The 72,089-nt window shown below is 37.7% G+C and overlaps 1 protein-coding gene across 3 annotated transcripts; it reads left to right on the forward strand.

Annotated features, from left to right (window-relative positions):
* The first annotated feature begins 4,006 nt into the window (after window positions 1-4,006).
* hpgd.S (15-hydroxyprostaglandin dehydrogenase S homeolog) lies at window positions 4,007-44,379 on the forward strand. 3 transcript variants are annotated; one of them, XM_018243201.2, is made up of 7 exons: window positions 4,010-4,345; window positions 9,981-10,104; window positions 13,753-13,859; window positions 23,036-23,132; window positions 29,671-29,747; window positions 35,953-36,116; window positions 44,113-44,379. In XM_018243201.2, exons 1-7 carry the CDS (start codon window positions 4,253-4,255, stop codon window positions 44,243-44,245), a joined length of 795 nt encoding a protein of 264 aa, XP_018098690.1. In that variant the 5' UTR covers window positions 4,010-4,252; the 3' UTR covers window positions 44,246-44,379. The 3 variants fall into 3 exon arrangements, 2 of the variants coding, with proteins under 2 accessions (XP_018098691.1, XP_018098690.1); XM_018243202.2 differs by lacking the exon at window positions 9,981-10,104 and having other exon boundaries at window positions 4,007-4,345; XR_005964878.1 differs by lacking the exon at window positions 29,671-29,747 and having other exon boundaries at window positions 4,008-4,345; window positions 44,113-44,245.
* Window positions 44,380-72,089: the final 27,710 nt, after the last annotated feature.

The raw sequence follows: 72,089 nt of genomic DNA on the forward strand, positions 1-72,089 counted from the left end.
TGGGAGTCAGGAAGACCGGTTAGGAGGAGATTACAACAGTCTAAACAGGATAGGATAAGGGCATGGATTAATGTTTTGGCTGTTGTTTCTGAAAGAAAGGGGAGTATTTTGTCTATATTGTGGAGGAATAAATGTCAGGAGAAAGACTAGTTAAAGTTGACTCCCAAGCAGCATGCTGAGTTAACAGGGTTAATAGATGGGTTAGATTTGTGGAAAGATCATGAGCTCAGTTTTGGCTAAGTTAATCTTGAGCTTTAGGTATTCAAAGACTTATTTACCGACACCAGTAAAAAATTGCACCAGTGATGTAACCTACTATAGCAATTTATGAGATCTCTGCTTTAGTTTTCTATCTTGTAGCAATTGGTTGCTACTGGCCACTGCAGTGGAACACTTGTGCACCCATGTTAGCAAATTAGCCTCTCTGCCCTTAGGCCCCATTTCACCTCGGCAACAATCAATTTTCTCAACATTTCCTGAGAGGCATCAGGGACAGTTCCAAAATACATGAATCAATTTTTCTATATTCTCTTATTGGCCCTAACATCTCTGCACATTAGGTCATGTTCTGTATTTCTGTGGAAATTGACAAGTGTCTGTTGAGTTTAAAATTGAGACCTACCTAGTTATTATCCCCAAATGGCAGATAATCTTCTTTAAAAAATTTCTTTGCATTTTAACAAGTTACTAGGTGTTACTTTCAATTATATAAATTAGGTATTCTACACATCATACAACAGTCTATTTAAGATACAGCCAGCCTAAACGAATGGAACAACCGTAGTCAGCATAAATACAGAATCAGCCAGTGTATGACCACCTTTGTATTACAGGAAAACTTTACCCCCAAAATGAATATTTAAGCAACAGATAGTTTATATCATATTAAGTGACATATTAAAGAATCTTACCAAACTGGTATATATATTAGTGGACCTGTCACCCAGACACAAAAATCTGTATAATAAAAGTCCTTTTCAAAGTAAACATGAAATCCAATTTCTATTTTTTATTTAAGCATTCATAGCTGTTGTAAGCTCATTTAAAAATCTCAGCTGTCAATCAAATATTGTCTGCCCCTCCTCTATGCCCGTGGCATAGAGGTGGGGCAGACAATTACTTTCACTTTCAATTCAGCACTTCCTAGATGTCACTGCTCCCCACACATTCCCCCAGTTCTCTTTACCATATAACTGTGTGGTATGGGGATGGGGATGGACATCGGGTCCCCCATTCTGGTGCACAAACAAGATTCTGAGATGATGCAAGGCTTTTCTTAATAACAGTGTCCACAAAATGGCTGCTGCCTGCTTGCTATAATTTTGAAATCCCAGACTGACGGAAACAAGATTCAAATAATTTATATAGTGTAGTTAAAGTTCATTTTCCTTGACTAATCTGATAAAATAGGATTTTGAATAATTTTTTTGGGTGACGGGTCCCCTTTAAGTAAACATTGCCCTTTTACATCTCTTGCCTTAAACCACCATTTTGTGATGGCCTCTGTGCTGCCTCAGAGATCAGCTGACCAGAATTACTGCAACTCTAACTGTAACAGGAAGAAGTGTGGTAGCAAAAGACAGAACTCTGTCTGTTAATTGACTCATGTGACCTAACGTGTTTAGTTTGTTTGTGTGCACCATGAATCCTAGGATCCCAGGGGGCGGCCCTTATTTTTTTAAATGGCAATTTTTTATTTAGGATTATATTATTATGAAAATGATTTATTTGCATGAAGCTGGATTTTACATATGAGCTGTTTTATGCAATATCTTTTTATAGAGACTTATGTTGTTCAGGGGTATAGTTTTCCTTTAAGACTTGTCCTCATGAAACTACAGTTTTATTTTTCTGTGGCAATATGTGTAAATGACATGATCGCTGATGCTGTCCACGCTGAAACGTGTAGTGCTCTTGATTTTGGAGTCTTGGGATAACTGCACAAAGTGTATTTATACTTTATTAAATGGGATGCAGGGGTGCTCCGCCAATGAGGTGAGTTGAGGCTGTCACCTCAGGCGGCAGCGCCCCTCTAGGTACCAGGGGCAGCAAAAATGCTGCTCCTGGTACTTTAAGAGCAAATTTCCGGGGGAGGGGGGCAGCAACAACTGCTGCTGCCTCAGGCGGCGGAGGGGCCAGGATCGCCCTTGAGGGGATGTAAAGGCAAAAAACTAAAATCCCATTTTTGCTTTCTTTAATCAAAAAAAAATTTACACTTAAATTAAAAAATGTGTACAGTTTTTATAATAAACCTGATTGTATGCAGTTAAATCCCCCCTTTGTTTTACTTGCTGTGACTGCTGCGGATAGAAAACTTCAGACGATGATACTTTCAAACAGCAGGGGGAGCCCCCCACCTTACTTCACTGACCTCAAGCAGCTTTGTTTGTTTCCCTGTAGAGCAGCCGGCAACTGTGTAGAGATTTGTATCCGCAGACCCAGTGCAGTCTGCATATTCTGATTATTAATCAGTCTTGCTGTATTGGCTTCTATGGCAGATATTGTTTGACTTGTGGTGGTTTGATAATGACAATCCCTAAGCTTAACCTCCCAACTGAAGCCCAGTCCACACTGAGCATGTGTGTGGTCTTGGTCTTGCAAAGATGTTTAACAAAGTTACAAGATGACAGCCCCCTGCGGCCAGCTTTGAAAGCACATAAAGCATTTGTTCTATTAGGCTTCTGGTGCAGTAAGTTCATGTTTATGTTTAGTATACAAAATACAGCATTTCTAGCAGTATTCTATTTTGAACTTTGGTTCCCCTTTAAGACAGAACACTGCATTTGGAAAAGTTAGAAATATGTCATTAATAAATTATGTTATCTGTTGGACTAGAGAGGGTGGCTTGAACCCATAAAATCTAAGGCAGATTTACTACACGTCCACTGGGAAAATGCTCTGACTGTATATAAAACTATAGTGCTGTTTTCCTAATATAATAACATAAAGGAAGAAAGTTTAATATAACTTCTTGTCAGTTTCTGTCAGCTTTGCTCTGGGATTTGTGTATGGAGAATACTGGCCCCAACTGCTCTCGGCTGTCACGGATGACGAGAACTGGAAACGGGTACAAGAAACATGAAAAGAGGACGTGTTTATGCAGGAAATCCAAAAATGTCAAATATTAATGAACAAAGAAATATCAGAATAAATCATTTTCGTGTTAGAACACAGACAGGGACAGGACATAAGCATTAATAAAACAAAAAAAGAAAGGAGTGTGATAGATGCAGAATGAACAAAAGTCAGATGATTAAGCAATGCATTGGTAGTTCAGGAGGATAAAAGACAAGCAATTATAGAGGGTTATTTACTAAACTTCGAATGCAAAAATCCTGAAAAATTCATGAATTTTTTTATTATAAAATTGGACTTTTCAAAAATCACGAAGTTTTCGGAATTTATTAAACCTTGACAGGCCTGGACTGGGAGTCAAAATAGGCCCTGCCATTCCAAGTACGCAGAGGCCCAAACAGCCCCCAACCAGCCCACTCTATGGTAACTTTCTATGGAACCATACAACAGCCCCTCTGGCATTTGCCAGAACCCACAGATTGCCAGTCCGGGCCTGAACCTAGAGGATGGAAAAGTCCGAATCATAAAATCCGGCATCTCAGACGAGTCGAGGTTGCATATAAGTCAATGGGAGGAGTCCCAATGATTTTTTGATGTGCGCTGGGTTTCGTGCAATACCCTGAAATTTTCGGAGTTTTCGAGTGAAAAATCCGAAATATCATAGTTTTCGGGTGAAAAATCTGAAAAAATCATGAAACTCTGATTTTTTTCCCGCAAAGCTAATTTTTGGGAAAATGTAGTAATAAATAAGCGTAAAAAATCTGAGCGGATTTGATCGGAGTTTGTTGCAGAAAATGTTGAGATAAAATCGGACTTTGATAAATAACTCCCTTAGTGTCATTGGACAACCCAGTGATGGAATAGTTAAAGGGCAGGTAAGGTAGTGACTGCTGTACCTATAGCCAGAGTGAAGCATTTAGCACAGTTCATTCACGCCCACTTGTAGAGAGAGTGAAGGAAAGGAAAACAGACAGATAACACACACACTACTAGCTCCAGGAAGGGGGGGAGAAGAACACAAAAAGCTCAGAGATGAGGCTTGGTCACACACACGGCTTGGAAGGTTACAGCTGAGAAACAAACAACATCCTCCCTTCTGGGCTGTACTTGAAGCCTGGGACCTTGTATCAAGCAGGGGGAACACGTTGAGCCAGAGGCATCAGTGGGAGCAGCTATTATGTATGCCAACGGAAAAGTGGCTCTGGTGACTGGAGCAGCTCAAGGCATTGGCAGGGCTATGGTGGAAGAACTTCTGCAGAAAGGGGCTGTGGTAAGTCCGTGGGAACTGTGCTTGAGGGAGAACTTTGTCTTGTGCAGAATCATATTGGCTTATAATGATACTGTGCATTGATATTGATTGCAAAGGCATCCCAGTCATCTGTGTATAGCAGTGTATATACTGAAACTACAATTCCAATACAGCTGTGCACAACTGTGTATATATTTCCTTATTCTACCAACTTCTCTGCTTTGTTTTAGATTCTGTATTTGCAGCTGTTATATATAAATATATATACAGAGAGAGAGAGTTGAATATTGTAATTTAAAATCTCATTTAAGGTTGTTCAATCTGCAGCCCTCCAGCTGTTGTTGAACTAGTATCCCCAGCTCCCCCACCAGTTTTTATCTGCCAAGGCTTGCTGGGAGTTGTACTGTAGTTCAGCAACAGCTGGAGGGCTTCTCTGATGTGAATAGAAATAAAAATAATAAAAGCTTCTCAAGTGTGATGCAGCCAGACTACCCAGCCTTGTTATCACATTTTGTGCTGTTAAAGGGATACTGTCATGGGAAAAAAAAAAATTTTTCAAAATGAATCAGTTAATAGTGCTGCTCCAGCAGAATTCTGCACTGAAATCCATTTCTCAAAAGACCAAACAGTTTTTTTATATTCAATTTTGAAATCTGACACAGGGCTAGACATATTGTCAATTTCCCAGCTGACCCAAGTCATGTGACTTGTGCTCTGATAAACTTCAGTCACTCTTTACTGCTGTACTGCAATTCGGAGTGATATCACCCCCCTCCCTTTTCCCCCCCAGCAGCCAAACAAAAGAACAATGGGAAGGTAACCAGATAGCAGCTCCCTAACACAAGATAACAGCTGCCTGGTAGATCTAAGAACAACACTCAATAGTAAAAACCCATGTCCCACTGAGACACATTCAGTTACATTGAGAAGGAAAAACAGCAGCCTGCCAGAAAGCATTTCTGTCCTAAAGTGCAGGCACAAGTCACATGACCAGGGGCAGCTGAAAAATGGACAATATATCTAGCCCCATGTCAGATTTCAAAATTGAATATAAAAAAATCTGTTTGCTCTTTTGAGAAATGGATTTCAGTGCAGAATTCTGCTGGAGTAGCACTATTAACTGATGCGTTTTGAAAAATAACGTTTTTTCCGATGACTGGATCCCTTTAAGTGTGTAGCAGCTGTGCCCTGTTTATCATAGCAACAGATAGCACAAGTTACTTCTCCAGTGTTCTAATCAGATGGCGTGATGTTAGTGGTACATGTAACACGTAGCGCAGGCAGCAGCACCTATTGTACTGCTATTACATCACACCCAGTCGGCATTGTCAGTAATAATGAAGCTTTAATAATATCCATTCTGATAGTATGATCTGCTATTGTGTGCTGCTGCTGCTGTTCAGCTGGGGAGTAAATGATGGGATAGAGCGAGGTGGTGTCATGCTGCATTCCTAATAAGTCAAAACAGTGCTGGAGAGAGGGATTAGCCCTGCACTCACTCACACAAGGTGGCTGTACTACACTCCCTCTCCACAGGCACTCACACCCCTTTCTTTCATTCAGTGCAAATGACCGGCCAGCTATTCACAAAAACATTGCTCACTCCCACAGCCTGAAATGATTCTTTAAAGTCAAAGGGCCACTTTAATTGACAGCAATTTGTTTTCACACGCCAAGCGAGGTTCCAGTAATACACTCAGTTACAAGGTGCACCGTTCCAAGTTTAAATTCGCCTCGCCAACTTTAAAATGTCTTATGCTGCCTTTTCATGGGTGCGAGTGACCCTACTGTATCACCTGTACTTGTAAAACCCCCAATAACCTGCCCACATAACCATTTTTTGTTTAGCCCCTTGACTTAAGCTGGCCATAGATGCAAAGATCCGATCGTACGAATCATCGTACGATCGGACTTTCCCATCTCCCGACCCGCCACTAACCATTCAGATCAAAGTCTTACCAGTCAGATTAGTTAAAGAACAGATCAGCAATGTTCTGCCCCTGACAGCAATCGTACGATATCTATGTCCAGCCAAAGCTAGTGACAGTCTCCCACTGAAAATCGTACGATCGGCAATACATGCAGAGATATTATCGGCAGCCGACAGAAATTTTCTAACTTGTCCGATCGACCAAACGACCGATCTCTGCCGGACGAAAAATGTCGGGACTCTCCACACACGGTTCGAAAATCGTACGAATCCTCGATTCGTACGATCAGATCTTTGCGTCTATGGCCAGCTTTAGTAACATGAGCAGCTAATACCTACCACATCAATATTTTATGTACCTACTACGTGCATGCACCCCTCATTGTTACATTCCTTCTAGCTTTGGCTGTCGTTTGCGATCCCTTTTTTACTTGTGCATATTCAACTACACATTTATCAAGCAGTTATCACCCCCGTTTTTAGTGAATCTTAGTGCACGCTGGATCGTGGCAACTGCTGCTCTGGATTTCTGGCAAAGCACTTTTCCTCCTCCCCTGATCTCAGCAGCATGCCTTGCAACTCCCTTTGTATTATTTTCAACATGATATTATCAAACACATGTCTTATATTGTATATTACTGCAGTTAAAGCAATTTTGCAGCCTTAGATGGGGCCATACTTGGTTGTGCTTTATTGTTTGTATTGTTTTGCAATAAAGCTGCTCACAGTTAGGCTGTTCATTAATGAGCCTGTTGACAAGCACACCATGTAGAGGCAATGGCTCCATTATACAGAGGCCCAACGCAGATGTAGTTGGATCATAAAGTTTGCACCATGCTGAATGTGCTACTCTAACACGTGGCTCAGATTCAAGCCATTAAGTAGGAAATATTTGGCAGGTGCAATGCAGAGATTATCACAATAGTTAACATTAACACAGTGGCCCTGTGACAAAATCCACATGACAGTTTCTGGAGCATACTATAAGTGATGGGTCCAGGATTTAGAGGCAATTATTTCAGCATATACTGTTTTATGTTCACAATATGCACTCAGTGAGCACTGCATGTGTGTTGTTCCCAGTTTTAAGAAGCATAGATCTCAGTACTTAACATACAATATAAAGGTAATGGCAAAAATAGTCACCCTACCACATAGGCGACTAAAGTTGGATAGACGTCTTTCATTAAAATCTCAGCAGAATAGTAGGAGAATTTGTACTCTACAAAATGTAAAATGCAATTGAATAAATCTGATCATGTAAATATACTGTTTTATATATTTAAGTGATTCAAATAATAATCTGACTTGTATCTTTTTGGATTAAAATACAGTTTCCTTAAAGGGATACTGTCATGGGAAAAAAATGTTTTTTCAAAATGAATCAGTTAATAGTGCTGCTCCAGCAGAATTCTGCACTGAAATCCATTTCTCAAAAGAGCAAACAGATTTTTTTATATTCAATTTTGAAATATGACATTTTGTCAATTTCCCAGCTGCCCCAAGTCATGAGACTTGTGCTCTGATAAACTTCAATCACTCTTTACTGCTGTACTGCAAGTTGGAGTGATATCACCCCCCTCCCTATTCCCCCCCAGCAGCAAAACAAAAGAACAATGGGAAGGTAACCAGATAACAGCTCCCTAACACAAGATAACAGCTGCCTGGTAGATCTAAGAACAGCACTCAATAGCAAAAACCCATGTCCCACTGAGACACATTCAGTTACATTGAGAAGGAAAAACAGCAGCCTGCCAGAAAGCATTTCTCTCCTAAAGTGAAGGCACAAGTCACATGACCAGGGGCAGCTGGGAAATTGACAAAATGTCTAGCCCCATGTCAGATTTCAAAATTGAATATAAAAAAACCTGTTTGCTCTTTTGAGAAATGGATTTCAGTGCAGAATTCTGCTGGAGCAGCACTATTAACTGATTCATTTTGAAAAAAAATTTTTTTCCCATGACAGTATTCCTTTAACTCAGTAAAAAGACATTTACTGACACTGGGAAAAAAGCATTTTATTTTTTTTTACCTGTGTAAAAAAAACATTTTTTTTCCCAGCTATTGTAAGAAATTTCAACTGGAATAAAAACATTTTCACCAACTATTTGAAATAATAGAATGAAATCATTTGTTTCATCCACAGATGTAGAAAAATAGATATATAGGCAGGGGTGCTTCGCCAATGAGGCAAGTTGAGGCTGTCGCCTCAGGCGGCAGCGCCCCACTAGGTACCATGGGCAGCAAAAATGCTGCTCCTGGTACTTTAAGAGCGAATTTCCGGGGGGAGGGGGGCAGCAGCAACTGCTGCTGCCTCAGGCGGTGGAGGGGCCAGGATCGCCCTGTATATAGGGCCCAGAAAATGACCACATATCCCCTTAAACCCTAGAAAAAGGTTATCGTTTTGGGGTGGTATTTCCATGGCTTGAATATTTTTAAAGGGAAATATAAGTTATCCGCTAAGCAATTACTGCTTACTGTACCTGTAACAAGCCAAAGGCCATGATGGGCACATTGTAGATGGACAGTAGGTAGCACCTTCATTGATATAGCTTTGGAACAAGCCATTATATAAATGTATAGCTGGAGAGCTGTTTGCATGCAGAACATCAATTTGAAATAATTATATTAATACATTCTTAGTTCCTTCCCCTCCTGCCTGGACTTACTTGGCAGATGATGCCACATTGGAAGTTAACATCAGTGACCTTCTTTTTGAATATAAAATGATTAGCCCACAGCATTTGGTACATTTGTATCCCCTTACCACCCTCATGATTACCCCGCAAAGAGATGCCCATCTGGGTGCAATGCTGCCTTCAGGAAATCCCAACATAATAGCATCATACTCACTGCTCCATTACACCGTTGTGTTTTAAAGGCACTGCTAAAATGTAGCTATCGATTTCTGACTAGGGTTCCATATTATTTTAAATATTATCAACATTATGTTGATTAAAACCTGATGAAGGGTCTGTTGATCCAAAACATATTGCACACTATACAATAAAATATAATGATCTGAGAATCAGAACTAGTTAATTTATGTTTTCTACATGATGTATATTGAAAATATAAGGACACGCATCGTTAGGGTACATATGGGTACATATTTAAAAAGAAATTGTTGCTACTGACCCTTTACACAATGTATATCATTGAATGAATCAGAGTAGCACCACAAAAAAAACATTAACTTCAGTATTTTTCTCAGTTCCCTTTGTTCTCTTATATGACAACTGTGCACATAAAGATTTATTTACACAAGTAAAGCATAAGTCCAAAATGATATGGTTATATTACCCCTTCACCTCTCCTCGTCTCATCAGCCCATTAAACAACCATTAGTGGGTCTAATAAGTACCACTCACCATGCCTATACAGACTGCTACAATTCTTTGCCTGGAAATCTGCAACTAAAAAAGTTTGCTGAATCTTTAAAAAAAAAAAACATTTTAAGCACTAATTAAGCATTTGATATAGTTTGTTAATATAGTTTTTTTTCAGCTGATAATGAAAGAAGCTCTAAAGAGATTTTATGTATAAATAACATGCCTCCAAAAGCTAAAGTTGTTTCATAAGTGTTATTTCTGTTGGGTACATATTTCATGTGTGATAAATGTGAATTCTGTGAAATTAGATGTTTATATTTTCCATAGGGGTAATAGATCACAGAAACTCCCTTACATGTTTCTAATATATTTTCACATGTGTTTTCTTGTAAAGTTGGCTCTAGTAGATCAAAATTGCATAGCAGGTGACTTGTGCAAAGCTTCCTTGGATGAACAGTATGGAAGTCATAGGACATTGTTTATCCAGTGTGACGTCACAGATCAGGAGCAGCTAAAAGGTACAAATGGGTGGGGTTGTTATGTGCTAACATAATAGAATGCTTCCAAAACAGCAGTGTGTTGGCCTCAGTGTACTTTTGATAAGGGTTTTGTTTGATAAGGTCCAGGCTAAAATACATAAAACTCACAATGAATATATTGTACAATAGTGCCTGTTGTAGCAATCATACAAACAAAAAAAATGTGGAAGTCTTTTGAAATTAAATAAATGTAGGTAATTCCCCCTGTATCTAGATCTTTGCAGGAAAGAAAGCATTTCCATAGAGAGGCTTCCTTTTTTCTAAAACATGTACCGGTAAATATGTTTGTTTGAATTTCACCTTTATACAGATTATTGATTTCATGAACCAGTTCCATATCTGAAACCATTCTCTTTCTCTCTCTGTGCACTATTTATGGAAACAGGCAGTCTCATGTTTCCTTGGTTATATTGCTTAATATGTAACGGTTCTTTTCTTTAGCCATAGATAAAACACCTCTCTGTCCTATGCCTGGTTTACTTATGATCCTTGTGGTTTCCCTATCTTATATTGTACAATCAAATGCGGGCGATGCTCAACTATAACTCACCGCTTGTAGCGTTGAGTGCAAGCTGCTGGTCCCCCTGCCAGGGACCCACTTATAACTCAAAGAAATACATGTTGCAGCACGCCGAATCCTGTGAAAAGTGATTTATTGTGCCAACAAACTAGGCAACGTTTTGGGCCAACGCCCTTTCTCAAGCCTGTGTAACAGTTACACAGGCTTGAGAAAGGGCGTTGGCCAGAAACGTGGCCTTGTTTGGTGGCACAATAAATCACTTTTCACTGGATTCGGAGTGCTGCAGTGTGTATTTCTTGGACCTATCTTATATTGTGTTACCTGGTGATACAGTCAGGTAATTTGAAAAATTGATTTTCTAAGCATTGCTCCATTTGTGTACCCCAGAACTTGATGGAAGTGCATTTTAATATCCAATGCACCAGACCAGATACAAGATGATCAGTCCATGAGTAGGGTGATCTTTCCACTGATTTTCTAGCTCCTTGCTACAGGCTTATTTCTTCTTTGAAACCTTTGCTATAATGTTAATCTAAAGCCATCATGTTTAACCAAAAATGCCAATTACATCTGAATCAGACACTAATATAATAATAGCAAGTACGATACAATAAGGGGGTGACTTTTAATGTTTTGAATTCCAATTTTTGCCACCATTCGAATTTTTTGCACAAAAACTGACACATTCTAATTATATTTTCAATAACTCCAACTCCAGATCCAATATATTCTATAGGGGGTTTCATTTGCCTAGAAGGTGTATTAGAGCTCATTTTATTAATATCACCAGACATGGTGTCTCTCTACATGCAGGATTTGTGCAAAAGGCAGTTATTTTGTTAGATTTTGTTTGTACTGGAATTAGTTATTTGAATGAGCTCTAATACATCTGCTAGAAAAGGAAGCTCCCCCTATAAGATATATTGGATCTAACGGTCAATGAATATCTGACACCCAACTGCTGCAAAAAGACAGAATGAAGAGAAACAGATGAGAGAGAGGGATAGTGAAGATAAACTTGATTATTTCTGAAATGGTACAGAATTTTTAATTGATTGTATATATAAAGTTTCTTAATTCAGTATGATGAAGCTTATATTAAATTTTCATTTTCGAGATAGTTCCCCTTTTAGCACAAAAGAATACGAAAAACTCAAATGTAAAAAGTCAGCCTCTAAAAGCTTGCGAGTTCATGTATAAATCAGTAGGAGCTATCCTAGGCAAACATTCAAGCCATTTTTTTAATTCGAGATTTTCACAATTTTTTTAAACTTGTAAGCACAATAATTCTAAGTATTCAAGTGTTTTTTCAAGGTCTGTATTTAATGGAGATTTTTATATTCTGATTTTTTCCTAACTAAGTAAACATACACGTTTTTTTTAATCGTGAGTTCTTTCAAAGTAGAAAAACCCTCTAAGATCTCACAAATTACATTTTTGATAAATAAGCCCACAGGTCTAGAATAGATTTCCACTCACAGTTCTGAAAGGAAAGTTAAGTTAAATAGCTTCCTATATGATGTGAGTCATTTCCTGGTTAAGAAAATAGAACACATCCAGTATCTGTACATAGTATAGAAGAAAGTTGTCCATCCAATCTTCTCAGCACATTGTTGCTTCCTGACGCCTAATAAAAGTTCAAATCAAGGAGAGAATGCTTTCATTGGTGTACCGTATATACTCAAGTATAAACCGAGTTTTTCAGCATCCAAAATGTGCTGAAAAAGTCTACCTCAGCTTATACTCGGGTCAGCGGGCAGTAGCTGAGATTGCAGTCACTATTAATCATTCCTATACCAACAGTTCACTTGGGGAGAGACTGCAATATCCCACAATGCCCTCTGTTGGTTATATGAAAGAATAACAGTGCGCCCTCTGTTGGTTATATGAAAGAATAACAGTGACTGCAATATCACACAGCGCCATCTGTTGGTTATATGAAAGAATAACAGTGACTGCAATATCACACAGCACCCTCTGTTGGTTATATGAAAGAATAACAGTGCGCCCTCTGTTGGTTATATGAAAGAATAACAGTGACTGCAAAATCACACAGTGCCATCTGTTGGTTATATGAAAGAATAACGGTGCGCCCTCTGTTGGTTATATGAAAGATTAACAGTGATGGCAATATCACACAGCACCCTCTGCACATGGTAGTGGGACAGTGGGACAATGCACACAGTAATCCGTTTGGCAATTCTCTGTCACCATCAACTTTGCAAAGAAGTCCGGTTGATCGCTGGGGGGGTCGCTTTGGCAGAATGTGCGCTGCTGGGAGACAGGGCTGTAGTTGTGTCTAGGCTTATACTAGAGTCAATACGTTTTCCCAGTTTTCGTAGGTAAAATTAGGTACCTCGGCTTATACTCGGGTCGGCTTATACTCGAGTATATACGGTACATTAAAAAGGGAAACATGTCTACTTTTGTACTTAGAACATAATGCTATTCTGCAGAAAAATATAGGGAATATTGTTAACGTCAATAGTTACCCAGCAGGCAGTGATCTGTTTACTATTTGTGCATTCAGATATTACAGGGCTTCCCCCCACGTCTTTACTCAATGATATTGTATACAGACCTCTTCTATTTTTACCTGTTTTTATGTCTGCATATTATTGCTGCTCAGCAGTGCTATTGAAAATCCTTATCAAATAATATTAGTGGATGTAAATGTCCTCTCTATAAACAAAACAGGGATTGTTTGTACATATATTGCAATATATTCAAGCTGGCCAACTGTGTCAAGTCTCCCTGCCCTGGCCCACCCTACACTTAGGGGGTTATTTATCAAAGTCCGAATTTATCTCAATATTTTCTGCTACAAACTCTGATCTAATCCACTTAGGTTTTTTGTGCTTATTTATTATTAAATTTTTCAGAAATTTTGGAAATAACCCCGTTACTTTCATCTGACTTATTAAGGATTCCAGCATTTTTTAAAAGCATTTCTATAAGTTTTACCTGCAGTTTGCTTTCCAAGTTTAAAAGTCCCAAATGATTGCCCGTTTTATTGGACATCACAGAGACAGCAAAATTACAATTCAAAAATATATAGGGAATTTATATTTTCATGTAGTGATGTTTTCCCTTTTCATATATTTTAGATGCTTTTCGGAAGACAGTGGAACATTTTGGAAGGTTAGACATACTTGTCAACAACGCCGGTGTGAATAATGAAAAGGACTGGGAAAAAACAATTGAAGTTAATTTGGTACGTTTCATGGGTTTTCAGTGCTTGGATTTTACACTGAAAAATGTACAGCTCAAACAGAGAGATAAATCACAGAATATCTTTTCAACGGTGTATATTGGCCTATTGACCTGATGGCCACCACTGTTACATTTAGTGGATGTAACCTCCTTGTGAATGAAGATTGGTCCTAGCCTTAATGGGGGACATTTCTTATAATCAGGTTATAAGCTAAAGATATTTTATCAGTAGGGAAAAGTTTCCAATATACCCCAGACTTGCCATATTCCATAAAATGTGCCAAGAATTCTACTTATGCTCATAAGGGTGCATTTTTACACTTTACATGGTAAGAAGTATATATAGTATATACATTGCAGCACATTGTCACATCTGTTGTCTATTTAAGAGAGGAGCTGCTAGACTCAAAGGGGGAAAATAATACAACTTGCAAAGAGAATTTGCTTAAATAAGGATAAAAAAGAATAAAAAATTGCATGTTGCATTTGACAGTTATTGCACTGCAAATTTTAATTGCACATTGAGTACTTTAAAAGTAGTACTTGAAGGTGCTATAATGTTTTGGAGCAAACATAATTTTCAGTAAGAAGTTTTATTATATACACTGAACACTGGCGAAACTATAAAATTTGCACTTTATATTATATTCACACAAAGGAAAATTTATTTGTGTAAAGGCATACATTTTTTTCATTGTGAATAGGTTTTCTGTTACTTTTATTACATTCCCCCATTAGTCCCTAAATCTAATGAGTTTTGATAAAAATTGCTAGTTATTAGATGGTGGGGGTTTATTTATTTGTAGATTTGTTATCATACCTGTAATTTCAGTTAAAAAGGCATATTACAAACAAACAATGAAATAGAAAGATGGAAACGTTTTCACAAAAGAAGAGAAAATTGTATTAATAGGATAGGAAATAGTGTGAGGAATTATGTCTGTGTTCTACAAGAGGATATTTCATTTAAGATATCAGTACAACTGTCAATCATGTTCAACCCTATAGTGTATTTCCCAACATCGCTGACCCACATTGGGGGGCGGAGCATAGAAATGATTCTAAAAATAAATTGTAGTAGATTTTGCCAAGAGGGAAGTAGACAGGAAAATATGACATACTACTCACAGAACTAACTCTATTGGACCTCAACAGTGAGCGATAGGAAGAATAAAGTGTGATCAAGGTCAGAAAGATGAAAAGAGGAAGTGCTTTACACCAATGTATTATAATTATATATATATAATTACCCCCCCCCGCTATCTGTTCTGTGGGGTATTAGACATGGAATTGCCTCTGTGTCATCCCATTATGTATTCTGGGGAGTATTATACATGAACTTGTCTCTGTGCCAATCCCACTATCTGTTCTGGGAGGTATTATACATGGAATCGCCTTTGTGCCATCCTACTATGTATTCTAGGGAGTATTATACATGGACTTGTCTCTGTGCCATCAGGTAATGTATTCTGGCTGGGGGGTATTATACATGAAATTGCCTCTGTGCCATCCCACTATGTATTCTGGGGAGTATTATACATGGACTTGTCTCTGTGCCAACCACTATGTATTCTGAGGGGTATTACACATGGACTTGTCTCTGTGCCATCCCACTATGTATTTTGGGGAGTACAATACATGGACTTGTCTCTGTGCCATTATGCTATCTTTTCTGTGGGGTATTATACATGGAATTGCCTCTATGCCATTCCACTATGTTTTCTGGGGGGTATAATACATGGAATTGCCTCTGTGCCATCCTGCAATCTATTCTGGGGAGTATTATACATGGAATTGTCTCTGTGCCATCCCACTATGTATTCTGGGGAGTATTATACATGGACTTGTCTCTGTGCCATCCTGCTATGTATTCTGGGGGGTATTATACATGAAATTGCCTCTGTGCCATCCCACTATGTATTCTGGGGAATACAATACATGGACTTATCTCTGTGTCATCCCACTATGTATTCTGAGGGGTATTACACATGAACTTGTCTCTGTGCCATCCCATTATGTATTCTGGGGAGTACAATACATGGACTTGTCTCTGTGTCATTCTGCTATCTTTTCTGGGGGGTATTATACATGGAATTGCCTCTGTGCCATTCCACTATGTATTCTGGGGGGTATTATACATGTAAATTGTCTCTGTTCCATCCAACTATGTATTCTGGGGAGTATTAGACATGGAATTGCCTCTGTGTTTTTCTCACTATCTATTCTGGGGGGTATTACACACAGACTTATCTCTGTGCCATCCTACTATGTATTCTGGGGGATATTACAAATTACATTGCCTCTGTGCCATCCCATGGGGGAGGGGGGGGGTGAAAGTTCCTCTGCAGGGGGGGCCCTACAAACTCTATTTATGCCACTGCTTATGTAAATGGAATATGTTCTTTTAATTGACAATAAACATCTAAATAATAAATTTAGTTATTTATATATTTCCATTTATTTATATAAATAAATAATAATAAATCAAATAATAAATAAACATCTAGAGCACATTTTGTAAAGACAATTAAAAGTAAGCTGTATCATACTGGAGTCATGAAAAGCCCTACAAAACATACTTCTGCAGTTCTTTTAACACTTATTTAAAGAATTGTATTACTGCTACTGTATGTTCAGATTCCATTAAATCTGATATTCAAGCAATAGCCTGAATGAGAGCAGCACCATAAAAAAGTGAGTGGGTGACAGCTTGTACAATTAATTCCTTAGTTTAGTGAAGTATTATCAAACTTTGATCAAACTAGCCATAAGGATAAAACTACCACTGGCAAGGAGTCTTTTGGAGAAATTAGCTGTCTATATATGACTTCTCTTTGCACAGATTTGGTTAATTCTAGTATGTAACAATATTCTATTTTGTTGTGCTAAGAAAAATTAAAAAGGGGATGTAAGACCGCAGAATGATTTAGTGAGTAGAAGTAATGATGAATCATCTCCGGAGGGCTCCCAGCAAACTTAATTTATGAAAAAAATGGAAATTAAGAAGCAAATTGTTTTTCATTTGCCGCCTTCTGCAAACATCTATTACCAAATTAAAGTGGAACATTTAATCTAATTAAACAGATATAGTCAAGGAGCCTGTTTGAAATCAGATGTTGATACATTATTTACTGTGTGTGTACAAAGTTACATCAAGGAATTATTATACTAGTCACTGTATTATTACACAATCCTTCATTTTATACCACAGAGCATACACAGACCTGAAGAATTATGTCCTTAAAGTAATATTGCTTTTCCTACAATTAGTTTAATGAAGTAAAACGTTATGCTGTGCTGCGGGTCACAATGATGAGGCATTTTCTATGTGGGTGAGGCTTTGTTACTGCCCTGTCAAACCTCATCCTCAAGTAAAACATTGTACAGCTGGAATAGTAGAGCTGCAGTTTGTCCAGAAACTGATAGAAAATTAATTTTTTTATATTCTACTTGGAACAAAGAAAATTGTGAAGGCCTATTAGAGATGCTGAGGGTTGGGTAGTTAGCAGCTAGCATTTTTGGCGAAACGAAACAGGTCAAATTCACCCAACCCAATTAAAGTTATATTTGGCCGATCCTGGATGGTGACAACTGGTAAGATCTGGCCATACATAATTCTCTTGATTGTGCTCTGCATGTTCAAGCTACTAAACCTAGAGGCCCATTTATCAAAGACAGAATTTATCTCATTATTTTCTGAAAACTATTCCAACCAAATATGCACACGTTTATTCCGCTTATTTCTAAATACACTTTTCCAAAAATTTGGAAAAATTTTTTTTTTCGATTTTCCACATGCAAACACCGACTTTTTTCCACAAAATCTTCGGATTATTGCACAAAACCCATCACAGATCAAGATATCTTTGGAACTTCTCCCATGGACTTATATGCAACCTCGGCAGTTCTGAGATGCTGGATTTTCTGATTCAGACTTTTTCAATCCTCGGGTATACATTTTTTATATATAAAGTCAGGCACAATATATATTTGAGACAACTAAAGCCTGAAAAAGAATAAGACTTGCAATGTAAAACTTACTGTACTAGTTTAAATAGTCAGCAACCCTATAATAATACCTTTTGGCTGCTGTAGAGCCAATCATGGTATATAGGGTTCTGTGCAACTATATGGTTTGCAAAATAACCACCATTAACTTGAGTACATTCTGCTCTGTAGAAACGGGTGCATTCACAGTTTACTTCAGTGCTGCTGCATGCATTTTATAATCATTTGCTTCTAAATTGAGGTTATGCAATTTAGTTATTGATTATTGTTTTGGTTACATTTGGCAAGTCTTGTTTTACTTCCTGTATCTTCATGGATTGGCATGGATGTTTACATCTATAAGCCTGTTGTGCCTTGGGGCTGAAGCAAAAGCCTAGAACATATGGTATAGCATTTTCTTGCCTAATTCTTGGTTTAGCTTTAATTGTCTTGTAATATTTTTCAGGAAGAGTACAAGTATAAACCGAAAATTAAAAATAAAGGTATAGAGACTCTTAATTAATTATTACCATGGTAGACCTGAATTGTTTTCATATATTTTTTCTTATAAATGTAACACTTGGGTCACATACAAGAAACCTTGTGCTTTTCTGGTACAACTCCTAGTATACTTTCTTATATTTCTTCCTTAGATTATGCATGATTATAGTACAAGTGTGGGATCTATTATCCAGAAAGCTTGTGGTTTTCTGTATAAGTGGTTTTTCACCATCGCCATACCTTAGGTTGACTAAAAAATGTTTAAAAAATAAAAACAAAACCCATACAAAAAAAATTGTATTGACGCCATTGCCGCCAATATAGATTAATGCAGTTCAGTAATTAGAAAGTACAAGGTACTATTTTATTATTACAGAGAAAAAGGAAATCATTAAATAATATATTTGCGGAAAATGGGCTCTATAATTTAAAACCAGATTTCTTGATAATAGATCCCAGATCTGTAAAACTATCATATTATTATTATTAAGTATATAAACAATTGAAGTAGAAAAACAATTTTGAAATCCACAGCTCATAGCAAAATACTAGGTTCTTTATATTGGCTCTGTTTGCTTTTCTCAGCATTTGTTTGATGTATCTAGAAATTCCCTTGCTGACCTTTTCAGTGTTTGCTGGAAACTTTATTGAAAAACAAACATTTCAAGAATATAAGTTAGATGGTTTCTCTGCTAGAGTTTTTGTAAATACCATAACTGTAGCTGATTTGATCTCGTCGATAGCATTATATGTTAAAATTAAAAGGGTGCATATACAGCTTTGAATGATGCAATCCTCCCAGGAAAACGACAGCGAGACAATATTCTTGAACAGCTATCACACATGCAAAATACTTTTAGAAAGCTTCCTGTAAACTGGTCAGAGAGCTTTCATGGTCACTAATTTATCTTTAGAAGACTGACCAAACAAAACACTTTAAGCCATATCTCTTTTTTTGTAAGTAATATAACACTGATTGTATATTATTCTATATTAGTATATAACATTTTCAAATGCTTCTGTACTACCTTATGTTTAAATACTGTAATTACTAACTGGGCTCCTATTGCCCCCATCCCTACAATTTCACAATAGAATGCTCAGATCTGACCTCCTCTTGTTGTCCTGAAGCTCAAGTCATCCAGTGTTAATAAAATACAAGACTATCCCTTTTCTAGCAAACATAAGGCATCACAACAAGTTATAACCTTGCCCAGCTGTCCAAAGGATTTTTTAACTCCTCTGGCAGGGAAGTATATTTGAACAAATTCTTGTCTTCCAAGAATACAAGTGCCCTCGTAAAGTTCTCTAAAGCCACAGGGAATTGGCAAGCAAAGGAATTGTATCAAACCTCTGGTGTAAATCTCATTATAATGTCACCCAATCAATCAGAAATTGTCATATAATAAGAAAGTATATCCCATTTGTAAGCAGAGTTTATTTTTATAGGAAAAAAGTATATGGGAATAAAGTATACTTCCCTACATAGTCTTTTATTGTGCTGACACATAATTTGCCAAGCAGAATGATATATTATCCATCCATAATAAAACAGGTGCCACAATATTGTAAAACTATAATACGTTTGCTTGGCCTTATCAGTAATAAAAACCAATAACCTAATCATAGGAGTGCTCTGTTTTTCACTTTCAATTTCTTACATAACAAGAACTATAATACTTTTCCTACAAATTTGCACATTCCAAATAGTTATCATAAGATAAAAATTGAATATACAAGCTTCTCCTATAAAATTGTCACCATGGGCATGGAGTGATTTAGATAACTGTCAAGCTGTACTGCCTGTTCAAGTTAAGTAGAATCTTGGAAAAGGGCTGCATTAATGATCTAGATGATTATACAAAAACATCTGTTTCTCGTGTATATCTTTACTAATCCACAATAAATGTAACATTTGTGTGCTGTTTTTCACTATTTTAGTGTATTCTGTGTACCATATGAGATAACCACTCTGAACTTCATCCAAAATAGCAATTTGAGCAACTTCTTGATAATCTTTATATTGATTTAGTGCAATGGAACATAGGGCTCATAACCGTGATTGTTTGTGCAATCAAAGTAGTGCCATTGCCATGAAATACTTTCCATAAATATTAGAGGCGCCATGCCTAAAGTACATGATAGTGATTATCACCGAAAATGGCAAATGCCTGTATATTTCACTGAGGAATTCTTATTGAATATTACGACCCACATTTTATTATAGTGATTTTACCAAAAAAATTAATGAAAACACGGCTGCCTTTAGTGATATGGAAATTAATATTGATAACTAAGTTGTGCTACTACATATGTGCTACTACATATGATACAGACCACTGATCCCCAACCAGTGGCTTGTGAGCAACATGTTGCTCCCCAATCCCTTGGATGTTGCTCCCAGTGGCCTCAAAGCAGGTGCTTATTTTTGAATTTCTGGTTTGGAGGCAAGTTTAGGTTGCATAAAAAACAGACATACTGCCAAAGAGAGCATCTTGTAGCTCCCAGTCCAAATAGGAGCTACCAAATGGCCAATCACAGCACTTATTTTGCACCACCCAGGAACATTTTTATGCTTGCATTGCTCCCCAACTCTTTTTACATATGAATTTGGCTTATGACCTTTGGCACACCATCATTTAAGAGCATTTCAAAGTTCTGCATCTGCTATCATCAAAATCTGAAATTGCCTAAACTTGGTATCAGCAAATGGTATAGTATCCAGCAATTACATGCTATGTTCAGACTTGCTAGGAATGAACATTTCTGGGCAAATTTTGACAAGCATGTATAATATTTTGTAAACATACTTTCTATCATTGACTTAATGATTGTGAAATTAGTGTTAACCTGCCTCTCTCTTATATTATAGGCATCTTTAGGTGTCAATGGAAAAAATGCTCATTGTAAGTGTAAATAAACTTGCAATTGATAGGCTTTTAAAAAACATCAAAAGTAGATGAATACAACTTAGGTCACCTTCACACAGCTAACCTCCACCTCCATTAATGTTTAATTTTCTTTTGCATCAGATTGGATTTGACCCAGTGAACACACAAATCAATAACTGATTCCATAGACTATTGTTTGTTTGAGAGAAAACTACTGTAAGTGCAATAAAGCAAACCACAGCTCTGGTCTGGTGGAGGCTTCTCGGAGTCAACCCTACTTGTTTAGAAATTTACAAAGTTAGTCGATAAATAAATTATTGTCAATGCTATAGTTCTAGCATACCATCCCACTGGCTGTATTCAGTATATAGTACCAATTTAAAATGGGTGATATTTTAGGTGGATCTGGTTGTAACTGGATGAGATCATGATGGATTTGAGATGTGATCTAATATGTGTGCTTTTTTAGTTGTTTGGTTATTTAGTTAATTGTGATGTTCTGTAAAGTTCTATAATGGTGGGAGGTGTTGTGGGGTGGCAAATAAGCATTCATACCAAATCTTGCTATGTTTGGCCATCTTGTCTTTTAGGCACCTGTGAGGAGCACTTTGAAAAGCAATGATCTAAAAAACATTCAGCTTTGAGATGTTTCTCAACTATGGAAAAACATGCTGCTGATTACTTCTAAGCTTTACGCAGATAAAACAGTTGCATCAAGGCAGTTAATTGCAGCCTCAATTTGAGATGCAACATTTGGCCAAAACCCACTTTGGCTACAAAGTAACAGCTGTATAAGTCATTCAGCAAAAGTTGGGGTTATAGGAGTATGTATTAGGAAAGAAATAAGGTATCCTCATAATAACAGCCCTTCAGATTTCTCCACCAGAAACTGGCGCCCAGGGAGATAACCCCTACTTCATGGTTTAATGCAACGGAACATGTAATAGGTCTTAATAATTTCTTTGGGGGAAAATACAGGTAACCGGAAATTTCTTCCTATAATTAAAATGGTTGTCAAAAACTGCAATGTGCCTTGAGTCACCACTGGGCTGTTTTGAATTATAGATTGAGGATTTCAATTTCACAAACATAACCAAAGACAACGACAAAACATTATTTGAATTCATGCTAAACCATACTATGTGGCAAGTGGTGCCATGCTGCATACTCTAGATTAGGGTTGGACAACTACAAATGCCACTGTCCCTGCAAATTAACTACTTCATATGAACTTGATGCACTAGACTTTCTAGAAGTGTCCAATATATTCCTGCTTAATTAGCAATTTCCTGGAAATCTGGAACTACTAATCTTTACTATTACCTGCAATACCTGTTTAGCTATCTTTGTTGGGTCTCTTCCCAACCCTCTCATAGGTGAAATACTGGTGTTTTGAATCAATTAATATGATACATTGGTATTTTATCATTCATTCTCCTCCTGACAGATAGGGTAAAGTACCAGATGTACTCCTTAAGGATTCCCAGCAGTTCAAAATAATTTTCTCAAGAACATTTTCCTGGCAGGAATGTAATGAATTGTCATATTGATCAAAGTAGATCAGTGTGCCACTTTGTCAGAATTTAATCTACTGCATATCTGAACTCTATCAATTTAAAAAGTGCTGCAAGTGCAGCATTTATTAGAGTTTTTTCTGCTGACACTTGTCAGGACGGCATCAAATCTGTTTAGAGAATCCCCTAAAGTTCTATCCAAGTACCAAGTGGAAAAATGTGCCTTTGGAGTGATTACTATGTATTTGTTCCTCGTTTTAATTGACCTGAATTTCATTTTCTAGACTTCAGTTATTCGAGGAACCTATCTTGGATTAGAAATTATGAGAAAAAACAATGGAGGTCATGGAGGAGTAATAATCAACATATCATCTCTGGCTGGTAAGAGAACATATTCTTTATTGTTACTGATGTTCTATGCATCGTTATCAAATTACCCCTATGACAGGAAACAAAACATTTTATTCATAGTGACATATTTAATTACCAAATTCCATCAAGTTCAAACCCTCCAAATAAACGCTAGTGCACATATATATATACTCACACATCCCTATCTATGCACTAACATATATAAACTATATATATATATATATATATATATATATATATATATATATATATATATATATATATTAATATTTATACTAATCGTAGATTTTAGCATCACTATAGCAAAATCGACTGCATGTGTTTCATGCATTAAAATCCTTTGAATCATTCGATTGAACGATTTTTCGTTCGATCAAAGTATTTGCGGTAAATCCTTTCGACTTCGATATTCGAAGTAGAAGGATTTTACTTCAAGGGTTGAATATCAAGGGTTAATTAACCCTCGATATTCGACCCTTAGTAAATGTGCCCCGTACCCTTCAACTGTGGGAGAAAATGCTGCATGATGGGTAAATAGCAAGTTGAATAGCATGTAAAATAGTACTTTGACCATGATAGTGAGAGATAATGCAGAGTGCAATTAAACTGGTGATGGAGGAATTAAGCTATGAGGGTAGACTGTCAAGGTTGAGGATGTTTTCTCTGAAAAAAAGACACTTGCGAGGGGACAGGATTACTCTTTACAAGTACATTGTCCTCTTCTATTTGGACAAGTACATTAGAGCGGGAGTCTTTTTTCCAATAAAAGGGATCAATGCATCAGAGGCCACCCCTTTAGATTAATGGAACATACTTTCATTTGAAGCAACATAGGTGGTTCTTCACAGCGAGGACGGTAAGGTTATGAATAGGGATGGGCGAATTTGACCTGTTTCGTTTCGCCAAAAATTTGCCATACAAGTCTATGGGCGTCGTTTTTGTGGCGAAACAAGGCGAAAAAATTCGCCCATCCCTACGAAATGTTGTGCCAGATGATGTTGTGATGGCAAATTCTATTAATACTTTTAAGAGGGCTTGGATGATTTCTTGAATGATACCAAATGTTATTGTGATACCGTAAACTACAGTTAGGGGCAGATTTATCAAGGGTCGAAGTTCGACCATCGAATTGAATCCTACGAAATTCGAATTTGTAGGATTTTTAGCATCGTACGATTGTATTCCGATCATAGTACGATTGTACGATTTTCCTTTGAATGCCAAAAGGCTAACCCAGCACTTCGGCAGGTTTAAGTTGGCAAAGTATTGAAGTCGAAATTTTTTTAAAGAGACAATACTTCGATTATCGAATGGTCGAATAGTGAAACAATTTTTACTTTGAATTGAAGTCGAAGTAAATTTGAAGTCGTAGTATCCTATTCGATGGTCGTAGTATTCAAAAACTTACTTCAAAATTCGAACTTTTTGTACTTTGAAAATTCACTCGAACCTTAGTAAATCTGCCCCTTACTAAGTGTTGCTATTGATATATTTTGGTATATATGGTTTATATTTGTGAGTGAATGTTATAGGTCTGTATGAGTGTGTGTATATGTGCAGTGGGTTCATTTGGAGGGTTTAAACTTGGGGTTGGACTAACCAACAATCGAATTGCGATTTCTTCCATGAATCTTGAAAAATGCAAGGTCTTCCTATATTTGTTAAAAGTTCTAAAAATTTGAATCAATTAAACCAAAACCATGCCAAGTAAGAGTTACCGAGGAGCTATAGAAGTCAATTGGAGCTGATCCTAAATAAATATCTAACTACAAATTTGTTGTCTTGAAAATGCATCATCGACATTTGCACAGTGAAAGTGAAGCTTTATGAATAGGTACAATCTGGAAACTGTGCCATATTAACCACTTAGAAACATGGTAATATGGGTCACAAAAGTAACCCTTTATATTTGGAGGTTTAAAATTATTATATATCATAATAAATTATTTATTGGAAAACATTAATATAGGATATTATTTGAATGTAAAGTAGACCCCATTGAAAATAGCCTTTAAATGATATGTGTATAAATAAGGGATTCAAGCTATATTCTGTGTTCCTCTGAAATGATGGTTTTTGTCTGGAACTAATATTGTGATCATCAAATCTAGGTCTAGGCATAAGAATATACCTGTACACCGTACTGCATTTTCAGTTTTGAAGGAAGCCTTTTAAGATCTTAAGAATTAAAAATGTTGACATGCATGAAAAGCTCTAAGTAGATGACCATTGGCCCAGATTTGTATTTTATAAAACAGAGAAGCCAGTAAGCGGTAGGGAAAAAAGTATATTTGCGTGGGTTACAGTTTATTTTCTGTGATTCCCTGGCACAGGGTCAGCTCAATATTTTTCTATTATCAAAATAAAGTTCAGTCACTTGTCATTTATCATGCCAATTCATTTTCTTATCTTTTATTTACAAGCAATGACGCAAATTTGTTTTGGTCATGGTCCATAGTTTGCTGTTTTGTTTTTGATCTGACTTCATCCAGATAAGCTTGGTCCAGTTTGTTGGCTATGAATGCTCAGCAAATAAGACTTCCATTGTTGCCTCACATTAAATGATTCGATTTTATGGACATTATGTTCCTTGAGTTTAATAGCACATACTGTATAAAGCTGACCTTAGATCTGTGGCAAATTATGAACAATGATGTGCCAAACCCCTGTCTTAGTTCATATCTGTAATCACAGGCTTTTTGAAAATCCATATTTCTTGATTATTGATTTATCCTGCACTTTAAAGATGATATATCTAGTAGATGATACTTTGCCCAAAGTAAGAATTAAAGATTGATCTGAAACACATTTGTATGCTGTTCTATGCTGAAGCACGCTGTTCTCTGTACATAATTTTCTACTGCCATGTGATGCTGCACTCAGTGGGGCAGATTCGCTACAGGATGAAGTGGCTAACGCTAGCAACAATTCGCCAGCGTTGCCATCCGCAGGGACATCGCCAATTCGCTACCTGGCCCAGGTGCCAATTCGCAAGGGAAAGAGACCATCGCTAGCTTTTGTTTTGCACTCTATCGCCAGCGACTTTTGCCAGAGTTGATTTTACCACCTCAGACCAGGCAAAGGCAATCTTCTGTCACTTACATCATATACTGTGTGCCAAAAATGCATTAAAGCTCCAAAAACACTGGCAACTTTTCCTTTTTTGAAGCGGGATTGCCTGCAAAAGTCCTAACTTTTTTTGGTTAACCGTTTTTCATAACATATGTGGGCTCACGTGTAGGGCATTATATTGACTCTCTTGTCTTTATTAAGGTCCCCTGGACATTTGTGATAAAAAGTGGCATCTTCAAGCATTTGCACCAACATTTATAATAAAGACCTCCATACAACTTTAAATTACCGGCATATGCAAATTGACCTAAACGCAAGATCACTATCGAAATTTTCCCTAGGCACAAACGAACGCTAGCACATATTCGCTATGAAATGCTCGCACTGCTGAAGTAACGTTAGCGAAAAATCACCAGTGTTCGGCATACAGGGTGTAACTTTGCATGTTAGTGAATTAGCATAGTGGTAACGAATTTGCACCTGGCGAAGTGGTGCGACCGGCCTGGGGTATTAGACAATTGATTATAAACCCCGGGGGTTCATAACATTATTACAGAGAAAAAGGAATTCATTTTTAGAAATCTGGATTATTTTATTATAATGGAGTCTATGGAAGGCAGTCTTTCCATAATTCTGAGCTTTCTGGATAATGAGTTCCCGTATAACGGATCCCATACCTGTACTTAAGATTGAACATGCCATATTAAACACATTATGGGTGTTTGTTATACATTTGTTGAGTAACTGTAAATTAGAGTATCTGATCTGACATATTTTGTTTTTTGCTGTCATGTAACTAAAAGGTCATTATGCACACTTTAATGGTTAATGACAGACTGTTGGCAGGTTGTGTTGCAGATGTTGAGCTTGTCTAGAAACATACCTGCAAACACTGGGTCCAGTGGATTTGTTGGTCTATAAATATTCATTCTCAGGTGGTGTGGTGGCCCCAATGGACTCTGAAGCAGTGGAAAAATGTTCTCTAAGGTGGGGAATCATATTCCACTATCTGCCAGCGAAAGAGAAATAATGGTCTGAATACATTCGGGCGAATAAATTTACGAATATCTGAATCAACGCTGTCGAAAATTTGGACTCCATCGACAATTAACGGATGCCCATTGATTTTAATGGGCGCCGGCATCAAATTTGATGCCGATGCCAATTTTGACGCCGGCAGAAATCTGTGTTTTACAAATTTTTTGCCAGTTTCATGGTGAAGCGAAATGGGACAAATCCGCCCATCACTAGTCTGAAGCTTTTTTAATGGTTTGTGATAGAGATCCTGGTGCCACTGGATCAAACCCTAACAATACGGTTTACAACAGCATACTTGACTACTCTTCGCTTCATCTTTTGTGGCAACGGTTTAGGGACATCACAATAAGGAACCCATAACAATATAGAGAACAGGCAGAACAGAACTGAAATGACCACCTGAACAAATGTGGGATGCATTGGGACACCAGCTGTAAACCAGGCCTTATTTGCCAACATCAGTGACAAATCTTATTAATGTTCTTGTTTTTTTAATGGAAGCAAAGCCCACCAATGTTACATAGTTAGATAGTTAAATCGGGTTGAAAAAAGGCAAGGTCCGTCAAGTTCAACCCCTCCAAATGAAAACCCAGCATCCATACACACACCCCTCCCTACTTTCACATAAATTATATATACCCATACCTATACTAACTATATATATAGAGACGTTGTCTCGTCTCACTGTGTATTCGTATACTGCTGAGATGACAATAAAGTTTACTTTGACTTTTGACTGTAATATCACAATAGCCTTTGATATTATGTCTGTCCAAAAAATCCTCCAAGCCATTCTTAAAGGCATTAACTGAATCAGCCATCACAACATCACCCGGCAGTACATTCCACAACCTCACTGTCCTGACTGTGAAGAACCCCCTACGTTGCTTCAAATGAAAATTAAAGGTTAGTCCAAACTGTAGCATAAAATTATGTGCGTAATTCAGTATTCTTGAGCATTACCTAGCTGTCCTAGATGTGACAGCAAGAATTTTAATGGATATACTGTAGGAGAAGTATTGTATATTGTCTATTTTTAGTTTGAGTATATAAAAATAGAAGGTGCTGCTTTAGTTTATTTAGTTTTTCGTTTGAGTACATGAAAGTAGAAGGTGCTGCTTTAGCAAATATTATACTGGGGTATTATGATGGGTTCCCAACAGTTCAATATTCTGCCTGTTTATCTGTCAGTCAGAAAATGTCTCTTTTATCAAAATATACTGTATATTTGTGTCAATTGGTCAGAATGTGTTAAGCTTGTACAAAGGAGTTGAAAGTCATTCTGAAATACGGGTTGTAAGTGTTTGCCTCTGATAAATATCACCTTTCAGTATTCTTGCTCCCCACTGCATATCACATTGGGAAAAAGCATTGAAGCACTTACAGAAAAAAACAAATCTTTTCAATGTCGAAAATACTGTCAATCTAAAGCCCTCTGCAATGTTTTACTGTTATGAAATTACTATCAGCCCATGTATTCATTGAACATTTGAATATAATGATTTCTTTGCTGTTCAGTTGTGTATGATGTGAGGAATAAATATCATTGAACCCTTGTGAATTTATACTAAACAATTGTTTGTAAATAATTAACCCTACAAGATGTTTTTTGGCAGCTATAGACATGCTAGTTTCTATAATTTACGCTAATCCATCTGAAGCAAACACTCCATTTATGTTCACATAAAAGTACAACAAAAGAGAGCATTACCCCAACACAGGCTGTTACTGTTGCCTTAAGCACTGTATCTTATGTATGCTCGAGGCATCTGGAAAGCTATAATCTTCAGATCTTTTGACTATTGCTAGAATGAGCTATGTTTTATCAGTTAAAAACAACACTTCCTACCCAGGGCCCCTTTAGCAATTTTCAACTGAATATATCCTGAAAAACTACATCTTATCTCCGCTATGGGCTATACTTCTTACAAATAATGGGTTTGTATTTTTCTGAAAAAATGCTAATTGCTTTTACGCGAGCAGTATGATTTCTTCTTCACAGTAATTGGTATAAGTTTAGTTTAATGTTTTCAAAAATATAAGAGCTTTTTTTCTGTTTATTATTGTATACATTTATTTAACTTGTTGCAGATGACACAAAACTATCCAGCCCAATTAATTCAATCCAGGATTGGCATAGGACTGGCCAGATACAGGAAGACTTTGACATAGTTGGTCATCTTAAATATATTGCTATATATGGACAAACAACACCTATTTTGTTTAAAGGATAAGGCATTTCCCTTGCAGTGTTGGACTGGCCCACCACTGGTTAAGGTCAGTCCCCACTGGTTAAAATATGTACTACTGTTGCAAGAAATTTATTGTACACCATAGCAATCTGAAACTGTACAAGCATGGTAATATATTAAATGTATCACTGTAATTAAAATGAATGTCTTGCCAAGATAATATACCTTTTATTATCATTTTAAAGGTCTTACACCTGCTGCCTATCAACCAGTTTACTCGGCTTCAAAACATGGGGTTATTGGATTTACACGATCAATAGCTGTAAGTAAACTGAAGTCATATATATCAATTACCATTCAAGGCTTCTTACTAAAAAAATGTAAAGATTCAAGATCCAGTGTTGTCATGTGATTTATAATTTTCAATAAAAATTGTTTCCCCACCCCCCTCCAGTTCTTCTGTAATACAATAAATGTAAAAGAAAAATATACAGCTCTGTTATTGTTATGGATGTACATGTCAGCAGTAGTGAAGCTGAGACTTGACTACACATAATAATTCATTAAAGATTAACTTCTATCTATATTGGGATTATTTTAATTTTATTTTATTTAAATGGGTAGCAATAAAGGGCATACAGTGGTTTACAAGGTGGCCAGAACATAACATCTCTATATATTTTCAAGCAGGAGAACTTATGATTTGCTTTCCCTTAAGCCTGTGGGAGTATAAAGTGTAGAATGGAAAATGTATTTCGTTGTTTTCTTCTTAGCAGTTTAATATGAAAATATAGAGAAAATAAAGGTTATCTGTACTATATGTACTTTTTTGATTGTCATGTTCTATTTGTAAAAATTGTAATGAAAAAAAATATCATAGAGAGCAATAGGTTTATCTTGTTCGATCTCCTAGTGCCATGGAGAAAGTACCATGCATAATCCTATAAAATTAATCATGCTGTTTAAAACAAGTGACAAATGTCTAAATGAAGAATTTCTTTCAAAGTAAAAAAATAATACAAAATAACCAGTAATGACCCAAATGTAATAATAATATAATAATACCAGCATGATATGCCTAGTTCCAGAATGCCCAGGGGAGTGAGCCAGAAACTGGGAACAACAGGGCCATGAGTTATGGAGGAAAGCAACACCTAGGAAGGACAGAAGGTGGTCCCGCCATCATGGGGGACAAGGGGGAACATTGTACTGGACCCGGAGGATTTTAGTTCTTAAGGGGGGGGACAGGCCGTGCTGTGCTTCCGGGCCCCCCCTGCTGTCTGTGACCTGCCGAGTTTGGAAGGGAGGGGCAAGAGCAGAGGTGGTTGCATCTTCTGTACAATAGCAGCATTATCTTCCCTTATTGGTCACAGATATTTAAGTCCCGGAAAAGCCACATGGGAATTGGATAAGCTAGCTGGAAGGGGAGGTTCAAACCTCAGATATCCAATCCCTGTCCAGGTCAGCCGGGACGTCTCTGACCAATAAGGGAAGAGAATGCTGATTCTGTACAGAAGATGCAGCAACCTGTGCTCTCACCCTCCCTTCCTAAATCGGCAGGTCACAGACAGTAGGGGCTAATGAAGTAAGTGCAGCAACCTTAAGTTGCGCACATAACCCTACTGTGACTGTGAATGTGCAGCTAACAAATCAGTTTGTAAACTCTTTATTGATCATTCTTTCTTTTTTTTGTATATTCTTTCTTTTAATGCAAGACAAATTGTCAGTATGGCATTTAGGAAACAATACAATAAAAGGAAGAAAAAAGTCAATAATATACGAATGAGGTGATATGTCTTTGTATATGTTTTGCTATTAACATTTATGGAAAAAGGAATCACAGCCATGCTTGTATGTCAGTATTATTTTGATCAGTCCGAAATGTACTCATATATGTAATAGCCGGTATTCCTGTCAGACCTTTGTGGTTCCAGTTATTGTATGGGCGAGGGACCCTGGCCACCAACTAGCAAGTGTATTTTTTAGTTGTAATATTGGTGTGTAGAAAGCAATCTCAGGTCATTATTCCTGGTCATGAAAGAAAAGAGCCAGCACTTTAGGGTGGAACTGCTTTCATACAGGCCGTTGTGTCTCCTACTCAATATAACTGAATGTGTCGCAGTGGGACCTGGATTTTACTATTGAGTGTTGTTCTTAAATCTCCCAGGCAGCTGTTATAATGTTTCAGTTTCACCTTCTCATTGTTCTGCTAATGGGCTGCTGGTGGGGTGGAGGGGGAGATATCACTCCAACCTGCAGTACAGCAGTAAAGAGTGACTGAAGTTTATCAGAGCACAAGTCACATGACTTGGGGCAGCTGGGAAATTGACAATATGTCTAGCTCCATGGCAGATTTCAAAATTGAATAAAAAAAAAATCTGTTTGCTCTTTTGAGAAATGGATTTCAGTGCAGAATTCTGCTGGAGCAGCACTATTAACTGATTCATTTTGAAAAAAAAAAAAATTTCCCATGACAGTATCCCTTTAAGTATTAAAATGCAAGATTGCGTTTTTTTTTCTTTAATTGAAGAAATTTGGAATTTCCTAAATTTAAAATTTCAAGATTTAGCAATAAAAAATATCTTGAAAACGGAATAACTTCAACTTAAACCTGATGAGTTTCTTCGGAAGTTACTGTAAGGTGCATGTTTAACATTCAAGCTATTTTAAATTTGAATTTTTTTTAAGATATCAAAGAAGTTTTTTGCAATCAGGTTTCAGAAAAAACTTTAATTTAAAAATGTTGCCTCTAAGCATTGGCTTTGTTGTAGTGAATTAAGATGAAACAGGCCACTGGGGTCACATGACTGGGGGCAGCTGGGATACTGACAATATGTCTAGCCCCATGTCAGATTTCAAAATTAAATATAAAAATGTCTATTTGGATTCTTTTAGGATTCACCAGTTTTATATTTGATATATAAACCCATTTCAAATAGATTCATTACCTATGAAATTTTAATATGTTGGGAAAACTGGAGGGGACTAAAAACTGTACAACTAATTGCAATGTATTAATAATCTAAATGCTGGTCATCTACCCATAGCAATAATAATATTGCACTTGTGGCCCTTGGGGATATGAATATACATGAAGTATGAATTTTTGTTGCCAGGTATAGGATCCAATATTTGGAAACCCGTTATCCAGAGAGTTCAGAATTACGGAAAGGCCATCTTCCATAGACTCAATTTTATTCAAATAAATCAATTTTTTTCTAAATGATATCCTTTTTCTCTGTAATAATAAAACAGTAGCTTGTACTTGATCCAAACTAAGATATAATTAATCATAACTGGAAGCAAAACCAGCCTATTGGATTTATTTAATTTCTTCATTATTTTCTAGTAGTCATTGGGCATGGAAAGATTAGTTATCCAGATAACCCCAGGTCCCAAGCATTCTATATAACAGGTCCCATATCTGTATCACATAACAACCAACCAGATGGGTGTTTTTAAATAACTGAGAATTAAATGGTCACTCTGAAGGTCACTAGACCAGATGCAAACTTTTCATCTATTACTGCAGAATTCCTTGTCTTGTTTCCTTTTGGGTGTAGGAATTAGAAGGGACAGGACATCATCACAAGACTCACTGAAAATTTGCATATTCTTCAATTCTTCTTGCTTGATTTATATTTATATATTAATGGACTTACAGAAAAGACTTTCATGTTACGCTAACCATACAGATAGATTCAGTGTCGGACTGGCCCACCTGGATACCAGGAAAACTCCCGGTGGGCCCAGGTGTCAGTGGGCCCTCCTGCTTCTAAACATTTAGGGGCACATTTACAAAGCTCGAGTGAAGGATTCGAATTAAAAAAACTTCGAATTTCGAAGTGTTTTTTTGGCTACTTCGACCATCGAATGGGCTACTTCGACCTTCGACTACGACTTCGACTACGAATCGAACGATTCGAACTAAAAATCGTTCGACTATTCGACCATTCGATAATCGAAGTACTGTCTCTTTAAGAAAAACTCCGACCCCCTAGTTCGGCAGCTAAAAGCTACCGAACTCAATGTTAGCCTATGGGGAAGGTCCCCATAGGCTTGCCTGCGTTTTTTTGATCGAAGGATATTCCTTCGATCGTTGGATTAAAATCCTTCGAATCATTCGATTCGAAGGATTTAATCGTTCGATCGAAGGAATAATCCTTCGATCGTAGGATTTGCGCTAAATCGTTCGACTTCGATATTCAAAGTCGAACGATTTTAGTTCCTGGTCGAATATCGAGGGTTAATAAACCCTCGATATTCGACCCTTAGTAAATCTGCCCCTTAGCCTATTTCATGGCCATTCCCTATTTGTATGAGAACTAAGCAGCTAAATAAATGAAATAATATATTATAGTATGTAAAGAAAAGAGACTAGGAGAACAGAGGTTGAGTGAGGAGAGGAATAATAATAATAACCAAGAGTGGCCCCCTGGTCTAAGGTTTTTGGGTGGGCCCCTTGTCTAAGGTTTTTGGTGGGTTCCTGGTGTCCCAGTCTGACACTGGATGGATTGCATTCAATTAGGTCAAAGTTTTAAATCTGTTTAAAGGACAAGAAAAGCCAAAAAAAGTGTTAATGTTATCAAACGACTGTCTACTCGAGCACCTTGCCAAATGTCATAATTCATTTGCACAAACTTCTTAATTTTATTGGAGCAACCCTGAGGAAAATTACAGTCTTTGATGACTGTGACGGCCTTTTTACTTCTGCTAACATCATCGATCATTACGGGACATTGTGTGATCCCATAAGTCCACATTACAAAAGTAAAGAAGCTTACTATGAACATGTGCAGAATTTGTAATGGAAATGTTTTGCATGTGTTTGGTCTTGATATGATTCCAGTGAGCTCACTTTCCTGCAACTGGCCCAGCACTGAGAAAGCTGCTGGATTGCTCTGATGCTGCTGGGGAAATTAAGTATATTTGAAACAATAGTTTGACCATATATTTTGTTCGGCTTTTCTTGTCCTTTTGCAACCTTTAAATGCAAGTAGATTTCTGTGAGAAACATACAGTATGAAAATAAGGCTGGAGATAATAATATATTGGTGAACAATTTGTTCTTTAAAATGGTCATGGCAAGGCACAAAATAAGAGATGCTGGAGTTGGTATATAAAATAGTTGAGCCATGACAAGGAAAATAGTATAAATATGCAATTTATTCTGTAACTGACACTTTACATTGCCCAAGTGTATTCCCAGCTGCTCTATACTGTTCAATTACCCATACTGCAATGTGGGTCAGTGGACAGGGTAAAGTGCCTCAGAGCAGTTTCCAAATATACCATCTGTTCTTGGCAGGTTTGTTTTTTCACAGTTTGATATCTGTCCTGTGAACTTTATTCAGTTTGAAATGGTTGATTTTCATTGTTGATCACAGAGAAGCAGGATTTATGTCCCTGTAAAAATGCCACAGGATAGCTTATTTTTGACTTTTGCACAGAGAAGAATTAATATTGGTACAGTATGTGGCTTTAATAATTATGTAGTTAATTTGGATTGAAAAAATAAAATAGTACATTAAGTTCAAGCTCTACAAATCACTTAGTTAGTCTGATTTTTAATTTCTATTTAAGAGTAGATATAGGTCATATATACATCTGTATTAGAGATGCTGGTCCAAATGCTTGAAGTTGGCGAATTTGCGCATCTCGTTTTTCGACACTGGCGAAATTTTTCAGGCAAATTTTCACGGGCGTTTCGTGAATTTATTCACTGGCGGCGAATCGCGCAAATTCGCCCATCACTAGCCACTTATTATTATACTGGTAATATCCAAGGAAGCAAAATAAAGACAAAAGTTATCCTCTAATGCCCTAGACATGAGCCCACCCGAAAACAAATGTGGCAGGCCCCTCAAATGTTGAAACAAAAATGCAACTTTTAAAGACAATCCCGCATTAAAGTATGAAAAAACACCAGCGTTTTCTTTTTTAATGTTTATGACTCTTCGGCATACAGGATATGATGTCACTGGCATAAGATTGAGGAGGATGTAGCTTCAAATTATTAGTTCATCAGGTCTAAGCTGGTGAAGGAAACTCTGGTGAAAGAGGTAACATTGTGTAAAATTTGCACTAAAGTAAATTTGCAGAGAAACGTTCATTCGCCTGGCGATAGGGTGTGAAACTTCGTTAGCGATGTACTCCACTAGCAAATTCTCATCTACACCTGTTAGTAAATTGGCGATGTCACTGTGGATGGGATTTCTGGCAAATTTTCAATAGCAATGGGCACTTCAGTACATCTGCCCCAGTGTCTTTGAGAGGAGCAGAAGAGCTGACCAGGAATGTATAGGGAGACAAGTGAGGAAATGTAGTGAGGAGCAGAGGAGTGAAGGGCTTTGAATGTTATTAGAAGGATTTTGTCAATACTTGCACAATATTTCCCTTTTTGTATCACCAGTGTACTCCTTACTCATCTACACTTGTAAACTAATGATATTTATTTCATATGCACCAACAGCTGCCATTCTGTTAATCCAGCCTAATGTGAATTACTTTTTTTCCCTGTTCTATAGGCCCTAGCTTCCATTGGAAATTATGGAGTACGGATTAATTCTGTCTGCCCAGCCTTTGTTGACACACCACTTCTAGAATCTATTGAAAAGGAAGAAAACATGGGGGAATTGTTCAAGTACAAAGATAGAATAAAAGATATGATGAAATGCTATGGAGTTTTAGAGTGAGTACAAACATCTGTTTAATCTGTTTATTGCTTCTTGGCTTTCAAAGACAATGTTGATTTATATCTGCAAGGTCATTCATGCAGCCCACGAACAGACAGCAGCTCAATATTAAACTATATTTTTTATAATAGTTAGAAGACTATGAGTTTGATGGAATAACTAAAAGCTAGAACAGGAAATTGCAGATCAAGACCAGATTAAAGGCCAAAGAATGGACATTCCTATCTAGTATAGGCAGCACTTTATGCAAGGTACAAGTGGCAGGTCTCTAAACTCTGAAAAAGGACACTGCTACAAAGCAGACAATGCAGAATGCAGTGTGCAAAATTCAAAAAAAGGCACATTGCTAATTATTTGCCACATTATTTCAAAATATCATAGGTTTTATTAGGAAATCACCAAAGGAATATTTATATGCAGGATTTGATTTTAGATTCTTGTACTCAACACTGAAGCACTCAACAATCACACCAACATACCTCACCTCTTTAATTACCAAGTACATCCCCAGTTGGAGTCATTAATCTAAATTTGACATCTTCCTCACATTTTACTTCTATACACTTCCACATCCAAGACATTTCACTTGCTGCACCAATCCCCTGGAACTCCCTTCCTCATCCTTTTAGACAGTCCCAGAACCTCTAGTCCTTCAAACAATAACTCAAAGCTTACCTTTTCATCCAAGTTTGTAATGTAACCCTTCAGTAGCTTAACAACTTTCCTAATTCCCTTACTCTTCACACACTCTCACCCTCTTTCTCTCTCTCTATACTTTTTTCCATTTTTTACTACACATTTACCATCTGCTTTAAACTGGGAACCTGCGGCCCACTGGGACTCCTGATGCCGGCTGATCACCCACCTAAACCCTAACCCTCTTTTACTAAATCATACCTGGCCATATGATTGTGCTGCAATCTTTTATATAACAGCGTCTGTCCTGCCAAGGTCTGATGTCACTAAGGGCAGGGAGGATACTGGTACATAAGATATATATATATCTGCTGCATTGTCAGGGAAGTTTGGGCCAGAGGGATCCACAAGGACTGGGGATAACAAAGGTTTATCCTGGTACCCCAGTGGGTCACTGTAACACTGCTTACCACTACTATCTTGACTGTAAGGACAAATGCACTGTTCACCCTCACCTTATGTCTTACTTCATCTTGCTTTTAGATTGTATGCTCCCATAAGCAGGTTCCTGCCCCAATGTTTCTTAACAAAATGCAGTTGTTGCAATGTGCTACACATTCTACTCTGAGAAAACCCTTCTGCTTCCATGTGGAAAATGTTACACTGCAGAGTACTGTGGGAGATGAGATATGCTATATAAATAATATTAATAATACAATTACTGACTATATAAGTTACAAATGTGACACTAGTAAACCTAAATAAGCCAATTCTAAAAGTCATGATTATCTTTCAGTGTTAAGCTGACTCTGAAGTAGGGGGCCAAATTGGGTCCATATCACATGTGGGCAGACATGGTAGACAAGGAATTCATCCATAGCCTAATGCAATTTTCAACCTATGAACTTTTCCAGCCTCCCTTGTGGATATTTGACAGATTCTGGCCAGATAATCAGATATCAGATAAGTAGGCCATCGTGAATTTGGTTAAAAAGAGAAGCTAGTGAACTATTGGCTTGTTTGCTTAGTTTATAGACACATGGAGCATGGCATTGCTACTGGCCATAGGAATTTTTTTACAACTACTGTATGCCTTACGATAAACAAGACATAGGTCTTGATCTTGCTTAGAAAAGGCAGCCCTCTGTCCCATTTGAAACATAAATGCTGATTTTACAATATAGGAGCACTGCACATAGTTTTTACAGCAGCATACAAACAAATATAAAACATCCCAACATATATATAGGGAAATGCCAGACCCAGTGAAAAATGAGAGCTGTACATTTTTACTGGAAACCTTAAACCTCTCAGGTTACACTGAAAATTGGCAACGCATATAACAAAGGTGCCAACATTTCCATAAGAATTGCAGTTTTCTGCTGAGATTGCACATTGGAGCTGATCACGAGTATACAGTATAATAAATCTGCAGGGCACAATGAACTTGTACCTGAAGGGTAACCATGCCAAAATGTTACCGTCTTATGAGAATGTGATATACTTTTCAACCAGCTAAACTAGGCAACATCTGTGCCCTATAGTGAATCATTACTAAATTGTCAATGGAGGAAGGGATGTTGTCCCGTTATAATCTACATTCTGTTCCTTGGAAAATATTGCTTAAATATTATATGGATTTAAGAGAGAATTTATATTGCTATATTTAAGAAACAACAATTTCTTATGTAACCTTAAAAGAATAAATATCGTAATGAAAAGAAAGAAACACAAGTTAATTTAGTTAAACTGTTTGACAGTGTCTTGAGATCTACTGATCACCAACTAAAGGTCTACTGGTAGATCCCCATCTACCTTTTGAACACGCCTGTGGGTTTTATAATGGTAGTAATTAGTGATGGGCGAGTAAATTCACAAATTTGTGTTGAATTTATTAATTTCGCTGCTGGCGAATAAATTCGTTAAACTGCCATGAAAATTTGTCTGTTAAAAATCTGCCGCATTGAAAAAATTTGGGCGCGTGCCAGAATATTTCGCTGGAAATTCACACATTTTTTGGCGAAACGGGGCAAATTAGCCCATCACTAGTAGAAATGTGAAGTAGTAGCACTGGGCATTTACTGAGGAATTAACTGGTCTGAACTGTGCCTAAGGACTACATATAAGAGCGCTTGACTATAGTCTATACTAGCACTTGATCTGTGCTCCATTTATCATTGTTTATTATATGCTCAAATGCCTTAATTCAAGGAAATTCCCTTTCACTGTGATGGGCTTAAAAGATAATCTGTGTTTCCTTTTCCGACACTCCTTTTATTCATATTGCAAAATAAATGCATTATTTAAAGTGAGCAAAAAAAATCACTTGAGCACAAAATAAGAAACAGTGTGCACGGCAGTTATAGAAAGTGACGAGTGCTGCTATGCACATGGCAACATTAATCTGCTAGAGATGGCATCTGCTCTACTACTGATATTTATAAGCAATAAGAATTGAAGGAAATAATCTATATTCATGAGACCTACATCCAGTAACTGCCAGATTGCCCAGGATATTAAACCAATCGAGCAGTTTTTTTAATCTAAGCTGTAGCAGATATATAGCCACATTGATAGCTTGTTATACAGGTTTAGGATCCGGAAACCCATTATCCAGAAAGCTCCGAATTATGGGATGGACATCTTCAATATTGCAAACTTCATTTTGAGCAAATAATTCCAATTTTCCAATTTCTTTTTCTCTGTAATAATAAAACAGCACATTTTACTTGATCCGAACTATATGTCGTGTATATATATATATATATATATATATATATATATATCTTCCAGATGAGTATCCGCACTCCAAAATCAATCTTGATAAAGGCAGGGGTGCACGGTAAATCTTGTATACACCAATTTTTCACAGACCAGCACTCCCTTTAATATAAGACAAACAATCTTTTATTGCATCTTTATAAAGATGCAATAAAAGATTGTTTGTCTTATATTAAAGGGAGTGCTGGTCTGTGAAACATTGGTATATATATATATATATATATATATATATATATATATATATATATATATATATATATATATATATATATATATATATATATAAGAAATAAAAACTGACACAGCACTCCAAGTTTCATATGCAAAAAAAGATATATATTGTAGAAAGACATACCAAAGCCCATAGGGCGACGTTTCGGGGTATACAAACCCCTTTCTCAAGCCAAGGGCAGCATTCAAGTAACAAACATTGGTTTACACCTATTTATACAAGGTAACACAGGAAGTTGCATATAGAACATGACATCATTAACGATCCTCACACATTAACCCCTTAATTGCTTAATGTTATCCATGCAGGCATATGACAACTCAGCGAACTAAGGTTCATCGTAAAGATAAAGAACAGTCTATACCATTTGTTACTCATTATAATAATCATAGTAACATGGTGACTAACATTCTCCGTAAGCATTGGGGGATTCTTCAATCCTCATATCCTGAAATTCAAGAATTTGGACGACCCCCATTAGTGTCATATAGAAGGGGGAGAACGTTAGGTAGTCAGTTGGTTCATTCTGATACGAAAGAAAATCAGGTTTTGACACAAACATATATGGGTACAAAATCGCGGGGGATGTTCCCTTGTTTAACATGTTCCCAATGTTGTTTTGTACATAAGGGTACAATATTTGAGCATCCGACCACGGGTCGTAAATATACTCTAAGGGGGTACTATACGTGTTTGACTAAATTTGCTGTTTATGTGTTAATTTGTCCATGGGGTCTCCTCTATGTGGGGGAGACCACATTACAAATAAAAACACGTATATCCCAACACAGATCTACAATTAGGAAGGGCAATGTGAAGTTGCCAGTCTCTAAGCATTATGTGGAGAAAGGACACAAGGATACAGATTTGAAATATATGGTTCTGGAATGTGTACCCTCCCCCAGACGGGGGGGAGAGCTATTGCTGAGGAAATTCTTATTGGAGGTAAAAACAATCTTATTGGGTTTAATTATTTCTTTATCCATAAAACCCCTGGTACCAAGCATTCTGGATAACAGGTCCCATACCTGTACCTTCCAACATTTACTTTATACAAAATCTCGAACCCTTTTCAGTATATACAGTAGCAACTGTGGAAATGGGTCATGAGTGGTCTACTATCTCTACATGTTTCATGATGGTGCATAAGAACAATGCAGAATAGTTCAGTTAAGCATTTTAGTTCCAGATAAACATTTGTGTGTGACCTGGGCACAATACTAATGCTTTAAAATAAATCAGCTTTTTCTATCTTGCACTCAAAACAATATTCTGTATAAGGGGATGAGTTATGCCACATTGTTTGCTTATTTTAATTAAAGGAGACGGAAAGGTACCAAAGTAGTTTATTGCCAATAGATTAGCCACAATAGTACAAGCTATAACACTATTTATTCTGTAGAATACTTTACCATACCTGAGTAAACAGCTCTAGAAACTCTCTGTTTGTTTTAGATAGCAGCTGACCTATTCAGTTGGTGTGACATCACATCCGGCCTGAATTTCCCTGCTCATTCATAGCTCTGGGCTCACATTACAGCAGGAAGGGGAGGAGGGAGGGAGGGGGAGAGGAGCAAACTGAGCATGCTCAAGCCCAAGCCCTGGAGGTTTAAGCTGAAAATGGGAAGTCTGATACAGAAGTCCATGTGTAACTGAAGGACAGAAATGCAGTTTTTGTTTTTTTTTGACAGAGGACTCAGGGAAGCATTTCTTTGAGGGTTTACTGGTGTATTTATGTAGACCTTTCAGATAAAGCTTACTTAATTTTAGCCTTTCCTTTTCCTTTAAAGAGAAACTCCACCCAAATGTATTTTTTATAATGAAAGGAAATGTAATTCTAAAGACTTTTTCTAATATACATGAATTGAAAAATATAATGTTTTTATAGTTATGTGTACTAATAATTGCTCTAGAAAGCAAGTATTTGTCTGACCCTTTCCATTCTTTGCACTGCTGGCTCTGACTCACAGCTGATTCACAGACCTGTAAAGAATGGTGCAAGGCACTGTGGGAACGGAAGTCTGGGCCGGACAAGAGCTGAATTCTGCTTAATTGTTTCAGTAGTAGCAGGGCAGAAAAATATATTGCTGTCATTTCCATTTAAAAATAATTAAAATAATTGAAAAATGTTAATAAATGTATATTCTAAATGTATATCTGCTTGTAGTTACCTTTTCTTTCATTCTGCAGCAAAAAAAATTATTTTACCTTTCAAGTAGAATAAACACCTTTATTCATGAAAAGTGTTTATACAGATATAGGATCCGTTATTTTAAATTTTAATGTTTACATGATTCTCTATGAAGATCCAAATTACATAAAGATCTGTTATCCGGAAAACTCTTGGTCCTGAGCATACTGGATAGGTTCCATACCTATATAATCAATGCCATATGCAGTGAAATCCTTGCTGAGTTCTCCTATAAATATACTGGAGGAGAGTGAAATTGCAATTCTACCTATTGCTGTATTGCTCTTTTCTATCTGTGTAAATTACTAGTGATAACAAGGCAATAGCACATAGCATTGGGACATCCAGCTTAATCTGACTGGCAGCATTGCTTGTGCTAAGCAAGCCTTAGAAGCATAAAGAAAGCCAAATGCTACGTGTCTGCCAGGATTTGGGATTCAGGAGTCGCTGCAGCAGAAGAAGTGGGAGAGCTGCTACATTAGATTGAAGATAGAGAAATACTTTGAGCAATGCTTGCTGGTCACAAAGAATGTTTTCTGTATTTGCCGCATTGCAATTGCAAAGCTTTTTCCTATGGCATATATTGATACTTGTAGGCTTTTATATAGCATGGTTAAATAAATCATTGTTTATTATGTACTTGGCAACCTCCCTGTCAGAGGATTGGATGCTTTTGTTATATTCAGTATTCAATGTGTGTTTCCTCTCCTGAGACTCTTTGGAGTGTTGGGCCAGTGTATTTATACATATTAAAGCACAAGTGTGTAGTACTACCCATTGTAAAATGAATTGCTGCATAATAACTGTATGGGAATATATACGATTAACATTTCCTTTCTAAAAAGATTTTTTTCTGTGAATTTGACTGCACTTTTAGTTCTCTTGGCCCCAGGGTGGCTACATTTCAAGTGGCCAAGAGTTGAACTGACCAGAAGCCAATCAGAGTACTAGAACATTTATGCAATTGGAACAATCTTTATCCAGTGCTTACAATTCATCATTAAAGAGGGACACAATAGAATCAGAAATGTATTGAAAGGCTATACAGATGGAGCATGATATATTGTCTCAAGTGGCAAACATGGTCTACATAAAATGCAAGAACTGTATCTCTGCATAACTCTATATTATGGGGCAGATTTATCAAGGGTCAAAGGGAAAATTAAAATTTGAATTATTAAGTTTATTTTAGTGTAATTTGACTAGGGAATAGTTAAAATTCGATTTGAGTTTTTAAAAAAAATTTGAATTGGAATCATGTACTTGCCCTAAGAATTTGAATTTGACTATTCACCACTTTAAACCTGCCAAATGGCTGTTTTAGCCTATGGGGGACGTCCTGGAATCAATTTGGAGTTGTTTGGTGGCATCCTGAAAATCAAGGTTTTTTTTGGAGAAGATACTCAAATCTAATTTTGATTCGAGTTTGTGGGTCATTTCCAAAAAATTTTTTAGACTGGTTGTTTTTAACTCGAAAATCGAGTTTACTGGAGTTTATGCAAGTTTTTATAAACTCCCATAAACTCTAAATTCGACCCTTAATAAATCTGCCTCTATGTGACAGGGTATAAATTAACTAAGGATCGTCCCATGTCAGTTCAATAAGCCAATGAATATGGGGTAGATTTAGTAAAATCGGACCTGGGGAATACAGAAGTATTCCCAGCATCTTAAAATTGAGCATAGTTACTCAACACATTACTGACATATGGATTTCCCTGAGTTGTCATTTGCAAATTAATAATACATGAGCAGTGATTTTATATTTGTTTCATTTGATTCATTTCAAAAGGCTAATCAAGTGTCTCTAGTAAAGGTCTCACCGAAGAGTGGTCCAATATTGTCAACTCAACTTGCCAAGGCTTGATTTTTAAGTCTGATGTGTGGGAGCACCCTAGTGCTTTCTTCCCTCCTCCAGAATCACTGGTTCCTCCTGGAAGGGGCAGAGACTGAGGAAAGTTAGGGCCCGATGGGATAATCTTTACTTTAATCAGATATGTATTTTTAACCTTTACAAGTTATGCTTATAGGAAGCATATAGGCAAGCATCAAAGAGCCGTATGCTGGTGTTAAATGTTCAGATGCATCAGGGTCATCTTAAATGTATGTTAAAAAAGCAATTTCTAAATAATGTTTTTTTTGTTTTTTTTAGTCCATCACTTATTGCCAAAGGAATGATAGATCTTATAGAAGACGATGCGTCCAATGGGGCCGTAATGAAAATTACAACTTCCCGGGGGATTCACTTTGAAGAATTTGGGGTCCAACAAAAGACAAAAATATAAAAGTATTTTTGAAACAAACTTAACTGACATTGTCTTAGAGTGTTGTTTACTAAGCTCCGAATACCAGATATTCCCTGAAATCCGAAAAATTCATGATTTTTTTTTTTATAAATTTTTCGGAATTTATTAAAAAGCCCGAATATAAAACCACAGCATTCCAAACCTGTCTAGGTTGCAGAAAAGTCAATGGAAACAGTCCCACTGATTTTTTGTTGTGTCGGGCTTTAGACAATTTCACTATGTTTTCGGAGCTTACGGAGGAAAACTCAGAGTTTTCGGGGGAAAATTCACGAAAAAATCGTGAAATTCAGAGCTTTTCCCGCAAAGGTAATTTTCAAGAAAATGTAATAATAAATAAGCGTGGAAAACCCGAGCGGGTTAGACCAGAGTTTGTAGCAGCCGATATTGAGATAAATTCGGACCTTAATAAATAACCCCTTTAAAATTCTACTTCTTATTAAATCTAAGCTTTTCTACAATGCAATAAGCCAGTGCTGAGGAATTTTAACATTTTTATCTAAGTTGTCATTTGCAACTTAATAATACATGAGCAGTGGTTTTATATTTGTTTAATATGATTTGCCATTTTAAAAGGCTAATCAAGTGTCTCTAGAATCACTGGTTCCTCCTGGAAGGGGCAGAGACTAAGCCAAATTAGGACCCGATGGGATAATCTTTACTTTAATCAGATATGTATTTTACCAACTTAATCCAAATGTTTATCTTCTTAGGGGCAGATTTTTTAAGGTTTGAATGGTAAATTGGAATTAGAATTATCGACAAAAAAAATTTGTCAAAACTCACAAATTCGAATTTTAATTCATCAACCTGAATTTGAATGTGAGAGTTATTACACTTCGACCCTGGAAACAGTTCTTATTCGAAAGTTCACCACCAAAACCTGCCGAGTTCATGTACAAGGAAAACTTGTTTTGAATTTGTCTCGAATTAGATTCAAATGTTCAGGTCATTTGTATTGAATCAAATATTAGACTTTGAGTTTTTTCATAAATAACCTCCCATTCGAGTTGTGAGTACATTCAAATTTATTCAAGTTAAAAAAAAATTCATAACTTTGAAATTCGACCTTTGATAAATCTGCCCCTAAGTATTCAAGAACGAATTAGCTAAATTAATTAGGACACTGTTCCCAATGTAGCAGAAATGTCATATACAGTAGACAGTGCTGTATATATATATATATATATATATATATATATATATATATATATATATATATATATATATATCTATATCTATATCTAGAAGCAAAAAGTAGCGACACTCACAGGTTTTTCTTCGTGGTGCAAAATAGATTTATTGTGCTCGACGTTTCGATCCCCCACAGGGATCTTTGTCAAGAGATTTCCAGTGAACTTTTTTGTTCACTGGAAATCTCTTGACAAAGATCCCTGTGGGGGATCGAAACGTCGAGCACAATAAATCTATTTTGCACCACGAAGAAAAACCTGTGAGTGTCGCTACTTTTTGCTTCTATGATTACTTCATTCAGACGAGCACCCAGGTATTACCCTTGTCTACGGAGTGCACCCTTTTGGATTTGTCTATATCTATATCTATATATATATATATATATATATATATATATATATATATATATATATATATATATATATATATATATATATAGATATATATAGATATATATAGATATATATATATATATACAGTATGATCTTAGTTGTGGTGTGACTCAAATGGGTGCCATCTTCCAGCATGAGTGTCAATCTTGTAAATTGCAAATTTTGTACAGTTATTTAAATGTTATTCTTGTAAAATACATTGTTGTGTGATTTCATTTTACTGTTAGATTTCTAAATATTTTTTTTTCTTATTTAAAAAATTGTCCTTATATTCTTATTTGTACAAATTTTAATACACACAATAGAATCAAAATCCCTAAAAAAAAATAACATATCGTTAAATACATCTTTTTTCAAATAAATATGAAAGTTGTTTACATGCTTACATATTCTTGTTGCTGTGATTTTTCGTTTTGGAGAAGATCATTTATTTCTGAGTACAAGAAAATCAATAAATATTTAGCTCAATCACTCTCGGGCTGCTGTGGGAAATTACAGTGCAATGGCACTTAGTATGATATATCGAAAAATAAATTACCTACATCTTTATCTTAATTACAGAAAGACAAAGGTCATGTTTGTGATCTCTAGGTCTGACACAAGGCACTAAAATGGACACAGAATTGTGCCCAGAAAAATACAAAATAAAAAATTCAATACATGTATGTGCTTATGGTTACTATGCTCATCTACACTCGCATCTAGCATGGCAGCTGCTTCGGGGTAACAAATTACAAAATCTGTTCTGTACTTAAAGTGTCATGTGGTGTTAACAAATAAAATTGCGAGTAATGAATTATTACTTATTATTATTTATTAACTGTTGAATACATTGCAAGTGCATAAAGCATTCCTCCCACTGGTCCTGTATTTTATGGGACAATCCCCCAAAAGGTGGAGCTCTATGGGAAAGTGGGCAGAGTTTGGGAGAGGATTGTCCACTGGTAACTGGGCATGTTTAAGGTGAAATATGGGCATGGAAGGTATGGCATAGTACGCTGGTTGAAAAACATGCCCCAACAAGTTTAATCTCTTTGTCGATTAAATCCTATCTCACTTCTAGCTGATACAGAGAAAACAAATTCCCTAACTAAGAACAGCTCCATTTTGTCCCCCATTTTCCACTCTGGGGCAATTCCTATCTACATCACTTTAGACACTTTATAGACTTTATCTTTTGGCTGCAACACAAAATCAAATATCCGGGGGAGCCTGATGGAAGCCTCTACTTTCACAACTCACCCTCAACTACAAAAAAAATGCCACACGCCAGCTCTCCTTTTCCACAAAGACATATCTTCCAGGCACAATTTTTTACACTATTGCCCCAATTGGTCTTACTTACAATAGAGTAAATGCTGAGCCCCCCTTTCCAGCCAAATTGGTATCTAGAATTTATCAGAATCTATTACTATATGGGGGCCAAAACCATTTCACTCACCATACGAATGGTGGGTCACCAAAATTCCCTAAATGACACAAGAAGACTGGGAGGAAGCGACAGTTCATGCATAAAGTGGGGCACTCTCCCTTTCAGAAATATGGGAGCACACCCCCCCTCCATCAAGGCCTGATGAATTTAATAAGGTATGGGGACCCTCGTGTGATTTACTCCTAGAGGCCCTCCCAGGGCCGGAACTAGGGATAGGCAGAAGAGGCACGTGCCAAGGGTACAACGAAGTGGGGGGCGCCAAGCACGTACTTTCATTCACCTTCTCCTGGTCCAGACCCTTTTTCTCCTACCGGCACAGGTTTATGTACTGACCCATTCCTAGCTTTGCATAAGTGCCTTTGCCAACATTGCCGACCTGACATATGTTACTGTTATTATATCTTTTTTCATCTTTTTTTTCCTCTTTACAACAAAAATAAAAATATGACCTTTAAAAAAAAAAAAAAAAAAGAATAGCTCAGTTTTCCTTAGAAGGGAAACAATTTCTTCCAGACTTCAGAATGTGAAATATAACACTGGATATACACTATACAAATGGGCCGGTGTAATAAAAGACACAACGTTTGCCAAGGAGCAGTAACCCGTAGCAACCAATCAGCAGACACACACCTTAATAAATTCACCATTTATTTACAGCTTTTTACGGCAAATTTAGTTTTACACAGCATAATAAATATGTCAATTAAGATAAGGCCACTCCAAACTCACTCCCTGCGTGTTCTCCTTGGTGAAACTCCATTTAGTATTCTGGGTGCTCCCACTGTAGTTAAGACTCTTAATCATAGCCTAGGACTAAGGGAGTTGCTCCCGAAACACGTCATGTTGGTTTGTGACCCGTTGCAATAAACCACCATTCATTTTTATCTGGATTGCCACCTTTCTATTTTTAATATATATGTCCCTTAATGTCTTTTTTTATTACATAAGCCCATAAGAATATTAGTAGCAGGAACCTTATATTTTCTCAATTGCTAAAAATGCATACAACCCTTATTGTAAAGCTACTGTATCTAATGTTTCTGCCATTACACCTGCTTTGGGGAAATAATTCCACAGCTTCACAGCTCTCCTTGTAAAAAAATATTTTGCACCTTTAGATGGATACTCTATTCTTCCTGTCTCTAGAAGGATCTACTATTAACGAAAATATCAGAGAGTTCATTGTATACCTTATATCGTTATATTTAATGATCATACCTCTCCTTACACGCAAACTGTCAGGACTTTCTGGAGAATTTTCCATTCCCATAATTAGCCTCCAGTAGACAATGCAAGATGAGCATTTGTCTAAAATTGCATGATTAACCTCTTTTCCTGTTAATCAAAACCTTGTTAAATAAAGGATAAAGCGGGATTTTGTAACATATGCCCTTTAGCTGATGTTGACCTACAGTTCCAAGGTGACAGTTTCACTTCATTAAAAGATGTGATTCAGGCTAGACAAGAAAATAAGGAAAAACTATCTCCATAATGCACTTCTATATGTCCCCTCTGCCACCCATCCTCCTTCTAGGTCAGAGATCCTGGACATCTACACTCATTTGGACCCCCTAAAGACAGCTCTGAACATGGAAGCTAGATTGTGTTAGTTCATTAACCTGTAGCAAACATCTGAATATTATTGTCAAATTTACACTACACTGATTGCTAATTGGTTGCTATGATTGTTTGCTGTGTATCAGTGCATGGTTTGGATCAGTGGTCCCCAACCTTTTTTTCTTTGAGCCCTATTCAAATGTAAAAGAGTTGTAGAGCAACACAAGCATGAAAAAAATTCAGTGGGTGCCAAATAAGGGCTTTGATTGGCTATTTGGTAGCCCCTATGTGGAGTGGCAGTCTAAAGAAAGCTCTATTTGGCAGAACTGTACATTTGTTTTTTATGCAACCAAAACTTGCCACCAAGCCTGGAATTCAAAAATAAGCACATGTTTTGAGGCCACTGAGAGTCATTTCCAACATGTTGCTCGGGAGCTACTGGTTGGGGATCAGTAGTTTAGAGCAATGATCATTTTTAGAGCACAAGAAGATGCGTGAATAATACAACTAAGGACTGAGCCATTTGTAGCTGACTTTTTTTTGCCCATAATCAATGCTGTAGCAATACTACATATGGAGGTTCTTCTCGATCTCCTATCTATCTATGCATGTTGGGGAATGCTCTTATTTAACCACAGTAGAGAGCATTACATATCATTATATATAATTATAGAATATAATTAAATATAATTATTTGACAGAATTTTTAGCAATTAATATAAACAAGGTGTCTACCTTCAACATTATGTTGTAGCTGTACTTAACACTTACCATGATTTTTGTAACCTGGCTTTTTCTTTTCTGAATCACTTAAGTTTTCTATCAGTTTAACTATATTTCTGTTTGACTTATTCTGTTGAGTCTATGTAAAGGTAATTTCTCATCTTCTGATGTTGTTGTAGTACCCGAGGCACAGACTTTCATAATGATACACGTCCCTTTGACATTTATATGTTGTGATTGATTGGGATACATGCAACACGCAATGTTTTACAGTTACAATTACCTGATGCTGAAAAAGAATGTATCTGTGTTTATTATGTTTTTGAATATATATGTATGACATTAAGAAATGTTTTTGCACAGGAAATGGTCTTTAAACTGAGAAGATGACATTTAGGGAGCTTTCCAGTGAAGCCATGCAAAATTTTGCAGTACAAAATGGTTTCCACCACCAGAACTGGCAGGTATGTATGACCCCTTGTTGTCCTCTTATAATTAAAGTCCAACAGTTGTATACCCTTATATAGTTGTATATTATTTTCATTTTAGCAATCTGACGGTCCTGTTTCACTGGCCTGTTGGAGAAGAGGGGGAGGCATACCCAGAGTAGGTAATGCACTGAAGGTAGAACAGAGGTGTTTCCATAATGTCCCATTTTCTAAATTCCCTTCATAGCGTAAGAGAGTGATCCATCTAATTCTAGGGTGGTGGAAACTCTCCTGCACAGTCAGGCCATACACAACCTAATGCACAAGTTGTACTATACAATACACTGTGTCAGCCCATGAAGATTTATAGGTTCTTTGGGTCTATTCAATCAGCCTCAAAGAGCCAAATCATCTGTGAAAAGCCCATTTTTTCGCTCTCAGTCATAACCATTTATTTAGCCTTGTACATACCTCATAAATCTTTTTCTGACATTTTGACTGACTAGTGTGTGTTTTAGATATTAATCTTACATCTTTTGTTGTTATGGGTCGCACCCACCTACATTCAACAATTTACTATAGGCAGCCAGCAAATCATGAAATGTTCACATGCATTGTGATTTCATGCACATCCATTCTGCACATTATCTCCAGGGGAGTCCAAGTACTGTTAATATAGGTCTCTATGTCAGCTCATGCTCTTGTATACATTTCCAGCTACATTTAAAATCTATGCTCCAAATATTTATTTTCCAGGACCATCTGTGTAAATTACACAACACAAAATTACAGAGAAAACCTCCCATTGCTGAATTCTTGTGTAGCCGTAATGAAAACATGAGTAGCTTGTACATTTGTACATCTGGGACACATTATTTTATTGGCAGCACTTAGAAGAGCACAGCAATCAGTGAATGCATATTATAGTTTTGTATTTTTTTACATCTATGGACAATTTAATAGTTTTGCTACCAAAAAGAGAGTCTGAAATACATGAAGCACTAATCCAATAAATATTCACAGTTGTAGCAGGGTGTTCAAGTTAATAGTCCTCTACTCGCTTACCTCCTGTGCTCCTGCCCAGGCACAACAAATGGTATTTGTGCCTGAAACATGTAGTTTTGATACACTCCTAATAAAGGAAATTGCACCAAAGTTCTGCGCCTCTGCTTCCACCATCCTTGAGAATGTACTGAAATACATGAAGCCTCATTTTCAATGGATTATGGAGCAAGCAACACTTTTCAAACAAAACTTTTTACCCGTAATGGAATGTTTTCCAGAATGAATTGCAGTGTAGTTCAAGATAGTTGTGAGCCCCCTAAGTTTTATGCTTTGCAACTTGCATTCAATACAAACTTGCATTCAATACACCAATAATGAGATGAAGGTAGCATCCATTTAGCAAATCACTCCCACGTAGTTGTGTTAGTTTTGGCACACAGCATAAATATAAATAATGCCATAAATATCTGGTTCACTTTGCCAAGTCAGTAGTGGAGATACTAGGGAACTAGTTCTGCTAGTAGCTAGATGAACCTGCTACTACTGCCATGCCCAATGTAGAGGTTATTTTAAGGATCCCTTGCATCGGTGCATGCACTTGGCAAATTAGTGGCAGTTGGGTGGGCATTTGTGCTTTGTACAAGTGCTCAGAGTTGTGTCCCTTTAAAAGCTTGTCACTTAAAGGATATTAAAGGTTAGCTGAGAATCTTATATTGTTTATTTTCATCACACACTAATAAATAGTCATTTGTTTTTGACAGTTTGGAAAAGGTCATCCTGGGATGCCATGCCATTGTATTCAGTCCTTCACAAGAGAAAATATTTGGGTGCATTCACTTACCAAGGAGCAGTGAGCAAAGTGCAATTTATAGTATAATTCCCTACTATAATTCCATCATTGTAGACATAAACTAGCACTTCTCTAGACATAATTTCACTGCACCTACCACAATTGCATTGAATTTGTCGAAATAGTCGCAACTGCCTGTGCATTTCATCGCAAATCTCAAACTCAATGGTGTGAATTGAATTCTGAATATTTCTTGCAGTAAATAGTGAGATGGAAGACAAGAATTTTTAAGGAGGTTCTTGACCACCAGGCTCCCATTCATCCATTTTTGGCAGTGGTTTTCTCACGACTCCAAGAAATTCGTCAATGCAATTTTTAGAATCCATGTATATGGCTATGGTGCAGAAGAAGATTTTATTTGTTTTAATGTGCTTTTAAAGGTTACATTTTAGCTATCTTTCACTGTAGTTCTTAAATATCCCCTCTCACCAGCTCTTTTTTATTTTTTTATTTTTTTTTTTACTTATTCTGATGCGAGAGGTGTGGGAGGACAGGGTAGGGGTTGTTGCACGCCTGGTCCCTCCGATGATTTTTTTTGCAGGGGGCCGGCACCCAGTTGTAACGTTGCTGTACATTAGCTTACTGAATTACACACACAATATATTTTCCCTTTCATTTATAAGCCCTTAGAAAAGTACACTTCTGAAATCTGTTATCCAGAAAACTGAACCTGGCTATGTTACTGATCCACTACATTCTATTTAAACAAACATTCCAGGCTGATTTGCTTTTATCTGTAATAATATGACATGTAGACATGAATTCATATTGATGGCAAAACATTTCTGTTGCTTTTTTATGTTTCAATCCGAACGCTTGGTGCTTCACATTACAGAATGTCCTGTACTGGCTAAAACCTAGGTCCCAGGTGTATTCATGATTTCCAGTTCAGCAGAAGAAGAAGCATCATATCCCAAGCCCCCATTGTTCTGTAAAAAGTAGCAGTGAAAAAGATCATTATTTGCAATCGTTTCTGAACAACCTGTATGTTTCAGATACAGTAACTTAAATTCAAAGGCCTGATAAGCTTTAAATAAATATTAATTAAGGTTACACAATGCATAATGCTCTATAGCTGCAGTGTTCCTTGAGCGACTCCTGTGTTACAGTATCATTTCCAGTTTGCACAGTGAGTACACAAATATACAGAATTCAGGCTAAGATGCACTTGAATAGGTGGGTGATGTAAGAATTTATATTAGCTCTGAATAGAATCTGCTATTTTCCTAGTTTACACAGTGAACTGTAGCATAATTCTGCTGAACTGTGATTGCTTTTGTCATGCATTTGATAGTTTATCTTACTAAAAACAAAGATGCTCTTATTTCATCAGAGGTTATTGGTTAGTAAAACCTAGAAATGTGTTGTGATCATTTAAACACCTGGGCTTTCCTAAGCAGAGGAAGCAGATGGCAGCCCTAAATATTGTACACGGGTCTTCAACTTTTTTTTTTTTTCAACTTTTTAAAGTTTTAAAATGAGAAACATAAAATCATTATTAGAATTATAAAATAGAATTAGTTGTTTAAATTGGACTATGTGGGAAATGCCTTTTCCATCATCTGGAGATTTCTGGATATCAAGCCTGAAGAAGGCTCAGCATGAGGAGCATCGTAGTCTATGACTAACAACGTCCAGAGTGCAATTTCCTGACTCAATTCACCATGATTTTTACCCACAATGCACTATATTTTTCTGTAGTCCCAGGGTTGATATGGCCAAGGGCTGATTAGCACCTGACGCAATCATGGCCAACGTGGTAACATGAAAGCAACTGCAAGCAACATCTATGGGAACCCTAAAATGACTTCTTCATTCACGTCAGAGATAGGGCCAGGGCTCCCCAGTGAACCTGTTCACGATTCAGCAGAGCGGACTCAGTAGATGCATTGCAGGGTTACATGGTGGAACAGCAATTGATTGGTCTGTGATATATGAGAGTAGTTATAGGAAGTAGACCTATATGTTTGAGTGCCTGCACTCAGATCATAGGTTCGTCCATTCTTCATCCACTAATCCTGAGATTAGGGGGTTTAAAGGGATCCTGTCATCGGAAAACATGTTTTTTTCAAAACGCATCAGTGCATTCTGCACTGAAATACATTTCTCAAAAGAGCAAACAGATTTTTTTTTTATTTTCAATTTTGAAATCTGACATGGGGCTAGACATTTTGTCAATTTCCTAGCTGCCCCTGGTCATGTGACTTGTGCCTGCACTTTAGGAGAGAAATGCTTTCTGGCAGGCTGCTGTTTTTCCTTCTCAATGTAACTGAATGTGTCTCAGTGGGACATGGGTTTTTACTATTGAGTGCTGTTCTTAGATCTACCAGGCAGCTGTTATCTTGTGTTAGGGAGCCGTTATCTGGTTATGTTTCCATTGTTCTTTTGTTTGGCTGCTGGGGGGGAAAAGGGAGGGGTTGATATCACTCCGACTTGCAGTACAGCAGTAAAGAGTGATTGAAGTTTATCAGAGCACATGTCACATGACTTGGGGCAGCTGGGAAATTGACAATATGTCTAGCCCCATGTCAGATTTCAAAATTGAATATAAAAAAATCTGTTTGCTCGTTTGAGAAATGTATTTCAGTGCAGAATTCTGCTGGAGCAGCACAATTAACTTATTCATTTTGAAAAAAAATTTTTTTCCCATGACAGCATATTAAAATGCAGGATTGCGGTTTTTTTCTTTAATTGAAGAAATTTGGAATGTCCTAATTTTAAAATTTCAAGATTTAGCAATAAAAAATATCTTGAAAACGGAATAACTTCAACTTAAACCTGATGAGTTTCTTTGGAAGTTACTGTAAGGTGCATGTTTAACATTCAAGCTATTTTAAATTTGAATTTTTTTTAAGATATCAAAGAAGTTTTTTGCAATCAAGTTTCAGAAAAACTTTAATTTAAAAATGTTGCCTCTAAGCATTGGCTTTGTTGTAGTGAATTAAGATGAAACACGCCACTGGTTAGGCAAATGGCAGACATAATGCTGAAAACAAATCATGATGGCAGAAAATAGGCCAAGTCTGGTAAAATAGGTAAATAAGGCAGAAGTCAGTAGCTCAGACAGAAAGGGTACTGGAAAATTACAGAAAGATCCTTGCGCCCTGTGCCCCTGGAGATCATTACAGCCCATTGTACAGTTCAATCAACAGCAATTTTTGTAGGTGCTGAGAGGTGGAAATAGTATTTGTAAAGGATCTAGAATATGCCGAATACATGATAATATACAGTAGTATAGCAGAATGGAGTATTTATGTGTGATATTAGATCACAAATCATTACAATTATCTTTATGTATGAGAGGCCAAACAGTAATAAATAGTTTAAAAAATGTAAATATATGGAAAACATCATTTAGTTCATCTAAACCCTAAAGAGATTTTAGCAGTCACTTCCATGGAATCTGAGACTATACATAGTTATTGCACAACTTCTTCTGCTAAATCGAGTGCTCTGCTCAGTTTTTTTCCAGATTCATTACCTCAAGACAAGCATTAATCATGAGTATTACCTGCAGAAACTTGCAAAAAAATGTGGTTATGGTTAATGCATGTCTTTCTTTTATTTCCCCCTCGTTACCAAAGTCTTGTTACCACAAACATAACAATGCTAAAGAAATTTGGTTGAACACCCAAACTTCCAAAAAAACTGTATTCATGAATTACTGGGAGGACAAAAATATAGGTATGGGATCCATTATCCAGAAACTGATTATCCAGAAAGCTCTAAATTACGGAAAGGTCATCTCCCATATACTCCATTATAATAAAGTAATCAAAATTTAAAAAATTATTTCCTTTTTCTCTGTAATAATAAAACAGTACCTTGTCCTAGATCCAAAGTAAGATATAATTAATCCTTATTGGAAGCAAAACCAGCCTATTGGGTTTAATTTATGATTTCTAATTTTTCTAGTATACATAAAGTATGAAGATCCAAATTACAGTAAGATCTGTTATCCGGAAAACCCCTGGTGCCGAGCATTCTGGATAAAAGGTCCTATAACTGTACTTCAGTAAAACTATACTTTATAAACAGAAATGATTCATAGGAAGTTCTCAGCAGTTAGCTAAACTTAAAGCTGCCCGTACACAAAGGGGCAGATTTATCAAGGGTCGAAGTGAATTCGAGGGAATTTTCGAAGTAAAAAAATTCAAAATTCAAAGTAATTTTTTGGATACTTTGACCATTGAATAGGCTACTACGACTTCGACTCGAAGTAAAAATACTTTGATTTTTCAATAATCGAAGTAATGTCTCTATAAAAAACTTAGACTTCAATACTTCGCCAAATTTAACCTGCCAAATTGCTATGTTAGCCTATGGGGACCTTCTAGAGCATTTTTCTATGTTTTTTGAAGAAAAATCGTTCGTTCGATCGATGGATGAAATGATTTGAAGGATTTCATCGTTTGATCGAACGATTTTACTTCAACCAAAAATGGCCAAATTCGATGTAAAAAACTTCGTCTTCGATATTCGAAGTCAAAGTATTCCAATTTGATGGTCGAATTTCGAAGCTTTTTCTACTTTGAAATTCGACCCTTGATAAATCTGCCCCAAAAAGTTCCCTTTATTTGGCCAGGTCACCAGCTGGGTGACCTTTTCAATGAAAATCATTATGTATGATACATGGTTTCCCAAACCTCTGGGAGATATTATTTTTTGAAATAAAAAAAGAGTGATCACAATCTTCACTTGTCAAAATTATTATTATTATTTCACAATATGAATAACTTCCCTATTTACAATCATGAAACTCCTTGATGACTTCCCACAGCCGTATATTCTAAAGTTAGCCTACATTCCTTCTGATACAGATTATTCATTGGCTATTGTGTTAAAAAAATATATAATTTCTCTGTTCATAGAATTCCACAGTACTAGTGTATATAGGCTATGGAACAAATATTTGTAGCCAACAGAAAAGTTAATAGTACATACTGTAGGTGTTGCTTAAGAAAGTTCCTGCAGCACAAAACCATCAACACGCACATATGCAAATATTCCATCACCAAATGATTATTGTTGGGTAATTTGCCATGCACATTCAGATACTGTTGAACAATTGCAGGAAACCGACCAAAATTTCCAATCTCGCAATGGAAAGATCAGAATCAGAACCTGCATGATCGGTCGTTGAACATACACGTTACGAAAATCAAACAAAACCTTGTATTGTACAACAATATCTATACATCTATGGCCACCTTTATGCTTTGTCTGATTTGGCAGTGGTGGGTCAAACATGTTGATCTGATCGTTCATCCCTTGAGTCAACAAATGCATGAAATGAGGCTCCGTGCCTATAGCTACTGACAAAAAACACATCCACTGCCAATGTGATTCTCTACTGATGGGAATTTTTTCATCCTAATTAGTAATTGCATAAATCCCAGATATCTACTGTATCAAGAGGCAAACTTTTACAATCCATATATTAGCCAATAGCCTGCAAACAAAGTAATGAGATGCTGAGTTGGCAGCCAGTTTCTGCCCATGGATGTTCACCTTGTAGCTAAACAACACAATACACACACCCCAATATGTTGTACCATTTTAAAAACACATTCCTATCGATAATGTCAAGCTAAGGTTAGATCATATGTGAACCCAAGCCATACACTCAACCATCTTTTCCACCTTTTGCACAAATATTGCTCATTGTACAAAAAAAAAAAGATCCATTATCTGAAAACCCCCAAGCATTCTGGATAAAAGGTCCTATAACTGTACTACAATAAAAACTATAATTTATAAAAAGAAATGATTGATATGCAGTTCTCAGCCGTTAGATTCACTTAAAGCTGCCTGTACACAAAAAGTTCCCTTTATTTGGCCAGGTCACCAGCTTGGTTATTATTTGTCTGATTTGAAATCCCAAGTTGTGGGTCAAACATGTTGAGCTGATCATCCATCCATTTGGGTCAATATATTCATGGAATGTTCAGTGCAGTTGTTAACAAGTGCCATATATAGGTCATATACAAACCTTATAGAGCAAGGTACGTTTAACAATAGGCTGTGGTACAGAGTTCCAAGCGTGTGTAGGTTTGATTGTATTAAATGAAAAAGAATCTGAAAAGGCATGCAAGCTTATCAAAAGGAAGATAATCCATTTTACATAGCACACATCCCACACAGCAAATAAGCCACAGTTATCAAATTCAAATGCTAAATGAATTTCCTTCCATTTCTCAGCCTCCCTCTTCTGTAGAATTATTCATATTTTGATGTTTCTTTTAGAACTGAATTCAGAGGTCTTGCTTATACAAGTTTCCATGATTATTCTCCACTTATCTTCATCTTTATGGCACAGTCATGTGATTCTTCTTCATACCTTCCGCTGAAAATAAATATAATAATATACAAATACAAGAACAATATAAAATATCCCCCGAAGGTGTCTCTTTTTAATAAAACAAAACATATTTGGGAAGCCTTTAAATTTATTATTGATGCAGAGAGGTAAACTGTCAATTCAAGCCTGTTTGTATTCAGTATATAATATAGTGAATAAAGTACCCCCTCTTGTAAAATATAAGGATATTATAAGTTACCGAGGAGTTTCATGACCATATAAAACACGAGGCCGAAGGCCGAGTGTTTTTATACAGGTCATGGAACTCCGAGGTAACTTCTAATATCCTCATATTTTGCAACTGGGGGTACTTTATTTATTATAATACACAAGTTTCAGTGAGTCATGTGACGGAAATGACATCAGAACTCACCATTTATAACTGATGACATCAGAACTCACCATTTATAAGGATATAATTTACAGGATATTCATGGCTTTTGTGTATTATAAATATTATTATTATAATTATTTATTCTAGCGCTATACTAATCTTTTCGTTGTGTTGGATAAGCATCACCATATCTTTTCACTAAGGAAGGGGTATTGTTTCCCGTGAGCCTCTACAGCTATAAGTAGGGGTTATTTTGCTTCTATTTTTGTTAATCTAATCTATTTGCTAATAGGTCTTAAATTAAAGCATCTAATGAAGTTAGGATTTATGTAAGAATGTAATTAGAAAACATTGCAACCTTTAAAGGGCATGTAGCATTAAATTTAAATTCTATATATGTTTCTCTGTACATTTTTAAGTTAAATCTAGAAATGTATGCAAAACCTTGATTTCAGTTAGCCAAATTGTCTAACTGGTGGAATGTTTTTAATCCGTAAACTCAATCATTCTGTTATTTTAATTTATCAGCACTGTTTCCTTTTAAGAGCAAAACGTCTATCCTTCAGGCATTTTAGGCATAGCCTTAAATCAAGGAAAGGGTGTGTTACAGTTTACTATTACATGTCTAACTCAATGTTTGAATAAAAAAAGCTGTTGATCCCTGTATAGTATTCTGTTCTGCATGCATTGCATTGTTTCTCTCCCCTGGGTCATATACCACGTGATGTCAAATGAATATTTTAATGGGGGGAGGGTTACAGGCTTGACAGCTCTGGGTACATGCAGAACAAATTCCATCATCATAGTGCTACTCTAAGTAAATAATTAAGTAAACATTGTGAGGCCCATTTACTTAGCTCGAGTGAAGCTAAGTAAATGGGCACCTAAAAGCTACTGAAGTCAATGTTAGCCTATGGGGAAGGTCCCCATAGGCTTTGCTAGCTTTTTTTGGTCGAACAAAAATCGGTCGATCGATGGATTAAAATCCTTCGAATTGAACGATTCGAAGGATTTAATAGTTCGATGGAACGATTTTTCGTTCGATCGTTCGATGGAACGAATAGCACTAAATCCTTCGACTTCGATATTCGAAGTTGAAGGATTTAACTTCGACAGTCGAATATCGAGGGTTAGTTAACCCTCGATATTCGAAATTAAAGAAATTTGCCCCTGTGTGTATATTTAACATATTTTTTTATCCTGTAGCCCATGTGCCAGCCAAAAAAATTATACTTTATAGTTAGTGTGTGTGTAATGAAACCTCATCCTCAAAAAATATGCCAACTTCAAGAAAGTCTCAATACATATTCAGTTCACAGTTAAGATTTGAAACGTTATAGATGACTAAGGGGGTTATTTATCAAAGGCCGAATTTATCTCAATATTTTCTTTCAAATCCGTTCAGGTTTTTTGCAGTTATTTATTATTAAGTTTTCCAAAAAATCTGCTTTGCGGGAAAAAAAACAGATTTTTAAATTTTTTTCGTTTTTTTCTTCTAATTTTCAATATTTTTTCAGATTTTTCACCGCAAAAATAAGATTTTTGCCTGAAAACTTCGGGGTATTGCACGAAACCCAGCGCACATCAAAAAATCATTGGGACTTCTCCCATTGAATTATATGCAACCTCGACAGGTCTGAGATGCTGGATTTTCTGATTCAGACTTTTCCATCCTTGGGGTTTAATAAATTCCAAAACAATTGTGATTTTTTAAAAGTCCGATTTTATAAAAATAAAATCACAAATTTTTTGTGATTTTCGCAATCGGAGTTTAGTAAATAACCCCCTAAATGTTATAAAGAATATTACCCTGTGAAATAATTTATTTTATTATATGACTTATTACAGTTTGTGATACCTAACTACACTGCCCTATCAGGGGTCTAAAGGAGCCGACCAATGGAAAAACACCTGACAAAAGTCCAAGATCCAATGTCAAGGGACCAGAGAACCCTCTGTTCTAGGGTCTTCTGTAAAGTAGTAATGACAGTATAATCGTGGTACAAGGGTTCAAATGTTCAATTGTAAGCAGGGCACATTCTGCACAGTACAATTTCCTTCCTACATCAACACTGAAAGACTCTAAAAAGATAAAACACTAGTTTGTGTGTCACTGAGAAAATCTGATGGGGCAAGGACTGATAAGAATAATACTGAATTACTGAATCTAGGAGATTAATTTCCAGCAATAAATCTCCTCTTCTTCAGGCAACTAATCTTCTGTAAATGCTTTCCAACCGTTGATAAAATGAATTGCTGGTGGTAAAACTTCAACTGATTTTGGAAGACTGAAGTGGCACATGGGTTTTACAACCATAGATTCACTTTATTGCCAGTTGGGAAAACATTTACAGAAGATTCGTCGCCCTCAGAAGAGGAGATTCATTACTGTCGATTAATTTCCTTGTGGACATTGCCCATTAAGTGTAATAAAAATACCTGGTGGTCTAGTGGGGCGGCGGCGTGGACAGCCGACACGCCGCCGCGCTCCTTCTTCCTCCAGCGCCGGCGCCATCTTGGCGTCTTAGGGCGCGCGCGGCACGCATGCGCGTCTCTTAAAGGTATAGGCGCGCTGGTGTGATTGCGTCAGCGCGTATTGACGCTTGTTTTGGCGCTAAATTCAAATGTATTTAAGGCCATTCATACTTCCAGCCAGTGCCCGTGATAGGATTTATTCCTGGTGCTTCTGAGCTTTGTGCTTTTGCCTGATTCTGTCTGATTATCCGTTTTTGACCCTTGCCTGCCTGTTTGACTATTCTGATCTCTGGAACCTGACCCTTGCCTGCCTTCGACAACTCTTCCTGCCAATTCCCTTGATTGACAACCCGGTTTGATCCTCGCCTGCCTGACTATTCTCGATATCTGCCTGCCTCGACCCTGCCTGTCTGACGATTCTCTTTGCCTGCTCCATTTGTACCGTGACCTTCGGCCCAAAAGACTCTAGATACTTGCCGTGCCCCATTGCATGCCAGAACTCTAGCCTTGCCCACTCATAAGTCCAGGTGGCACCCCAGTAGGCGGAGGGCCTTCCCGAAGCCCAAAAGTGGTCACACATACTGGTGAAGAGAGCTCTGACCACGGTGCTTGGCTCTAGTTCTGGTATTGGGTGCCGGCCGTGACATTATCACGGGCCATGGAGGACGAAAGTCACGATGAAGCTGCTGCCGCTGCTGCTCCTCCAACTTCCACCGAAGTGCTTCTTACTACTTTGTTACAGCGCTTGGAGGATCATGAACAGAAGCAAAATTACCTCCTACAGGGTTTTCACAACCTAACCCGACAGCTGGAGGGTACGCAAACTTCGCAGCAGCAATCTGTTCCTGTTCCAACACCTCCTGAGGTGTCCTCTGCCAATTGGGGTAACTCATCAAAACCCCATGAACCAAAAATTGTGTTCCCCGAAAGGTTCAGTGGGGATCGCACTAAATTTTTTGTTTTCAAAGAGGCATGTAAGTTGTACCTTAGTTTCTTTCCTCATTCTTTCCCATCCGACGAAGAAAAAGTAAGGTTCATAATGACCCTGCTTTTGGGTGACCCCCAGATTTGGGCTCTCAGGCTGCCTTCCTCTGACCCTGCTCGTTATTCCCTAGACACTTTCTTTAACAGCATGGCCATTCTCTACGATGACCCGGATCGTGCATCGTCTGCCGATACCGCGATTCGTAAGTTGCGCCAAGGGAAAAGGGATGCGGAGGTGTATTGCACCGAATTCCGCCGGTGGGCAGTGGAAACTGGGTGGAATGATTTGGCTCTTAGGAGTCAATTCCGTTTGGGGTTATCCGATTCCGTAAAGGATAGTCTGGTTAATTTTCCCCTACCTTCTAATCTGGACTACCTTATGTCCTTCGCCATCCAGGTAGATAGAAGACAAAGGGAAAGAAGGGGTGAAAGGAGTACAAACTTCTCTGGGGTTACTAATTTAAGATCCAATGTGGTGACCAATGTAAAATCTCCTAACCTCTTTGTGCCTCTGCCTCAGGAGGAGCCTATGCAATTAGGCATATCCCACCTAACTCCTGAGGAAAAGGCACGCAGGCGTTCCATGGGTCTCTGTATGTACTGTGGAGAGAAGGGACATTTTCTGAACCAATGTTCTAAGAGGCCGGGAAACTCCGAAACCTAAATGGAGAAGGGGAGCTCCATTTGGGTGCAGGAGTTTCCTCTCCCCAATCAGCCTCTAAAGTTTTGTTACCTATTAAACTAACTTGGCCTACGGGCTCTGTTAAACTGTCCGCATTTGTGGACTCTGGGGCGGAGGGTAATTTTCTGGATACTGCTTTTGCAGCTAAATTCTGTATCCCTATTGTTCCTCTAAATGCGCCCATGAGAATAATGGCTGTGGACAGAAGACCCTTAGGGTCAGGTGTAATCTCTAAGGAGACAGTAACCCTTTCCATGTGTGTAAATAACTTTCATTATGAGGAGATAGCGTTTTTCCTCATAGAGGGTGCTTCCTCTCCTCTTATTTTGGGGTTACCATGGCTCCAGAGGCATAACCCTCTGATTGACTGGGTCTCAAGGGAGGTGATTCAATGGGGTACTATGTGTGGTGGGGTATGTTTTCCCTCTGTAGTTGCAACTACTTCTCTTGAGGGGTTACCTGCTGCATACGCAGACTTCGATGATGTTTTTTCTAAAAAGGCAGCAGAAACTCTACCCCCACACCGGCAGTATGACTGCCCAATAGATCTGGTCCCCGGGTCAACTCCTCCTCGTGGAAGAACCTATCCTCTTTCTTTGCCCGAAGCCCAGGCAATGAAAGAGTATATAAAAGAGAATCTAGAAAGGGGTTTCATCAGACCTTCTAGTTCCCCTGCTGGGGCGGGGTTTTTTTTCGTTGGGAAAAAAGATGGTGGTCTTCGCCCCTGTATTGATTATAGGGGGCTTAATAAGATTACCATAAAAAATCGCTATCCTCTCCCTCTAATTTCTGAACTTTTCGATCAAGTTAAGAATGCAAAAGTCTATACCAAGCTTGATCTTAGGGGGGCTTATAATTTGATTCGAATCAGGGAGGGGGATGAGTGGAAAACAGCGTTCAACACCAGGGATGGCCACTACGAGTATTTGGTGATGCCATTCGGTCTTTGTAACGCCCCCGCAGTGTTCCAGGAATTTGTCAATGACATCTTTCGGGACCTGCTGGGGATATTCGTAGTGGTCTATCTTGATGACATTCTTATTTTCTCTTCTAATCTTGTTGAACACAGGAATCATGTTTGTGAAGTTCTACGTAGACTGAGAGAAAATAATCTTTATGCAAAACTTGAGAAATGTACTTTTGAAGTTACCTCTGTTCAATTTTTGGGTTTTAACATTTCTAACAGGGGTCTTGAGATGGACCCAGGGAAGGTGAGAGCAGTCCTGGAATGGACCCAACCCCTTTCTTTACGAGCAACCCAAAGATTCCTCGGTTTTGCAAATTATTACCGCCAATTTATCAAGAATTTTTCCCTGGTAGTTGCCCCAATCACCAACTTGACCAAAAAGGGTGCGGATCCTAGTATTTGGCCCCCAGAGGCAGTTCAAGCTTTCGAACGCCTCAAAAACGAATTCAGTTCTGCCCCTATTTTGCAGCATCCTGATACTGCTTTACCTTTCATTGTGGAGGTAGATGCCTCTGAAGTGGGTGCTGGGGCAGTCCTTTCCCAAAGGCACCCGATTACCAACAAGTTACATCCCTGCGCCTTTTTCTCTAGAAAATTTTCGCCTGCTGAGGCAAACTATGATATTGGGAACAGGGAATTGTTGGCTATCAAGTGGGCTTTTGAGGAATGGCGGTATCTACTTGAAGGTGCTAAACATATGGTAACCGTATATACAGACCACAAAAACCTGCTTTACATTGAGTCGGCCACACGGCTAAACCCTAGGCAAGCTAGATGGGCATTGTTCTTCACCAGGTTTAATTTTTCTTTAACATATAGGCCTGGATCTAAAAACACCAAAGCTGATGCACTCTCTAGAAGTTTTGAATCTACCTCCTCTGACTCTAGTGAGTGCATCCCTATCATTCCTAGGGAATTGATTGTAGCCGCGTTGGATTCTGATCTCTCCACCTTGTTGTCCCCTGTCCAGTCTTCTGCTCCTGCAGACACTCCTTCTGGGAGAATGTTTGTGCCTGAGGAGTTGAGGGAACAAGTACTCGAAGAGGTTCATAACTCCAAAATGGCTGGGCATCCTGGCATTTCCAAAACTATTTCTTTGTTAGCCCGCCATGTGTGGTGGCCTTCTTTTAAACTGGATGCTAAGGTTTTTGTAAATTCTTGTCCAATTTGTCAAAGGTCAAAATCCTCTCGTCAATTGTCACAAGGTCTGTTGAATCCGTTACCAATCCCTGAGAAGCCATGGTCCCATCTTTCGATGGATTTCATTGTAGATCTGCCTACTTCCCAGGGTAAAACTGTAATTTGGGTGGTGGTGGATAGGTTTAGTAAAATGAGCCATTTTGTTCCCCTTCCACACCTCCCTTCTGCCAAAACCTTAGCCGATCTGTTTATCTCTCATATTTTCAGGTTACATGGGTTCCCTGTTAATATTGTATCTGACAGAGGAGTTCAGTTTGTTTCAAAGTTTTGGAGAGCTTTCTGCTCGTTGGTTGGGATTGATTTATCCTTCTCAACTGCTTACCATCCCCAAACCAATGGGCAAACTGAAAGAGTGAATCAATCCCTAGAGCAATATCTCAGGTGTTACGTTTCTGATAACCAGTCCTCTTGGGCTGAATTGTTGCCCTGGGCAGAGTTTGCCTACAATAATGCCACTCACTCCTCCTCTGGGGAGTCTCCGTTTTTTATTGTAAATGGGCTACATCCAAAAGCATTTTCTTTTTCTGGTTTTGATTCCTCTGTACCCTCTGCTAATTCCTCTGTTAATCATTTTTCTAAGGTTTGGGCCCAAGTTCATCAGTCTCTTACTGCAGCTTCCTCAGCCCAAAAGAAAGCTGCAGATAGATCTCGTAGAGTGGCTCCTCAATACAAGCTGGGAGATCAGGTTTGGCTATCTACCAAAAATATTAAGTTGAAGATCCCCTCTCTCAAACTGGGGCCCAGGTTTATTGGTCCATACCCAATAACTGAAATAATCAATTCTTCTTCTGTTCGTCTCCAATTACCTGCAGAGTTTAAAATATCTAATTCTTTTCATGTTTCTCTTCTAAAACCAGCCACTCAAGTCCGTCATATTCCTGTTCCACCCCCAGTGTTAGTCGAAGGTCAGCCTGAATTTGAGATCCAGGAGTTCCTCGATTCTCGTCTGGTACGGGGTAAGCTCCAGTATCTTATTAAGTGGAGGGGCTATGGCCCTGAGGAGAACTCCTGGGTCTCAGTCGATGACATCAAGGCTGATCAACTCAGGAAGAAATTCCATCAAAAGTTTCCTGAGAAGCCTGGAGGTCCAGTGGCCCTCCCTAGAGGGGGGGTAATGTAATAAAAATACCTGGTGGTCTAGTGGGGCGGCGGCGTGGACAGCCGACACGCCGCCGCGCTCCTTCTTCCTCCAGCTCCGGCGCCATCTTGGCGTCTTAGGGCGCGCGCGGCACGCATGCGCGTCTCTTAAAGGTATAGGCGCGCTGGTGTGATTGCGTCAGCGCGTATTGACGCTTGTTTTGGCGCTAAATTCAAATGTATTTAAGGCCATTCATACTTCCAGCCAGTGCCCGTGATAGGATTTATTCCTGGTGCTTCTGAGCTTTGTGCTTTTGCCTGATTCTGTCTGATTATCCGTTTTTGACCCTTGCCTGCCTGTTTGACTATTCTGATCTCTGGAACCTGACCCTTGCCTGCCTTCGACAACTCTTCCTGCCAATTCCCTTGATTGACAACCCGGTTTGATCCTCGCCTGCCTGACTATTCTCGATATCTGCCTGCCTCGACCCTGCCTGTCTGACGATTCTCTTTGCCTGCTCCATTTGTACCGTGACCTTCGGCCCAAAAGACTCTAGATACTTGCCGTGCCCCATTGCATGCCAGAACTCTAGCCTTGCCCACTCATAAGTCCAGGTGGCACCCCAGTAGGCGGAGGGCCTTCCCGAAGCCCAAAAGTGGTCACACATACTGGTGAAGAGAGCTCTGACCACGGTGCTTGGCTCTAGTTCTGGTATTGGGTGCCGGCCGTGACATTAAGCATGTTGTACATTTTTCTAGACCCATTCATGGATGTTTAAATGAAAAAGATTTAAAAAATAATACATTTATTTGCTGCATATCACAAGTTAGCATCTTAAAACATGTTATAATTTACATGAAGCAAGGTTATTTTGTCCCTTGTATGATCTTTAAGGCTCGGGTGCCAATGAGTCAACTGTGTACAATAAATCAAAGTTTTCTATTTGATATTTACATATGCAGCAGTTCAAGTAAGGTTGAATGCAATGTATTAGCCTGAATAAAAAAAGCAAACATACTAGTGTTTATATGCACTTTGAGCCTTATTTGGCATCATTTCATGAATGAATCATCATTACATCTACAGATTCCTAGTATAATTTAACAGTTCATTTCACTCGAATGTCCTAGTTAAAGTTGGTCAGTAGTGTTTTCATTGGTGCTTTCAGATAATGTCATAGCTCTACTAGCAGAGTCTCTGTACAGAGAAAAGGACTTTGCAAATTATTAATCCAAAATGCAGTAAAGACTCACACTATCACTGCTCATTTCGATTCCTCTGTACTTAGAACACTGTGTATATAATCGGTCCAGTGGTTGGCTAAGATTGTGGACACTGGGGAAATGTCCCTTTTTGAGCCATCATTTGACAGATTTAAGCCACCAAGGGTGTCTGGAAAACAACTTAATCATAGACTCCTTTCAAATAGGCACACCATACACTTGACCACTATCCAGTGTGGATGGAATCAGGCCCGGACTGGCAATCTGTGGGTTCTGGCAAATGCCAGAGGGGCTGCTATAAGGTTCCATCGAAAGTCAGTATTTAGTGGGCTGGTGGAGGCTGTTTGGGCCTCTGTGTGGGCTGATTGGGCCTCTATGTACCAAAAATGCCAGGGCCTATTTTAATTACAGCCAAACCTCCTTCCTTGATATGTAAGGAAAGGGTAAATAAAAAGTGGTGAGCATGGGGTTTTTAAAATAGGTTTGTCCAATGGAATCTGTCTCCTTTCTACCCTTTGTAGAAGCTGAGGTCCTTACCCTTTGGCGAATGGGGCACTAGGGGTGAAAATAAAATGGAAATGCCTCCCAACCCTGCCAATGCCTTTACCCACTAATGCCCAAAGGTTGGGGTCCTAAAAACAAAACAGCAAAACCGTGTATTACCCATTACATACAAACCCGAAAACATTGGGGGAAGTAGAAATACGTTTTTGCATACTTATTCAATATAGTGCATTCGATTAAATCCCTGCAAAGCCTATACTCAGGCTCAGGTTCTATTGTTATAGTCCTTTCTATTCCAAATTTCCCCTAGATCTGCCAACGTACACGTCTTTAACCCAAAGTTTACAAAACTGAGCCAGGCAAAATAAGAACTGTGGGAGGAAGGGAGTTAGTTCTTAGAAAATCCAAGTTGAAATTATTCAGACACGTTATTCAGACACATAAAGCTGATTCATACATGAGACACATGCAAATGAAACTTAGTGTACTTCACATGTTTGCTTTCAGAAATATGAAGACAAATATACTGTATCTATAAAGAAAATATACTGTACCTCTAGTTTATGTTTCTCTCTTTTTATTCTTATATTTTATTTGTGCCTAACAACAGTGTGTTATATAGAATAAAGCAGAATTTTGTATTTAGAGTAAATGTATTTTGATGACACTAGCTTTGCTCCCCCTTATAAAGCTTTACTGAACAGGAAAGGCAACATACAGAGGTGTCCAACATATTTCAAACAAATTGCTCAATTGACAACAAATTAGTATTTGTTGTCTCGCCACTTAAAAATGGAGCTTACTGTAAATTTCAAATCTGTGACATTAAGGAATGGAGAATATTAATATAGAATATAACATGCCACGGGAGCTTTAGGCTGTAAGGAATGTGAACCTCTCTTTTGGATAATACGCCATTCGTATCACCACCACTCATCACCACTTTATTGGATGCTTGGACCATAGAGTGGAATGATTTGAGCAGTGCATGAAGACATGCTTAGCAATAGTCATGGACCTATGGTTCTTCATATCATTATTAATAATAATAATAACCTGCTGGACCCCCTACAATCTGGTTTTAAGCAACAACACTCCACTGAAACTGCCCTAACCCAACTAACTAATGACCTTTTAACAGCTAAGAATCACTTCTCACTCCTTATACTGCTTGATCTCTCCGCTGCATTTGACACTGTGGACCATCCTCTTCTTCTCCAGTCCCTCCGCTCACTTGGCCTTCGTGACACAGCCCTGTCCTGTGGGGTGCAATGAGGCTGTGACCACAAAATACATATAGTCAACTACAAGAGTCCTCTGCACTCAACCCATTATCAATATATTTAAGACAGTGACATTTTGTGCATACTGCTACTAAAAAATGACTTACCCTTTAAACCCTTGGTTCTCTACTTACCTCACTAATCGTTCCTTCAGTGTCACCTACAATGGAGTAGCATCTTCTACCCTTCCTCTTTAGAAACTGTAATTTCTGTCACAGGAGGAGTTACTATGCACAGCCCTAAATTTGCAAATGACACATTTTACAATTTATATAATCAGCTAAATGTAATAAATACATAATGATTGTGCCTTCAAATTTGCTCTAATAACTTCTATTGGCTTCGAATATAGATATGCAATTTGACCAGGGGTGCCCAAAGTTTGAACCAGGGCCAGAACTAGTGGTAGGCAGAAGAGACACCTGTCTAGGGTGGGCAAGTACCTGTTAATGAGTCTTCGGTCTACCCCTAGTCTCCCCTCCCTCCCCTGTCCTCCCCTCAATGTTATGGGGAGAAAATCTAATACATACAAAGATCTGGTCAGATTACTGCTTAGGTACTGTATTTTCAAAGAATGTGATAGAATCAAAAGCTGCATGAAGAATTCACCTGTTGTAAGATGTGTGCCAGACACATAAAATAGGCTGATTTGATGCAAATCCATGAATTGAATATTTGTTTGTCGCCTCGTAGCCTATACATTAGAGCAGAGCCCAGGATTATAGCCTGCAAAAAGCAGTCAGGCTGGTCTTCAATTTTTGTACAATATGCAAAAAAACAATACATTAATCTACTGTAAGGAAAAGCAGATTAATCTTGTGCTTGAGAAAGGTTGTCGGTTCATTCATTTTAATCTAAGCACACAAAATCCTCATTATGCATAGCAAACTGGCAGCTAATACTGATGAATAGTGCATGAATGCCACTGGCTGTATGTAGCTAAACGCTCTAACAGAAATAAAAGATCTGTAATGCAACTGATTTTAGAATATACATAGTTAAAGCATTGCAAATCCATGTTGCCTTAACCACTATCAGAGAATAAACTATGAATTATGCAGCTTCCACCCATGCACAGTATTTAATTACACTTTGTCCTAAAAAAAGTCATTATTTTGCACCAGAATTTTATACCACCTTTAAACAGGCCTGATTTATAATTCAAAACGTAGTATTTAATGATCAGTGTCAGATTAATGAATGTTAGAGAACATTTGAGCACCATTTTTGACTGATTAAAGAACTCAACAAATTCTTCTCAACTTTAGCAGTGTATGTAATAAAATTTCGCAAACGCAAACCATTTTTTGCAACAAAATATTTAAGAAACTCCAGAGCAGGTGTTAAAGGTTCGCAATGCACAATTAAGATTTGCAATGCAATAAAAGCCTAATGAAGAATATTGCATTGCAACAGGCAAAATTTTATTTGCATACTGTAGTTTTATTTTATTACATTTTCCCCCATAGAATCCAAAGCAGTCTGTAGCATTATACCCACTATATGCACATGCAGAAAGAGATCTTTGTGTGTGTTGTTTTAAAAGAGTGAGTTGGCCCCTTTAATCATTTTCAGTTCAAATATTTACTGCTATTCTCTTATAACCACTACAGAGAGATTCCATAATTCCATAAGTCTGTGCTAACATAGGCATTCTCTTGTACCAACCACAATTCTTCATGATAATTTGAGGTAGACAGGCTTATTCCCTAACCCTGAGTAAATCTGCTCTGGGGCAGTAAGATATTGCAGCCAATCAGTGATAAGCTTAGTGCAGACAGTTGCAAGAAGAACGCTGAAAGTAAAAATGTAAAGGGTTGCCATTGGTTACTTCACTAGTGCAATATTCTCCAATGTTAGTAAATGAGACCCAGTGCATGTTTGTTGCTGATAGTGTTTTAGGATCTGAGGATTAGACATGAAGTAGGGAAGTGTTTTGTGTGTACAATATTTAAGGCTACTAACATTAAACACTGGCTTAATGTAAGATGTAATAACCCATTAAGGGTGAGGGTGCATGCTAGTTATTCTAGTTTCTTGCTTCCTATGAAAGGCTGGTGGCCCTCTTCTCTTCTTCGAGTCAGGTATCCAGAGGGTTACATGCAACAAAAATGTGTACTTTGTGGGTATGGGTGCATGTATAAGGGGTTTGCGGGTCAAATTATGGGTCTCAAAATAAATTAATTTTATTCCTTGAATTTTTCTTTTCACTTCCCACACCTTTGATGATTTCAGTTCTGGAGATGTTGTCACTTCCAGTTTGTAGCAACATAATTCCCAGATTCATCATGGCCAGAGGGTTGGGGTGCAGATTTGTGTGTCAGATCAGGAAGCAGGTAAAAATTGAGGTTTTCGTTCTGGGTGCGGGTTATGAGTTGTGTCTGGGTTTCAGAAATAGGACCCACTCTGGACTCTGTTCTGCCCTGGGTGAGTACTTGTGCAGTATTGGTTTTCTGCCCTGGTTTCTGTAGTCCGAATGTGTCCAGCTTCCTTAAAGGAGAATTCAACCTTAACGTAAAAAAACCCCTACCCCCCTACCCTACATAGACCCCCTCCCTCCTCCCCCCAGCCTAAGTGTTACCCCAGGCAAATGCCCCCAATGTTTTACTTACCCTTTGGTGCAGATTCAGGCCTCGGAGTTCACAGGAGCCATCTTCTTCTCTTTGGAAATCTTCAGAATGAGACCGGCATGGTGGTGCTTGCACAGTTGGTGCAATTTTCTGTTTCTCGACAACTGTGCATGCGCTGAAACTCACGAAAATTTAGAAGACTACCGAAACGGCTAAAGATGGTGCCTGTAAAATCCAATGCCTGCATCAGCAATGAGGGGTAAGTAAAACGCTAGGGGCATTTGCCTGGGATAACACTTAGGCTGGGGGGAGGAGGGAGGGGGTTAGGAGTTTTTTTAAGTTGAATTCTACTTCAAGCACAGGCGATGCCTGGAAAGGATATAAAACATGGCAGCTAAGCACTCACCAAGGTACCAGAGACAAGTGCATTTTTGGAAGAGTGGGTGGGAGCATTGGCCTCAGTGCAGGTTGGCAAATAAATTTACTGGGGAAGTGGGGGCTAACCATTTGCTACCCACAGTGATTTTACCTTAGGTTCTCCTTTAATTTAGAGGCACACTACAGATTGCACTTAGTTCTATGTG

This window comes from Xenopus laevis, chromosome 1S (genome assembly GCF_017654675.1).
Source record: "Xenopus laevis strain J_2021 chromosome 1S, Xenopus_laevis_v10.1, whole genome shotgun sequence".
Lineage (NCBI taxonomy): Eukaryota > Metazoa > Chordata > Amphibia > Anura > Pipidae > Xenopus > Xenopus laevis.

What these genes read in the sequence shown, in the direction of transcription:
- hpgd.S (XM_018243201.2), top strand. Translation starts at nt 4,253, where the DNA reads ATGTATGCCAACGGAAAAGTGGCTCTGGTGACTGGAGCAGCTCAAGGC. An exon ending in TTCTGCAGAAAGGGGCTGTG is followed by an intron (nt 4,346 to 9,980) that starts GTAAGTCCGTGG and finishes TTTCTTGTAAAG; the next exon opens with TTGGCTCTAGTAGATCAAAA. An exon ending in AAATGCTATGGAGTTTTAGA is followed by an intron (nt 36,117 to 44,112) that starts GTGAGTACAAAC and finishes TGTTTTTTTTAG; the next exon opens with TCCATCACTTATTGCCAAAG.